We start from the raw sequence: 54056 nt of genomic DNA, 5'->3' as shown, positions 1-54056 counted from the left end.
TGGGCAAGATGCGTGGCCAAGGCCTGAGGACATTGAGAGCATAATTTCAGTAGGACCAACTATTTGCTTGTCAGCAAGCGCGGTGTTTAAGTTTAGTTACATCATTAGGTCCTCAGGTAGCATTGATGTTTAGTTATGTTTTCCCTATTGTGTGTAAATGTTCTGGCCAAATCACTATATATGTTAACCTTTTGTGTCTTTGTTTCAGGTCAGTTTTGAGTTATGGTGTGTACACTTTGTTTCCACAGTTAATATTTTGTAAGTTCCCTTTTTTGAGTAGAGTTATATTTAATTGACCTTGATAGTGGAAAAATTAAAACAGGCCATCCTGTTTAGTATCTGTTTTCCTATGTGAGTCCTAAATCAGCTTGTTGTCCATGAAATGTCCAGTTCAGATCAGTTCTACTCTTGCCAGCTCAGCATGCCACACTTAGAGATGCCTGGAATGCAAGGCTTTCCTGATATGGAGGTTTTGCTTGCCCAAGAGAACATCCCTCTCTTCTCTTTGGGGTTAGATATCTGATGCTCAAGGGATGTTTTATCTCCTTGTCTTTTGTGTATTGTTAATTACATTCTCAGCTTGTGAATGACCTCTAAAAAGCTAGTGAGTTCCTGTCTAGAGCAGAGTGGGCAGACTGAGACACTGGTTTGATTGCATCCTCTGTCCGTTCTCAATTCTTGCAAGAATTGCCATTTTGATTCTCAGCAATCTCCCTTATTTACTGAATTTATTGGGGTGCATTTTTACATTTTGCATTTACAGTTGGTGTCAGAAGTGGGATTTCCTTGGCTGATTTATTCCGGGGACACCGAGCGAAGATTTGGTACAACCTGGAATCCGTCTTTCCAGCCTCTAAACCCTGTTTAGAAGTTTTAGGTAGACAGAGGAGTCTGGCGTCGGAGTCCTTGGAGGTCAGAAGGAGATCCAAACAAAACCGGCATCTTTTTCCTGAGACAGTGAGATATTCTTCTTTTGGCACACTTTAAAGCAATTGTTTTTAAAAATTCTAAAATTGATTTTAAAAATTCTAAAAGTGCAGATCAGTGATTTTTGCAATGAAGAAATGCATTGTGCTTAATGCTGTGATAAATGTGATGACTGGACTAAACTGACTTATGCAATATGAACTTTAGAACAGAAGTTTGAAAGCAATGCTCCAACCTACGCTTAGTTTTCTTTAGCAGCCTATAAAACTCTTCCTATGTTTGAAATGACAGTTTCAAATCCAGAGGTATTTCATGGTAGATTCAGGTGCAACATCTTCAGTTCTTAGAACTAATAAATTTTCTGTTCCTCCAAAACTTAGTGGAAACTATGTTTTTTCATTGTCTACCTCTGGCCAAACTACAAAAGAGATGCTTACAAAGCCCATTTCATGCATAGCACCCGATGGGTTCTCTTTCAAACATAGTTTTCTGCTGTCTGAGATATGTCCAGTAAACCTGCTGGGAAGACACCTCATGTGCATGTTAGGAATGATTTTAGTTTCAAGCTCTGAAATTCTCTGGTGCACAGCCTCAGACAATAGTCACAGCAGTACAGTTCGACCCACAAGCGCTAACATACGCTTATCAGTGGAAGATCCAAAATCCTCTGTTCTCAGAGCAGCTGCTGGGAGATGTTGGTACAGCTATAAAACACTCTTCTTCTGATTTCATGCAGCCTGCTGAGTTATCCTGTACCGCACATGAATCACTTGGTTCAAATAAGGATTTTCTAAAGGCTAGGTTTCATGTCTCTTCTGAAAGGCTAACAACGTCTGTGCTGTATTGGAACTCAAATACGGCTGCGCTTGCGATAACCCTCTCACCCCAACAAATGCAGCTTTTCAATCAAGCTTTTCATCTTACATTCCATTAGCTAAGCCCTCAGAGGGAAAATGGAATGATGTCGGTTATTTTGTCTCTGAATGTCTGGCAATTTCTGATTGGGAAGTGGTTCCGCAAAATCCTCATATCATGTTCTCAAAAAGACTTTCTGCTTTCAAGAGATCTCTCCGCCGTACTGTTCACTGTCACAGGACACTCCATTTGGTTCCAGAGCATAACACATTCTGCTCCCATGGTTTGTTTCCAGAAATTGACGTCCTGTGCGATCTTAAGGTGCTTCTGAACTTTGGGCAAAAGTAAATATGATGCTGGTCTGATTAAGGGTTGTGACTCTTAAATCTGATAATAGGCCTTGCATGAAACAGTACTTCCTCAAACAGGAAGCACTGGAGGGTATTAAATCTTTTGTTTTTGGATTCCTTTTTTTTTTATTCTACACTCAACAAAACAATACTTAAGTTAAATTTGTTGAACTCATGGATCTACATTGCATGAATAATTTCCTTTGATTCAGATTGACTCATTTCTAAGCAAGATTATATGTGACTTATTTAAACGTAAAGCAGAAATGACTTGCATTACAAATAATGTTTTGTTTTACTGTCTAACACTTAGGTAGTTGCAATTGCATTTTCCTTTTAGTACTGACAATTCATTGAAAACTATAAATGTAAATTAGACTAATAGAAATTTTCTTAGGATATTGGTATTCTTTAAGCATTCTGAAATTATAGAAATTAGTTTAATAGTTTAATAGTTTAAGTTGGTGAAGTGAATTAAGAAGAAAAATATATAAAAACGTAAAAACATGTGGCATGTGCATTTGTATACCTTAGCTATGAGGCCCCTAAAAAGGTCTGGTGCAACCAGTTACCTTCAAAAGTCTCAATATTAGTGAAATAAACTCCTGTGTGCAATCTAAGTGTCACATGATCTATTAGTATAAGCACATGATTTTTGAAAGGCCCCAGAGACAGAAACGCCACAAAGCTAGGGGCATCACATCATGAAGACCAATGACCTCTCCAAACAAGTCAGGAACAAAATTGTTGAGAAGTACAATTCCAGGTCAGGTTATAAAAAACAAAGCAAATCCTTCATGTTCACCTGGTGCGCCATCCAATCCATTGACTTCAAATGGAAAGCATAAACCAACCTGCCAAGAGAGGGCTGACCAACATAACTCACAGAGCGGGCAAGGAGGGCATTAATAAGAGAGGCGGCACAGAGACCAAAGGTAACTCTGAAGGAGCTCCACAGTTCCACAGCAGAGACTGGACTATCTGTCCATAGGACCACAATAAGCAAGAGGCATCACACCATGAAAATCAATGAGCTCTCTAAACAAATCAGGGACAAAGTTGTTGAGGATTACAATTCATGGTGGGAATGTGGAGTATCTGTCCATAGGACCACAATAAGCCGTACACTCCATAGAGCTGGACCTTACGGAAGAGTGGCCAGAAAAAAAGGCATTATTTTTAGTTAAAAATTAGAAAGCGTGTTTTAAAGGCAACTCCCCACATGTATTGAGTAGGTGCTCTGGTCAGATGAGACTGCTAAAGCAACACTAGAATGGTTTATTGGAAACATTAAAATGTGTTGGAATGGCCTAGTCAAAGTCCAGACTTTAACCAAATTGAGAATCTGTGGTTAGGTTTGAAGATCAGTGTTCAGAAGTGAAAACCATTCAACATGAAGGAGCTGGAGCAGTTTTGCCTTGAGGAATGGGCAAAACTCAGAGTGGCAAGATGTGCCATATTTGAGTTTAAACCGGACCAAAGTGCGGGAGTCACCAGGAGGCCAACGATTACTAGTAAGCTGCTTTTTAAAGGTTTGTACTGACAGGATTCTGACCAGACCCCTGACTTCTCAACATCGGGACATACGACAACAACCCAGGGAACAACAGAAACATCAGGGTATAACAGAGTACAGGGAGAACCAATAAACGGGAGGGACAGAATAATCACGGGGAACATGGAACAGGTGTGGGTCAGGCTACTGGGAAACAGAGGGAGAGAAATCAATTGTCAAGACACGTAACTAAAAGGTAAACAGAGAACCAGACCAGGAATAAATGAACCAAAACACAAACTCAAACTAAAACAAAGACAGAACCTTACAAGATGTGGCAAGTTCATAGAGACTTATCCAAAGGGACGTGCAGCTGTAATTGCTGCTAAAGGTGCCTATACAAGGTACTGACATTGGGCTTCTGTCCCACATGCAGAAAAACTCTCAGGAGGATTGGAATCAGTTAACCGGGATCTCTGAAAGAGACACTGGTGGGAAGGGCAATCCAGAGAACGAAGAAGGGGAGAAGAAAGGAGCTTACCAGATGATGTATGATGGTCTGCCGGGGGGAAGGTGAGTGGTCGATGGGGTTGTTAATAGCGGGGAGTCCGGTAAATGGATGTTTGTTCCATAGCGTTGATGAAATCCAGAGGGTAATGAAGACTGTAGTGGTGCTGGGCGAACTGGTAGTGCAGAAGACGAGGTTGAAGATGGATTGGTTGGTCAGCAGAACGGAAGCCAGTTGTGGGAGCGTGATCTAGGTAACAATGGGAGGTCCTTGTAATGATGGAGGTAAGTTCACAGGAAAAACTGCACGTAGGAATTGGAACTGGGTAATACCTTCAGAAGAGGAGAGACACAAGGATTACTGTTGGTTCTTCAGGTGAGAAATCAGGTGGTTCTGGTAAGATGCTCAGGTTGGTTCACAAAAACCTCAGAATAATGCTAAGGGAAATGCTCTGAAAAAATGCTCAGAAGATGGCTTGACATTACCGGTGAGGGTTAACACTCAGGCGAAGAGTGACTGGCTTCCTGCTCCTTTATGCTGCCAGTGGAATGAGGCTGATTGCACCTGATGAGCTGCACCTGCAAGGAGGTGCAGCAGGAGGTGACACGCCCAGCCCGGTTAGAGGCATATTCTGTAAATTAAATAATGTAACCTTTCAAACAATCAATTTTAATTCCAGGTTGTGAGGCAAACATAAAATATGCCAAGGGGGTGAATACTTTTTGCAGACACTCTAAGTTTGTACTTACTAATTAGGTGACTTCTGAAAGCAAATTGATTTAATTAGGGGTATCACAGTAAAGGGGGTTGAATATAAAATGCACAGCAAATGTGAGACAAAATGTGAAAAAGTTTGACGAGGTATAAACTTTTGCAAGTCACTGTAAATGAACTTTGTTTTTATGATATACAATATCTGTTCAAAACACTGTCTAGTTTGTGCAAAAGCTTCTAAAATGAATCAAGCTTTTTCACACATTAATAGTTTTTTGCAGGAATAATCTCACAGTGCGCCTGTTTAATGATGGCTAGAGAGCTTAGAGAACCAGACTTTGACTATACAAACGTAATTTCATCTAGAAGTCAGAGTAGACAACAGTGATGACAACACATCAATAACTGCTGAACAGATGAGACAAAACAGACAACTTCAGGTTTCAGTATCTTAAGTTGAACCACAGAAACAGAGATGTGGTTCTTTATGTTTATCAGTGTTTATAATCAATTCCTAACGACATGGACAAAAAATGAAGGATTTTAAATTTAAATTACTTGTTTCTAGCTTTAGAAGGTGTAAATTATTTTAAAACTATTTCAAAGAGCCACACTCATTTTGCAGGAGTCTTGAGTCTGAAGACTGTTAAATAGACATTAGAGTCGTAGACCTAAATTCAGCTTTCAAGGGGGTTTTATTTTGACGCTGAGGAGGATTTCCTCTGTGTAACGGCGCTGAAGAGGGGAAAGAGCACTGGGATTTCACAATAACGGATCTGACGGACAGCACACTGGTGCGGCCACATGAACTCTGCTTTAATGATCCTGCCTCTGCTGGAAGACAGTCAGTTTCTTCTCAGGCTTCACAAACAAATGATACCCAGTGTTCTGGGGTTGGTGTCAGTGATGGTCTGAGGACTTGTTAATGGAGGAACCACTTTTAAAGATGCGTATTTCGCTCCTGCTGTTGTGCTTTCTCTGCGTCCTGCAGGTTGGCTGCATTTTCGACGGAGTCTGTCCCAGAAAAGGTGAATATTCAGTAAATAATCAATATGTTTTCCAAAATTTTAAATACAGTATGAAGTTGTTTTCTAAAGAATATGTTGAGGTGTTTTGATTTCAAAAAACTGCTTTGTAACAGCCTGGTATAAATGCACTTTTAGTAGCATTTACATTTTTTTTGTCTTTTGAATTTAGGTTTTGTCTTTTATAATTGTTATTTTTAAATTAATCTTAACTGCATAAAAATGAATCTTTAACCTGTTGTGTTCACCATCATGAAATCAGGCCAATGAGATTATTGAAATAAAATGTTTAGGCATTTTTGTCTTTAGAAATCCTTTGAACTTAAAGCTTATTTTGGAGAAGAAAAAGACAGCTACAGATCATTTGAATTTTACGGTTTAGTGAGCAAGTGTACGTAGTGGCTCCAGAAAGGAAAGTTAAATGTTTTTTTAATACAGGGGCAAACTTTTTCTGACAACTTGTGCTTTACATGCACAACATTGATTGCAATATACAACCAAACATGACAATTCTCTCATTGTTTACGTATATATATGTATATATATATATATATATATATATATATATATATATATATATATATATATATACATATATATATATATATATATATATATATATATATATATATATATATATATACATATAATTTGAGATTTGTCATTTCATCTAAATCAGTATCAGTAAGGTTAGAGGAACTATTCATGTAAATAAGTGTGATGATACATAGATGATAAAGATCAGGATGAAAGAGCAACTGTGTAGGCGAGAGGCAGATTAAAAGAGGAAATTTTAAAGGAGTTGGTAATTTTTTTTATGCAACGCTGCATCCTATCTGTGCTGCGCTTACTGATCTGGGACCAACACTCATGCCTCAAGAACATTTAAAGATACAGTTTTCATGCACAAAATCGCACTGATTGAACATGCACAGGCAAATTCCAGCACCTTCCAGCCTGGTTCGTACCTGTGCCACAAATGCTTGGTTTATTTGTGTGTTTGTGTGTGCAGAACCCCCCCGTGGTGTGTTGGTTGTATCTCCAGGATGCAGGCTGGAACTGACCTGCAGGGGTCATGTGAAGGTGAATGGAGTGAAAGTTACCTTAACTAGAAACATCCCAAGTACAAACAAGAGAAGATCTCCATCAGATAGAACTCCCACCACACAGCAAGTTAGAAGAGACAGGGCCTTTTCAAATAAAAGTGGTGGAACTTCTCCAGTAAGTGAGAGATATCACGCTCCCACCACGGTCGCTGGAGTCAGCACCGTCCCAGGAGGAAACCAAAGCGTTGGATATTCAGATACAGAACACACCACCTCTCCACAAGTGGTCCAACCAACCTCTCAGAGCATAACCACGACAGGGGGAGAGTCAGACTGGGAGGATAAAGAAAAAACACTCGAGGTTCAATACAAAGATGAGGTGTGGGAGGAAGGCAGCAGGGTAACAAAAGGGATTAAAATGAGGCCTCAGTGGAAGTGGAACAAACAGCCGGTGCAGAGTGCAGACAGAGACTGGGGAGACATTGCATTTCTAGGTGATGGGAGCAGTCTATCTCTGAGGTCAGTAAGACTGACGGATGCTGGCAAATACACATGTCATTACAGGGGAGAAGAAAAGCTTGCTGTTAAAGTGATTGTTGCAGGTGAGTTACAGCACATTGCTTATAGATTTGCAACTGGAATTGAACTAACTAAGACTCGTTTGATCAAAATCAGCAGTAACTGATAGGCTAAGTTTTAATGTGTCCAGAATTTTTATCATTTTAATAAAAAAAAGCTGATCGGTCCTATTTATCTATTGAAAAATCAATCAGAGGGATGAATTCTTCCTTATCCGGGAGCTATCTTACTCAATATTTTAATTAAGGAAAAACAAGATTTTATTTAAATCAAAGTAATTATACATAATTATTATGTATAGGATTTTGAAAGGATTATGTTTGTCACTAATCATTTTAATGTCTACTCTATAATTATTAATTAAGTAAATCAACCAAAGTAAACATAAAACTATTAATCATGAAACTAAACTATGTACTTAAAAATAAATGTCACTTTAGAACATTCAGAACACTAATAAACAAGGTAAATAAACATTTAACTTTTTCTTGTCATTCTCTGGAGGTTATAGAAAGTTGAGTTAAACCGTTATTTTGAAGTTGAAAGATTGCCAGAGGAAAAGCAGGAATAAACTCAAAGGGAGCCGTAGTTTCACCGTCCGCAACCTCCACAATAGAACTGATAAGAGTCCAAATTATTTGAGGTTAAAGGAACTTCAAACTAAAAATTGAGAAAAGTCCAAAATGCTTCACAAAATGCTTCAAAACCGTCACAACCAATTGAATCAGGTTGATCAAGCCTGGGTCCAATTAGCTGTGCAGAACATCCTGACGGATATGTGTTTTTCTTGTCTGAATGAGTCAGAGCTCCACTGCACTCCCAACAGCTTCTGGGAGAGAGTCACCAAACCTGTCAAATAATCATTGATGGAATTTGGGAAGCATGTGGCAGCATCACATCACACAGCCAATAAGAAACATGGAATATCTTTTATTGTAACTGCATGCCATAAAGTCAGTCTGTGGATTAGATGCTTCAGCTAAGTGTGTACCTAAGACAATCTCTTACATGTATGGGTCACAAGCACATGGATATTTAACCTGTTAACCCACCAGTCAGACATAGTTACAGTTACAATAGTGGTTCCACATGCAAAACATTCTTTTATGTGTTACGTTTACATAGCTACCAAAAGTTTGCATGTATACCTTATAACTGTGGAGCTGTACGTGATTTATTTAAGTTATGTATTTTCTGGTGGAAATTGTTCTGAAACCCCTCCGGGCTTAAAGTCTTATGACACTGTCAGCATGAGATAAGTTGACTAGCTGTAAAAATTCAACAAAGGGCATTTTCAAGATAAAGGAAGTAAGCAACAAAAAGTGTATAAAAGGTCAGATGTAAGGAGTTTTTTATGCACTGTTGAATATATTTTAAAGATTTTAACACCTTCCTAATAACAGTGGTTCCTCCATTAGAAATTCGTCAACTCCTAATTATTAAAAATACCACATACCTCAAAATACTGGGCGAGGAGGAGGAGTGGCAAGTAGCAAGTGATAGCCTAAGTATAGCATTTAATGCTATCTTAGACTCAATTGGCTTTGCTCAAAACATTAACAAACCTACCCACCTTTGTCTTCATTCTCTGGACCTTGTGCTGACATATGGCATTGAGTGTAAAAAGTAACAATATTTTCTCATAATTTTTTAATAGCCTTTGAGTTGAATTTAACTGAGTACTCCACACCTGAAAGAAAATTTCATTATAGTAGATCATTATCAGACAATGCTGTAACAACATTTAAAGAATCTGTTCCACTTTTAATTTCGTCATTATCACAGAAAAACACAGTGGAGGGCAATAATTTTGTTTCTTCTCCTTCACAAAATGATTCTCTTGTTGATAGTGTTACTTCATCATTGTGTGGTGCATTAGACAATGCAGCCCCCTTGAAAAAGAAGGTAATTATTTATAGGAGGCTGACTCCCTGGTTTAATTCAGAGCTGCATACTTTAAAGCACAATGTTACAAAATTGGAGAGAAAATGGCACTCTATACACCTAGAGGATTCCTACTTAATCTGGAAAAATAGCCTACTGTTGTATAAGAAGACACTTCACCAAGTTAGAACAGCTTATTTCTCATCATTAATAGAAGAGAACAAGAATAATCCTAGGTTTGTCTGTAGTACAGTTGCTAAACTTACACAGAGTCATAGCTCTGTTGAGCCATCCATTCTCTTAGCTCTCAGCAGTCATGACTTTATGGGATTCTTCCAAAATAAAATTGATGACATACTCCCGAAGACGATTACTTCATCCTCAGCAAGTGAGACAACTTTGGAAGTAACTGTGGAACCTGATCTGTGTTTGGACTGCTTTGATCCTGTGGAGCTTCCTGAGTTATCAGAAATATTAGCTTCATCTAAACCGTCAACTTGTATGTTAGACCCAATCCCAACCAAATTATTTAAGGAAGTGTTCCCTCTGATTACCAGCCCCATTTTAGATATGATTAATCTATCCTTAGTAAATGGATATGTACCACAAGCTTTTAAGGTCGCTGTAATTAAACCTTTAATTAAGAAACCTTCGCATGACCGAGATGACTTGAAAAATTACAGACCTATATCCAATCTTCTGGTCTTATCTAAACTTCTAGAGAAAATAGTTGCTAATCAAATGTGTGAGCAATTACACAGTAATGACCTGTTTGAAAAGTTTCAGTCAGGCTTCAGAGCTCATCATAGCACTGAAACAGCTCTGCTGAAAGTCACTAATGATATTCTTATGGCCTCAGATAATGGACTTGAGTCTGTACTTGTCCTGTTAGATCTCAGTGCTGCATTTGATACAGTCAATCACAATATTCTCTTAGAAAGGCTGGAATATCAGGGGAACCGCACTAGGCTGGTTTAAATCTTATTTGTCTGACAGATTCCAGTTTGTTCATGTAAATGATAAATCATCTTCAAACTCCAGGGTTAATTGTGGAGTACCACAGGGTTCAGTGCTTGGGCCAATTCTCTTCACTATATATATACAGGGGTTGGACAATGAAACTGAAACACCTGGTTTTAGACCACAATAATTTATTAGTATGGTGTAGGGCCTCCTTTTGCGGCCAATACACCATCAATTCGTCTTGGGAATGACATATACAAGTCCTGCACAGTGGTCAGAGGGATTTTAAGCCATTCTTTTTGCAGGATAGTGGCCAGGTCACTACGTGATACCGGTGGAGGAAAACGTTTCCTGACTCGCTCCTCCAAAACACCCCAAAGTGGCTCAATAATATTTAGATCTGGTGACTGTGCAGGCCATGGGAGATGTTCAACTTCACTTTCATGTTCATCAAACCAATCTTTCACCAGTCTTGCTGTGTGTATTGGTGCATTGTCATCCTGCACACCTTCACACTCTGCTCTTACTGGTGCAACGTGCAATCAATGAAGACTGGCTACCAGGCTGGTCCAATTTAGCCATGAAACCTCCCACACTAAAATGACAAGTGTTTCAGTTTCATTGTCCAACCCCTGTATGTTTCCCATAGGTAAAATTATCAGGCAGCATAGAATAAATTTTCACTGTTACGCTGATGATACTCAGCTTTACTTATCCATAAATCCTGATGAGCCCAACCAGTCAGAAAGACTACAAGCATGTCTTGAAGACATAAAAACTTGGATGACTTTAAAATTTCTGCTTCTAAATTCAGACAAGACAGAAGTTGTCGTCTTTGGACCGGAGTCTTTAAAAAAGAAACTGCTTAGTCAATCACTTAACCTGGATGGCATTAAATTGACCTCCGGTAATAAAGTAAAAAATCTTGGTGTTATTTTTGACCAGGTCATGTCATTTAAATCCCATATTAAACAAGTTTCTAGGATTTCCTTCTTTTATCTCCGGAACATTGCCAAAATTGGAAATATCCTATCCAGAAGTGACGCTGAAACACTAGTCCATGCATTTGTTACTTCAAGGCTGGACTATTGTAATTCTTTACTATCAGGATGTCCAATCAGCTGATTCAAAATGCTGCAGCAAGAGTTCGGATGAAAATTAAAAATATTTCTCCTATTTCTCCTGTATTTCTCCTATTTTAGCTTCCCTTCATTGGCTCCCAGTTAAATCCAGAATAGAATTTAAAATTCTCCTCCTCACATATAAAGCCCTTAATGATCTAGCTCCATCATACATCAGAGATCTGATTGTTCCATACGTTCCTAACAGGGCACTTCATTCTCAGACTGCAGGTGTACTGGTGGTTCCTAGAGTCTCCAGAAGTAGAATGGGAGGCATATCCTTTAGTTCTCAGGCTCCTCTCCTGTGGAACCAGCTCCCAGTTTCAGTCCGTGAGGCAGACACCCTGTCTACTTTTAAGGCTAGGCTTAAAACTTTCCCTTTTGATAAGGCTTATAGTTAGAGTGGCTTAGGTTATCCTGAGCTATCTCTGTTGTTATGCTGCTACAGGCTTAGGCTGCTGGAGGACACAATGACCACTTTCACTCTCTTCGCTACATTCTCATACTACTTTCCAATTTTGCATTATTTGCTGTTATTTCAGCTTTTAACTTTATGCTCTCTCTCTTTTCTTTCTTTCTTTCTTCTTTTTTTTCTTAGAAGCTACACCTTTCTTGACTCTGTGTCTACCTGTGACACCTTTTACTGTGACTAACTGTATGTGCTCTCTCTAATACTCTAAACTAGAACCAGATAAACCAGAGTGTATCTGTGCTTTCTTTGTAGATGAAACGACTAAAGGAGCTAAATCCATTAACATTTACTTTTCCTTCCCATAGAAAGTACTCCTGGATCAGTGCTTCTGTGTTCTTTTTGTGTCTCTGCTGTCTAAAACCCCCAGTCAGTCGTGGCAGATGGCCGCTCACACTGAGCCTGGTTCTGCTGGAGGTTTCTTCCTGTTAAAAGGGAGTTTTTCCTCTCCACTGTCGCTACATGCATGCTCAGTATGAGGGATTGCTGCAAAGTCAATGCCAGTGACTCTCCACTGTTGCTACATGCTCATCCAGGAAGAGTGACTGCTACAAGTCTCTGACTTAATGCAATCGGCTGGGTTTCCTTAGATAGAAAAACTTTTTATCCAATTTGAATAAATAACTGAATGTGACTGCACTGTTCAGAATCAGAAAAGCTTTATTGCCAAGTACGTTTTTGGACATACAAGGAATTTGTTTTGGCATAGTCGGTGCAATACAGTACTCAAATTAAACAGTATAAATATAACTACAATATTAATATTAATATATGTGCAAAGTTTTAAGTGAGTGAGAGTAAATGTAGAGCAGTATATAGAGCAGTATAAGATGTGTTCAATGGTTAGGATTAATTGGAATGTATGTACCTGACTTTGTGAAGTGCCTCGAGACGACATGTGTTGTGAATTGGCGCTATATAAATAAAACTGAATTGAAAACTGAATTGAATTGTATACTATGAGTGACCAGTCTATGACCTTGGAGAAGTGCTCCTGGGCTTGGCAGGGGTGCCTTTCTCCCCCTCTGTGGCTCCTGCAGACAAACTCTGACAACACTTCTGTGCCCACTTACATACAAACACATAGAGACAGACATGTGCACACAACATGTATACACTCATAGTCAAGGCTTGTTCGTCAGATTAAAAGTACCTTTTGACAATGAAAAACTTTAAGCAGGTATTAAACTTGTTATTAAGAACACATTTCTGTATTAGGATGTTGTTTCTTAGTCTGATGTAATATTCTCATGCTGTAAGCAGAAAATAATCATAACAAACAGAAAGAAAGGCTTGAAAACACCAGTCTATGTTTGATTAATCTAGATAATGTGTTTCACGTTTGCTTAAATAAATTAATTTGTCAATAATATTCTAATTTATTGAAAATGACTGTACATTGAAGCAGGTGCAATCATGCAATTACGTGCATATGGAGCATGCAGCATCTAGGATTAATATATTACATTTACTACTGGTTCTGAATAAGCCCATTGCCACGCCAAAAACCTCACTCCTCTGCATGCCTTATTGAATATTTTCTGGTATCTTAGATCCCCCCGAGACTCCAAGTATCTTTTGCTACACGAAGTCACCCTGGAGTAAAATCCGCTGTGAATGGAGGCCTCAGAACCCAGTAATCACGCATCCTGACTGCTACCTCTTTCTGAGCAAAACGTAAGAATTCATAATATACACTAAGTTCCAAAAACTTATTTTGAATAGAAAATGTTTAACATCTTCCAACAAAGGCTGCTGCAACAAATGAAACCCAGAAATTACAATTTGACCCACTGTCAAAGATTATTGATAGAGGATTTGAATATATTTTTTAAATAAGTTTAAATAAGGAGAGACCCATCAGCCTACATAGGCATACAAGTCTTCAGTTCAAGAGTAGCAGTTCTCATTGGCACATTGCAAATAAGCTTTAGATTTTTTTTTCACAATACATAATATCTTATTGAAGCTTTTAAAGATATAAATTTGGCAATACAGAGACTTAAGGCAGTTCAGAGTCAGACTGACTGATTGCTTTGTGCTCTCAGACATCTCTGCAGGAACAGTGTGATTTCCTAATTAATGAAGCTATAAGCTTGACACTCTCCATATTTCCTCTTTTATTCACGTCTTAACCAAAACAGAAAAAACAGACTGGATCCTCTTGATAAAGTCTAACTGTTTTACTCAAAAAATAAAGACGATATAAACGTAACTTATCCACAAACAATAAAGAGTAAAGAAAATAATATGAATTAGGTCAAAAAACTGTGTGGCTTCGCTCCAACTATCTGACTCACAACTGAATAGCCACACCCCAAAACTCCTTAACTGTCTAATAAGCAATTACATATGCAAATTTACTAGAGGGCCTTAGTATAATGTCTAATATTACAATTCCTTATGCCTGATGGTTCTTAACCAGTAAATAGTAATGTTATTCTAATAAACTTGAATTATTGTCAGCATTATAAACTTCCTCTATCCTAAATAAAGGTCTAAATAAACTAAAGCCAGATGTAGGCTTCTACAAACAGTCTAAAACTGAAAGTACATCTATAAAGAGAGATGGGTAGAGTAGCCAAAAATTGTACTGAAGTAAGAGTAGCACTACTTCAGTATATTTTAACCCAAGTAGAAGTAAAAATAATCATCCAAAACTTTACTCAATAGTTAATACATATTAGGTAAAAAGGCTACTTTAGTACTAGGTACTTCACTAGTACTATTTAATCTGATTTGTGAGAATTTGTGAAAATGATGTAATAATACAGACAAAATCTCAAATTATGTGCAGAATAATACAATTAAAACGTAGAAAAATAAATCACATTATTGCAAATAAAGGAAACAAAAATCTCCATATCTCAGTTTTCCACAACATAAGACCGTAAAAACCAATACATACACTAGGTAATGTACACATGTCAGAACGATGCAACGTGCTTCCAGGGACAATGTCTACTGTTTGACCTTGACCTCCAAATGGCTTAGCAGATAGAAAATAACATTAGAACTATCAAGCTTGTGTACGAACAAGAACAACAAGAGGTATAAGTTAGTTAACTCATGCATAATTAGCTGTGTTTTGGTCACTTACTCTGCACTTATGAACTTTCTTTGTGCAAAACCTATTTGTCTGTAAGTTTATCATTTATATTTTCCATCTATCTGAAAACCGTGGGTTTCTTTTTTTTTTCCAGTCACCGCTCTCTCAGAAAAATAGAGAATTTTAAACAAATCCAATGCTCGTACATGTCTCAGCGTTCTCTCTGTTGGTGTGCTCTTGAGCAACACGAGGATGAGCAGAGGTCTGTCCATGTAGCCTTCCTGTGTGTTACAAACTTCTTGGGCAATACCACCAGTCTCCCAATCCAGTTCACACCACTGGACATTTGTAAGTAGGCTTGTTATAACAACTGTTTCACTCAAAATAAGGCTTATGTAATCACTTTAACCCTTTCCTGCTATTCCAGTGAAGCCAGACCCCCCGTCCAACGTGTCAGCCCACCCAGTGGAGAATATAGAGGGGATGATAAAGGTGACCTGGAATTTACCAGTAACCTGGAAGAAACATGATATCTATTATGCCCTAAAGTATGAGATCGGATACAGACCTTTGACCTCTTCAAATGAACAGGTACGTCCGAGTACTGAATATTGCAGTCATGTATTCAATACTGAGGAATCAGGGCTGTTTCTGTTGATTGGTGTCTTGTTTTATGCTCTGTACGTGTCCTTACAGGTAAATGTGATCGGAAAACGGCGCTACACAATCACTGATGCTCTGCGTGGTTCTGAGTACCTGATTAAGCTCAGAACTAAAGAGGAATATGATGGTCATTGGAGTGAGTGGACTTCACCTATCTCTGCCAGGAGTTGGACAGGTAGATATAAACACACATATAACAGGTTTATGCATATCTTAAGCCTTATTATACTTGTGGATCATCAGATTCAGAGCGTTATTGGGAAAACTTGCTTTTGGAACAGTAGTTAAAACACGACCGAGACCATAAACAACAAAGAAAGTAAACACTAAGAAGTATCATGTTAAAAGAGAACATACAAATATGACCAATTAAACTTGAGTCAAATTAAATTCATATTAAGATATGTACAAACTGATTGCACCAATTTAATATTGAGTTCTGGTTACGGTGAACGTGTTTCTCTGTCTTTGATTTGTGGAAGACAGTGCTGCTACAAGGTAGCTACTTTACTGGGAACATCACCTAAGTAAATGCTTTTGCTCCATAACTAGTCCAAATAGCTTGTGCTGGAATGGATTCTGTTTCCTGCAAACACCACAATTTTTTTAAATAAGTTAGAACTGTGAATGTCCCCCTCCCTTTTACCTTATCCTGTTGTGCTTCCTGCATAAATAAGAGTACCTATCATGTACAGTATGAAATCAATATTCTTGATAGATATTTCGTGATTGTTCCCTGAACTGGTTGATCGAACAATGTAAACACAAGTTATTTAAGGAGCACATGGTTTCCAGGATTTTGAAAGAAGGTGAAATCTCTTCCATATATTGAAGTTGCAGCTTTCCTTTGAGCTGAGGTTCAATGCTGTCCAGTTGATCTCATGTTCCTGTTTCTTCACCATGAGTTGAAAATAAAATCGAAAAATAATATATGTAATGCCTTGCAAAAATATTGAAACCACTATATTTTGTAACTTTACAACCACAAACCTCAGTTTGTTTTGTTGGGTTTTTTTGTGAAAGACCAATGCAAAGCTGTGCATAAATCTGAGGCAGAAGGAAAATATCAGTTTTTTTCTGTTCAAAAATCTTAAAGTGTGGTATGAATTTGTATTTAGCACCTCTACTCTGACTTACAAAGTAATTATTTGCACTTACATAGTAAGTAAGTGCAAATAATTCTCTTCTGGAGTCACCTAACCAGTACCTATGGTCCATCTGTTTGTTATTTACCCTGAGTATAAATACAACTGTTTTTCTAATTTCCTAGAGGCTGGTTAGAGACCATTAGTGAACAAACAGCATAATGTAGCCCAAGGAACACAGTAGGAAGGTCAGGGACAAAGTTATGGAGAAGCTTAGAGCATGGTTGAAGTATGGCACAACTGCAAACCTGCAAATCAAGACGTGGCCGCCCATCTAAACTGAGAGCATTAATCAGAAAAGCAGCCAAAAGGTCTATGGTACCTCTGGAGTAGCTGCAGAAATTTACAGCTCAGGTGCAAAATCCTGTTGACTATCAGCTGTCCACTGCAGTAATCTAGCCTTTATGGAAGACTCACAAGAAGAAAACTGTTGCTAAAAGAAAACCATAAGAAATACAATTCTTAGTTTTTAGTGTGTAGAGGATACGGCAAACATTTGTCAAATGAAACCAAAACTGAACTTTTGGTCCATATCTGAAATGCTATGTATATAAAATACTATCCCCTTGGTGAAACATGGATGTGACACCATCATGCTGTGGGAATGGTTTTTCTCAGCAGGGACAGGGCAGCTGGTCAAAGTTTATTGAACTGGAGATAGAGAGCAGTTTTGGAAGAGGCATTAGAGGCTGTAAAATACTTGAGCGTAAGGTTTAGGTTCATCTCCAAAGGCAGGCTACACCTTTTTGGTTTTATTTGTAGAAAAAATGTAAAACTCCATACCATTTTTCTTGAAATTCACAACTATATCCCACTCTGTGTTGGTATATTGTATAAAAACCCAATAAAATACACAGAGGTTTGTGGTTGTAACAAAATAAAATGTGGAATACTACAAGCAGCAACAATAAACTGGAATTACTTTACTATCTGTATCTACCTAAATTAACTTTCAGAAGTTAAACTGATTCTTATTTTCCAATGTTTGTCTGTGACTCTTTAAATTAAAGTGGTTTCTGCATTTAACAACAGTTCAACTTCAACCATACTGCTTTAAATAGTCAGTCAGTCAGTCATTTTCTACCGCTTATTCCATAGTGGGTCACGGGGGAGCTGGTGCCTATCTCCAGCAGTCTATGGGCGAGAGGCAGGGTACACCCTGGACAGGTCGCCAGTCCATCGCAGGGCAACACATACAACCATGCACACACTCATTCATACACCTAAGGGAAATTTAGAGTGACCAATTAACCTAACAGGCATGTCTTTGGACTGTGGGAGGAAGCCGGAGTACCCGGTGAGAACCCACGCATGCACAGGGAGAACATGCAAACTCCATGCAGAAAGACCCCAGGCCAGGAATTGAACCCAGGACCTTCTTGCTGCAAGGCAACAGTGCTACCAACTGCACCACCGTGCAACCCAGCTTTAAATAGTTTTACATATTTTGATATAAATCTCTGAAGTCTACCATGCCATCTTTATTTATTAAGCACTTTAAAATAAACTAGGTTTCACAAAGTGCTATAAATATACAAAATAACATAAAACAAAAGAAAAACAAATAAGTTTAAAAAGACAAGAGTAAAACAGACGTTTTAATAAAAATGTTAAAATATGTCAAAATAGAGCCAACCTTTCATGATGTGCAAAATGCTTTGGCAAATAAATGCGTTTTAAGAAGGTTCTTAAATTTGAAGAGTGACGTGGCTTGTCTGACATGCAAAGCTAGATCTTTCCACATCTTTGGGGCATCTTTGACATTGAGATAGGCCTGTAAGTTTTTAATTGTATGAGAATCAACTGGAGGTTTCGTAAGTAAAGTTTGAATTACTGCCTGTTTAGGAATTTTTGGGAACAACACCAGAGGACAAGCTACTATTTATGATTGAGTGTACAACTTGTGCTATAGTGAGGAAGACATCTTTACAAAATTGAGGAGGGAGAGCATTTTATGGAGTTTCTAAGGGCTTTTAACAAGCAACCACATCTTGTAAGAAAGGAAAGAAACTACCTCAAACTTGTCAAAGGCCACAGAGCAGCTGATGGGGATAGAGGAGTCTTAAACAAAGTGGGAGATCTGAGCTTTCAAAGATTATATTTTATCGATAAAGTAAAGGAAGTAAAGTAAAGGAATTTTTCACAAGTTTCCTGAGAGGGCTCGACAAAGGCAGTCTGAGGAGCATGATGGACCAGCTCAATAGCAGAGAAGTGTTTTTTTCCTAGCATCCTTAACAGTCTTCTTATAGGAACCCCAGTTGTGTTTTAAAATTTCGTACACTGAAGTTTATCCTTCTTCCATTTACGTTCGACTCTCCTACACTTTCTTCTAGCAGCACGGGTAGTTTCGTTCAGCCAGGTTTCAGATTTGGCTTTTACTTGCCTGATCCTAAAGAGGGCCACAGAATCTAGAGCAGTTAGGCAGGTTGAATGAAATCATGAGCTGGGCCTGTTACAGTCATCATGTATAGACTCAGGAAGGCTGCAGTTCTGGTTAAAAACAGCAGAAAACTCACCACCAGTGGAAGAGTTAAAAACACGACAACATCTAGTAACAGCAGGACGATTACCTTAGGGACAAGGGAAGGAAACTTCAAATAAGACTGGCTTGTGATCTGCTCAAACTACATCAAAGAGCTCTAAGTTAAAAACCGGTAAACCGTAAGTTAAAACAATATCCAGCGTGTGCCCACATCTTTGTGTAGGCACAAACACAGACCAAACAAGATTAACAGTCAATAAGATTTAAAAAGTCCTTTGTCATTGGCTTATCAGGACAGCACAGATGAATGTTGAAATAACCTACAGTAAGAACATGATTATATTTTGGCATAATTTCAGCCAACAAATCAGAAAAATCGTTCCGGAGGTCCTTATTGTATTTGGAAGGCCTGTAAACAACTGCACAGAGCACTGTGTAAGAGTTACCCAGCTCAAACACAGTCAGTTCAAAGCTCCAGGCAATGCTAATAAAGTCAGTGGTTTACAATTACAATTAAATGATATTATAATTAAAAGTCTAGCTATAACATTTATGAAAAGATATATAGATTTCTTAAACTTATTTTTTTTAACTGCCTGTTTATGTCTCTTTTCAGCTAATGTAGCAGAGGACGGTGATCTGACAACCACAATAGTAGGAATTTTAAGTTTCAGTTGGAAAGCATAGATTTATTCACCTTTACTTGTTCTGTCTTAACATGTTCTTCATTTCTTTTTCTTTTTTTGTTCATTTATTTGTTACCGTCAGGTTGACTTGCCCTACATCGAAGACTTTGGCTCTGGTTTTCCCGATGATAACTACCTTGACGGTTAGATTGCTGGCAGTAAATTGTCTCTGTATGCATATTTGAAAGAAAAGCATAAGAAGTGGGAGGAAACACCCTGAAACTACTTTATACCCCACTGGGTTTTAACAGGAAACTATGGCATCATAATAACTGAGGCTCAACAGCTAAACAAGCCACAAGAGACATGGTTCTCATGAAATAACACCTTTTTTATACCACCCAGTCATACATGTAACCATAACAATTTCTTGTGTGTTTTCTTTTTTCTCTTTTGCTGCAGGTACAACAAATGAGATATGTACCAACTCAGAAGTTTCATGCCAACAGTATCATGTCCTATGGATCTCTGCTCTTTTTGTCGTCATGTCTGTCCTTTTGGCTGTCTACATCCTTAGGTTAAGCAATCTGAAATTGGTTTTTCATTAAAAATAGAAAAGATTTTGCATTAGAGCAAATAAATTAATATTTTTGATCAATTTTAGGACTCAGCTGATTGAGGACTCAGTTTTTGCCAACTTATTCATCTGAACCATTGTTTTTCTTTTTTATTTCAGACACAAAAGCAGGTTAATGTCCAAACTCAACAGCCTCAGTAGAATCACACAAAGTGATGACTTGTCTCCACCGCCCCCTTCCATCCCTTCAGCCCCAGAAGGAGAAGCTCTGGTGTCCGGCTCTGGCCCTCAGCTATATAAACAGCACCCACCGGGTGACACACAACAACAGGAGGAAAATAAGGAAGAACAAACTGAGATGGACCGATTAGAAGTCAGGAACTTCAACAACAAAAGTTACTTCTTCCTGCAGATGGAGCTATGAACAAACAAGAGGCCTGGTTGTTTTGCAGTTTCAGAAACTTAATGAAAAAGGTCTTAGTTGGAGGAGGAAGACTCAGGAAAAAACTTGTACATACTGTATATTAATTTCTGTATGTATGCTTAAACCTGTGGTAAAATGTTTTTATGTGTTTTTGTTTCTTTCTCTACTGTGCATCGGTGCCATTTTGAAATTGTGAAATAAACTGCAGAGGTGGGTTTATCTCGGCACATATTCTGTTTGTAAATGTCACTAAAGGTTTATCAATTTCTAGCTTTCTAAACATTTCTGCCATTGTTATGAAAGACAAATAATTTCTATTTCATAATCATGAGTAAACAAAGTTATTATAGGATGTATCCTAATTTTAATGACTTAGCTATTTTACATTTTTTATTAGCTTGCTCATAATTGAGGTACTCTGGTATATTATTGAGTTAGCTCTCTACCAATAAAGAGGTATTATCTTATATTGAGTTAGTTTTATTATATTAATATGTTAGCTACCTTATATTGAGTTAGTTACTGAATAAATAACTAGACATATACAATTTGTATTGTGATGGTGTACAGCCATTTTTACCTTTACTTAGTGGAGACTCACTTGTTGTGGCTTGGCTTTCATGCTGTGGTTTATCTAATTCTATATTACAAGTGTCCAACCTTTCTCTGCGTCATGCTTACATTCTCACACACAGCTTGCACTGTACCTCTGCATCCAGTCTTGGGTAAGGCTAAGAGAATAGACCGATAAATTATTTTTGATTTAGCTACCTCATAATTCTTGGCCTTGCTTCCTTATAATTATGACTTAGCTATCACATCAGGATTAAATAGTGTCTTATCAGTGTGACTTAGTATCACCTAATTTTAAAATACAATGTCATATCTATAAGTTAGAATCTGATAATTATGAGATAGCTAAGACATAAATATGAGAAGAATACCCCTTGATTATGATAAAGTATCTTAATTAGATAATATATAGATAGGATGTGTTTATAATACATTTAATTATAATTCAAATTATTTAGAATATACACCTATTGTTTTTCATCAGTGGAGAAATGATCGTCCATAGTTGTGCACTTTTAAATTCACATTAAACTGTATTTATATTCACCTGACCCAACTACGCCCCCTCGTGGACAAGCCGTTAAACGCGTCCGTTTCCATGGCAACGGTCGTTTTTACAAACAGGCGAGCAAACGTTGGTGACCGTTTGATTTTCTGTTTGGTGGAGCAACGGAGGATATGCCACATTTAGAGAAAGAATTGGACGCTTGTTGAGAAGTTATGGAAGAAGCTGGAAAAGATTTTCTGACGAAACCCACCGTTAGTATTTTAAGTTCCGAGCAGCAAGAGAAACTGCGACAGTTCAAGGTAACTCTCCGCGGAGGAAAAAGGCTAACTGTATGAGAGCTAGCCAAAAAAGCTGTAACTTAAACTGTTAAATATGTACCCAACCTACGTTTTGTTTTGGCTTAGATCCAGACGAGAAACAACAACGAGAAGTATTTGAGAGCACATCCAGAAGTGGAAGAAATTGTTGGTGAATTTCTAAGGTTGGTTTGTTCTCCCTTGTTTTAGTATTATTTAATATTTTTAAAAGGTTTCAGTTGGTCAGTGTTGACGGATGAAAGTTCCCTGATAAAGAGGTTGATTAGATTGAAAAACTCAAAGAAGTAAAGGAAGGCAGACGTTTATTGAACTGCTTTTAAATATTAGGGACAATAAATACCAAATGTGGCCAATGGAATCAAGTACAGGTCAATCAGAGTTACTAAGCAATCTTTAGAAGTATAGAAAACTTATCCTTAGCAAGTCTACATGTTTACACTGCTTGTTGAACATAGTATTGTAGTTGTATAAGATTGGAGTCCTGTCACTCAACATTTCAGGGAGATGGTAACCTTTTTTGTTTATACTTTTTTGTCCAATCAAAACTTTTCTTTGCTAGCAGCAGCAGCTTGACCATATTCCCCCTCCAGGAAGGTGCCACAGCCAAACACAGAGCAAGGTCAGATATACCTTCCAGAAAGAGAAAAAAACAGAGAGTTAAAAGCTTAAATAACAGCAAATAATGCAAAATTAGAGAGTAGTATGAGACTGTAGCGAAGAGAGTGAAAGTGGTCATTATGTCCTCCAGCAGCCTAAGCCTATAGCCGCATAACTACAGAGATAGCTCAGGATAACCTAAGCTACTCTAACTATAAGCTTTATCAAAAAGGAACGTTTTAAGCCTAGCGTTAAAAGTAGACAGGGTGTCTGCCTCACGGACATCTTCAAACATAGTCCCTTCCCTGGGCCTCCTCCCGGTGGGACGTGCCTGGAACACCTCCTGAGGAAGGCGTCCAGGAGGCATCCGGTATAGATGCCCGAGCCACCTCAACTGGCTCCTCTCGATGTGGAGGAGCAGCTGCTCTACTTCGAGCCCCTCCCGGATGGCCGAGCTCCTCACCCTATCTCTAAGGGAGTGCCCGGCCACCCTACGGCGGAAGCTCATTTCAGCCGCTTGTATCCGGGATCTCGTTCTTTCGGTCATGACCCAAAGTTCATGGACATAGGTGAGGATAGGAACGTAGACCGACCAGTAAATCGAGAGCTTCGCTTTTCAGCTCAGCTCTGTCTTCACCACAACGGACCGGCACAGCGACCCTTTACTGCGGCAGCCGTACCAATCCGTCTGTCGATCTCCCGCTCCTTTCTTCCCTGACCCGTGAACAAGACCCCGAGGACGCCTAGAAATCCTGTCCATAAAAGTTATGAACAGGACCGGTGACAAAGGGCAGCCCTGCCAGAGTCCAATGTGCACCGGGAACAGGTCCGACTTAGTGCCGGCAATGCGAACCAAACTCCTGCTCCGCTTGTACAGAGACCGGATGGCCCCTAGTAAAGGGCCCCCGATTCCATACTCCTGGAGCACCTCCCACAGGGCATCACGAGGGACACAGTCGAATGCTTTCTCCAGGTCCACAAAACACATGTGGACCGGTTGGGCAAACTCCCATGAACCCTCAAGTACCTTGTAGAGGGTATAGAGCTGGTCCAGTGTTCCACGGCTGGGCCGAAAACCACACTGCTCCTCCTGGAGCCGGGGTTCAACTATCGGCCGGACTCTCCTCTCCAATACCCTGGCGTAGGCCTTACCAGGTAGGCTGAGAAGTGTGATCCTCCTGTAGTTGGAACACCCCCCCCCCCCCGGTCACCCTTCTTATGTAGGGGGTCTTATGTAGGGGGACCACCACCCCAGTCTGCCAATCCAAAGGCACTGTCCCCGTCCACCACGCAATGTTGAAGAGGCGTGTCAACCATGACAGCCCCACAACATCCAAAGACTTGAGGTCCTCAGGGCGGATCTCATCCAACCCCGAAGCCCTGCCACCGCGGAGCTTTTTAACCACCTCGGTGACTTCAGCCCAGGTGATGAAAGAGTCCAACCCCGAGTCCCCTGCCTCTGTTTCCACCAGGGAATGCGTGATTGAGGAGATCCTCGAAGTACTCCTTCCACCGCCCGATAATGTCCTCAGTCGAGGTCAGCAGCTCCCCACCCCCACTGTAAACAGTGTTGGCGAAGCACTGCTTCCCCCTCCTGAGGTGCCGGACGGTTTGCCAGAATCGCTTCGGGGCCAACCGGTAGTCCTCCATGGCCTCACCGAACTCCTCCCAGGTCCGAGTTTTTGCCTCTGCCACAGCCCGGGCTGCGGCACGCTTGGCCCCACGGTACCCGTCAGCCGCCTCAGGAGTCCCACAAGCCAACCACAGCCGATAGGACTCCTTCTTCAGCTTGACAGCGTCCCTTACTGCTGGTGTCCACCACCGGGTTCGGGGATTGCCGCCGCAACAGGCACCGCAACCCTTACGGCCGCAGCTACGGGCGGCAGCATCAACAATAGATGCGGAGAACATGGTCCACTCGGACTCTATGTCTCCAACATCCCCCGAGATCTGGTCAAAGCTCTCCCGGAGGTGAGAGTTGAATACATCCCTGGCCGAGGGCTCTGCCAGACGTTCCCAGCAGACCCCCACTATGCGCTTGGGCCTGCCAAGTCTGCCCGGCTTTCGCCTCCCCCAGCGGATCCAACACACCACCAGGTGGTGATCAGTGGACAGCTCAGCCCTTCTCTTCACCCGAGTGTCCAAAACATGCGGCCGAAGGTCTGATGATACGACAACAAAGTCGATCATTGACCTCCTGCCTAGGGTATCCTGGTGCCAAGTGCACTGATGGACACCCTTATGTTTGAACATGGTGTTCATTATGGACAATCCGTGACTAGCACAGAAGTCCAATAACAAAACACCACTCGGATTCAGATCGGGGAGGCCATTCCTCCCGATCACGCCTTTCCAGGTGTCACTGTCGTTTCCCACGTGGGCGTTGAAGTCCCCCAGCAGAATAATGGGAGAATAATGGAGTCCCCAGGAGGAGCACTATCCAGCACCTCCGACAGGGACGCCAAGAAGGCCGGGTACTCTGCACCACCACTCGGCCTGTAGGCTGAAATGATAGTCAGAGACCTTTCCCCAACCCGAAGGCACAGGGATGCGACCCTCTCATCCACTGGGGTAAACCCCAACACGAGACGTCTGAGCTGGGGGGCAACAAGCAAACCCACCCCAGCACGCCGCCTCTCCCCGTGGGCCACTCCAGAGTAGAAGAGAGTCCAGCCCCTCTCGAGGAGATGGGTTCCTGAGCCCACGCTGTGCGTGGAGGCGAGCCCGACTATTTTTAGTTGATATCTCTCGACCTCCCGCACAAGCTCAGGCTCCTTCCCCCCCAGCGAGGTGACATCTAGCGAGGAGACTCTAGGAACCACCAGTAAACCTGCAGTCTGAGAAGGAAGTGCTCTGTTAGAAACGTATGGAACAATCAGATCTCTGATGTATGATGGAGCTAGATCATTAAGTGCTTTATATGTGAGGAGGAGAATTTATATTAAATTCTGGATTTAACAGGGAGCCAATGAAGGGAAGCTAAAATAGGAGAAATATGATCTCTCTTTTTAATTTTTATCAGAACTCTTGATGCAGCATTTTGAATCAGCTGACGGCTTTTAACTGCATTTTGTGGACATTCTGATAGTAACGAATTACAATAGTCCTTGAGGTAACAAATGCATGGACTAGTTTTTCAGCATCACTCCTGGATAGGATATTTCTAATTTTGGCAATGTTCCGGAGGTGAAAGAAGGAAATCGTAGAACCTTGTTTAATATGGGATTTAAATGACATGACCCGGTCAAAAACAGCACCAAGGTTTTTTACTTTATTACCGGAGGTCAATTTAATGCCATCCAGGTGAAGTGATTGACTAAGCAGTTTCTTTTTTAAAGATTCTGGTCCAAAAAAATCCCATAAAATCATTACTGCTGATAGCTCGGGGAATGGATGGCTCAACAGAGCTAACCAAGGATTATTCGTATTCTCTTCTATTAATGATGGGAAATAAGCTGTTCTAGCTTGGCGAAGTGTCTTTTTATACAACTTTAGGCTATTTTTCCAGATTAAGTAGGAATCCTCTAGGTGTGTAGAGCGCTATTTTCTCTACAATTTTCTAACATTGAGATTTAAAGTACGTAGCTCTGAATTAAACCAGGGAGTCAGCCTCCTATTAATAAATACCTTCTTTTTCAAGGGGGCTGCATTGTCTAATGCACCACGCAATGATGAAGTAACACTATGAACAAGAGAATCAATTTGTGAAGGGGAACAAACAAAATTATTACCTTCAACTCAGCTATGTTCTTCTGTGATATTGGGGACATTAAAAATGGAACAGATTCTTTAAAGGTTGTTACAGCATTGTCTGATAATGATCTACTATAATGAAATTTTCTTTCAGTTGTGGAGTACTCTGTTAAATCAAACTCAAAGGTTATTAAAAAATGGTCAGACAGGACAGGGTTATGAGAAAATATTGTTGTTTCTTTACACTCAATGCCATATGTCAGCACAAGGTCCAGAGAATGAAGACAAAGGTGGGTAGGTTTGTTAATGTTTTGAGCAAAGCCAATTGAGTTTAAGATAGCATTAAAGGCTATATTTAAGCTATCACTTTCAGTGTCAACATGAATGTTAAAATCACCCACTATAATAACCTTATCTGTATTTAACACTAAATCAGATAGAAAGTCTGAAAACTGATCTAAAAATTGAGAGTAAGGGCCTGGTGGATGGTACAAAACAACAAACAGAAGTGGTTTTAGTGCTTTGTAATTTGGATGAGGAAAACTAAGGATTAAATATTCAAAGAGTTGTAGTTATTGATTGGTCTGGGACTAATCAATAAATCGGACTGAAAGATGGTTGCTACTCCTCCTCGCCCAGTATTTCGAGGAATGCGAAAATTTAATTAGGAGTTGACTCATTTATAGTAACATAATCATCTTGCTGCAGCCAGGTTTCTGTGAGATAAAATAAATCAATCTGATTGTCACAAATCAAGTCATTAACAAGCAATGTCTTTGAAAAGAGAGGTCTTATGTTCAATAAGCCACATTTAATTGTTTTATTTTTGTTTTCTGTCGGTGTTTTATTTTCTTTTATGAGATTTTCATGGTTTCCTCCTTTTTATATTATTTTTTAATCTATTTCATTTTGGCCATGGGTGAGACACTGTCTTAATAGGGTAATGGGTGGGTAGCAGTACAGAAGCTCCACAGAGGAGTGTTAAACTACGACCTTGCTTCCTGGTCTGAACCCTGGGTTGTCAGAGTTTTGGAGAACTAATAAATTCCTCCAGATTCCTAGAAAGAAGAGCTTCTCCATCCAAAGTGGGATGGATGCCGTCTCTCCGGATCAGACCAGGTTTTCCCTAAAATGTTTCCCAATTATCAATGTAGCCCACATCGTTTTCTGGACACCACCTAGACAGCCAGCGGTTGAATGACAGCATGCGGCTAAACATGTCGCCTCTGCCTTTTTATGTTGTTTGGAGAACACACAAGATAAAGCTCAACTGAGTATCTTGAACATGATTATTAGTGAGTGAGTTAGGCAGAACACAACATATGGTTGTAGAACATGTAATATTGCTGAAATATAGTGGAGATTTTAAGTTAATACCTAAAGTTTTTTCATTTGACAAAAACAACTGTTTCTTTACCTTTATATAAAAACACATGCTATTTTTATTACAAAAATACTTATAGATAACTGAAAGGTATAAATTTAAGGATTTTACAAAATCTATGAAATAATCCTAATAAATGTTGTTTATTATGCAGTTGAACTTTTGAAATTTACCAGATACTTGAAGTTACAGAATCCACAGACTAGTTTGTGAAACACAAGTCAACTGAGGTATTTGGTCCATTTAAAATCGAGCTTTGGTTCAGGAGCCCCTCGGTGCAGTTCGTTGTTGAAGATGTGAAAACAGCAATCGCACTCTGTCACCTTACACAAATAACATCTAAAAACTGTACAGTGCAGGCCCTGCTTCTAACCATCAGACTGTACTTGTCTAAATACTCATCTCAGTTCTCTTTTTATTTAACAGAAACTTGCTGATCAAAAGGCCGTCTGACATCCGTGAGTTTGCTGCAGGTAAGTCATAAACATAAAGACACTCAGTGGGTTATTGCTCTATCCCGCTTCCGGCCCTGGATTTACCTATCATAGTTACATTTCTAATCCTAGTGGTAACATCCTCCTTAACCTGAGTTGGATCCTAGCTGACACAGATATTTAAATAACACACAGAGGAAGTAAGGTGTTCATATGTATTGTTTTTATTAGACAAACATTACTGATACGTATTATTTTGCTCAGTTCCTTTGGACATAAACTGCAACCTTTTCAAGTTATATAAAAATGTAGTTCAGTCAAAGACTTTTTAGAAACAAGCATATCTAGTTTTGTCACATAGGACAGGTAGATCAAGAGACAAAATATTGGACAGATAGTAGTAATCCAACATGTACAATATTGTATAATGAAGTAAAGACAGCTTTAAAGCAGGATCAAACTTGGTGAGGATTCAATCAAGACAATTTGTAATGTTGACAATTGTCAATAATCTTTTTCAGATCACTTCGCTTCCCTAAATGTTCCTTCTGGCTCCGTAATAAAAGGAAACCGAGACATGGATTGAAAGATCCAACAACATCCTCCTTGTACTTTTCTTGAGACACAGATCCATGTAGGCACTGGTTCTGAGGTTACAACAGTGGTGATCCTTTATGTTTGTGTCCATATTATTCATCATCAAATTCCTAGAAATGCCTCAAAGGATCAAACTAATGCGTGATTGTGAAAAGCAGAGGCAGTCCAATGGATGTTACACCATGCTCTTTGACACTTAAGCCAATTAATTTTGACAGGATTATGAAGGCGTGTCATGTGCATATTTTAATGTGACTTTGCAACAGTTGACATTTTGTAATATCCTTTGGCCTCATGTGGCTGTTGGCTTACAGGGACTATTGACTTCTCATGAAGTACAACTTGCTTCAAAAGTATTTATGTTTCTATTCCCACAACTTTCTGTGCTTCATGATAAAACAGCAAAAACACTGGTAGATGTCATTTCTGTTAGAGAAGGTTTACGGATATTTGTCGAGAGTGCAGAACACTTCTCTGTCTATAAAGAGCCTTTTAGCATGCTGCCATTCTGATGTCTCGACACCACGTTTACCTACTTCTTTCCATGAAGATCTGAATGGAGCTTTTAGTCTGTATTTATCTCCTCTTGTTTGTTTTAGTTGAGTAAAACAAATTAGGTAATGCTGTAGTGGGTGGAGCGCATCCATTTTCTGGTCCATGTTGTCTTTTCCTGACTCATCTTTCTGACTCATCCTCATTGGTTTTTGTGAATTGTGTTTTAAAATGCAGTAATTGAAGCAGTTTTACAGATAATAAAATAATTATGGCAGTTTTCTCACAAAGAATCAATCAATTAAAAACTCAATTTAAAACAATAGCTTTTTTTGCTTCTCTCTTGATTCCTCCGCCTCCCCCACCCCCCAACATAAATAACACAATGTCACACCTGCTTTGAATAAGCCAGGGACAGGTAGACACCCATCCGGCTCATATCAGACGAGGGATAAGGGCAGGAGAAGAGCGCGCACATTCTCACTTTGTCTATTTTCAAAAGATCTACACAGAAGAAGACCGATAATCAGTAAGTAATAACTAATTTAAACAGAAATCACTTCGTTCAGTAGGATCTTTGCTTTTTTTTCCTCTGCCTCCTGCTTTTTATTACATTTTGTAAAACATCTACAGGGAAGAAGTCAACTAATCTTTATGTAATAACTGATTTATTCAGAAATGATTCTGTTCAGCAAGATCTTTGCTTGTTTCTGTCAATACTGCTTTGAAATAATTTCATTTGAAATAATGTTGGGAAAGATGACACAAACTTTTAGTAATAACACATTTATACAGAAACGATTTTTGTTTTTCAAAAGATCCACAATAAAGACAACATATAATTTTTAGGTAGACACTAACCTTTAATTAAGAAACCAATAAGTTCTATACTAGTTTTATTCTTTGTAAAATCTGCAATATTTACTGTAGCTGGATGAAATCTGTACAGAGGCAACGTTTGCATGTTATTATTCAATGGATTTAAATATACATGGTAATGAGTAGATTTACATCAAATTCTTTTTTAGGAAGAAGTACATAATACTTGGAGTCTGCAGTAAACACGCAGTTGTTGTCCTTTTTGTCCTTCTGTACAGTTTCCTGAGATCATTAGAATTATTTAAATTGAAAGTCAAATGACAGGAAAACAAACAAATACCAAGTTGCAAATTTAATGGACTGAGCACGCTACCTCATAAAATAACTCAAACACGTTTAGACGATGGTGTTCAAGATAAGAGAAGCTGACATAATTACATTGCAAATCTGTTGTTCGCTCTATGTTGTTCACTCCAATGTCCTAAAGTATCCCTCAGGGTGAGTAACATGGTGGGTTACCAGGGAGGGAGGTATGATTACAAAAACCTCAGAGGAGGAAGTTTATCAGTGAATTGCAGGCGACCCGCTTGGAGACGGGTTCCATAGCAACTATGAACCCATAAAAAATCCTTAGGATCCTGCTTTACATCATGGAAGAAATGCAATGAAAGTGTAAATGTAACTGAAGGATTCTTTCTCTTACTTTACCATTTGACATATGTGGGAATGTTAATGTTCTTGCATCATCTCAAATAGACAGGCAGAGTTCTCCCAGATGTCTGGAAATGGAACAGCGCGCTTATTTGCGCTCATTATGGCCTGCACAGTCTTTGGTTAGTAACAAACCATCACAAACATTCAGACTGCTTTCAAACACACTAGTTTGTAACAGTTTGCATTGACAAGTGTGTTTATATTGTTGTATAGCTGCTGTGTGTCCAGCTGGGCCTCCAGGTGCGACGTTTGCAGATAACACTGCATTCAGCACTAAGAAACTGGTAAGAAATCTGAATAAAAAGGTTTCAGTGTGAAATATTCTTAAGAATTTTTGTTAAGTTGAACTGACTTTGTCTCATTGTTGCTGAGAAATGGACCTGAGCTATGCTGGATTATAATTTCTTGAAACCTGAACCTGAATCATGTTTTAAAATATTATTCCAATTTGGGATATTACTCATAAAGTATGTTTTTTAAGACATATTATTTGTGGGCTTTTGTTGTTTGTTTGTTTTTTTCTTTAGTTTTTGGTATTACCAAATTTAAAGAAAGTGGTTTATCTATTTTTTTAAATATACTTTTGACTTGACAGCCTTTTAAATATACAATAATTTCCTAATTACAAATGTATATAGTGTTTAAAGCACATTATGTCAAAGTTTTGATCCCAGTTATTTTAAATGTGGATATTCAAAATCAAATACTGGAAATACTCAATAAATTCATTTTGTTTTCTTTTGTTAGATGACGAAATGCTACGACATGGGTGAGGAAACTGTCATTGTAGTTTGTTATCAACTCATTTTCTTAAAATGTGGTCGGAAGACATTCAAATAAAAAATGATTTTGTTTAAGTAGTGAAAAGAACAAGAAACACCACAAATCCAAATGGGACGTATATGAATGTGAGAGAAGGTGCAGGGACTAGGTTCTGGTCCATAACGACAATTACAATATTTTTGCACAGCTGATGCACCACTGTTTTTTTTTCATTGTGCAACACATAAATGTGGAGATTTGCTGTTACAGGATGCCCTTTGCCTAAGATGACTCTGCTGAAGACTATCTTCAATAACAGGTAAATGTAACTGTATGAATCTCCCATCTGTTTTTTTTTTTCCTACATGAGATAACTGATAGCTGGGATTTAAAGAACACACAAAACAATTGATCTTCTGATGTTCTTAAAGATTAAAATCCTTGCAATCATATATTTTCAACCAATTAACTTGAAATCAATGAAAAAAAAAACTTTTTTCTGGAATATTTAGCATTGGAAATCTTTTCTGCTCACCTGATTTTCTCTTTATTTCCGTTCTTGTTTTCTGTTTTAGTAACCTGGTAGAAGGAGGCAGAACCGTTGACCAGTCCAGCAACATCCTGTCCACCTTTCTCCATATCCTGGATATGGCCACTGGGGCTACAAACAAAAACCCACAGAGTCCACTCCCCGTGGGTACTGCAGAGACCATGGTGTGAATACACCCAACAATAATAACCCAACATCTCTATTTTTTTTAATTTTTTTTTTATCTTTACCATAAAAGAAGTAAAAATAAATAAGTAAGAAGTAAAAATTGACATATTTTTTCAGTCTATACTTTTTGTGAGATGCACAAGTCCCTAATGCAGCCCCACAGCATGCTCCCACCTCCCCCGTACGTCACAGTATGGATGGTGTTCTTGTGATTGCAAGCTTCCTCTTTTTTTTCCTCCAAATTTAATGTTACACATTAAAAACAATTGTCTCTTTATACAGTGTATTCAAACTTCTGATTTTAACTGTATAATATATACATTTCATTCACATAATGAAATTATTTTCTCGTTTTTCTTTTGTTTAAAAACAAGATGTGGAACTGCAGTAACCTTCCAGCTGTTATAAAGATGATGAAGAACTCCTCAGTCAGTACAATAGAACAAAACACTATAATCTATTTAGGAATCACTGGCTGTTTGTAGCAGTCTAACCTCCTTGATGTTTGTTTGTTTCCACAGGACCCATCCTGCTGCTACATGAAAGCTTTTGTGGCTGCTATGTCCTGGTCCACTTTGACAGCACAGAGTGAAAAATACTTTAACACCAGTGACTACAACACACTGCTGTGGGCTGCCAAACCTGTGTTGCAAGAAATACCCTCAGCAAGAATGATGCTCCCTGCCAGAGTAGGCACGTTCAACATGAGACCTATGTGAGTATAATATGAGTTCATTTTGCCATCTTCTTCATGTAAGCCTTTCCTAAATCTACAACTGCCATTTTCCTCCAGGATGAACATGCTGCAAGAAGTGTACTCCTCCATGACTGAGGAGCAAAGGGTTGAGGTGGTTAACTGGGCCAAAGAACAAGTTCTACAGAACAACTTCAGCTGCACAACAAGGCCATCATCTGGCCCAAAGTCAAGTAGGAAATTCTAAGTTTGATTAAAAACTGAATTCTGCGATAAAATCTTACATAATCTCTTAACCTTTCTGTCGACATCTTTTTCCGTAATGTTCATTGATTTACATGGAGGAACTTGCTTTTCTAAAATAACTACCTATTTTAATGGTAGGAGAAGAGAACAGAAAGAGGAAATGTGTAAAACAAAATGAAGAACTAAATTCTTCTTAATTATTCTGGAATTATTAACACCCTACCCAAAATACCCCCCTAAGATACTCTAGAAAACATCCAGGGGTAGACAGATGAGGAGAAAAAACAGGAACACATTGTACAAAGCAAATAGAAAGATGTCAGTCAGTCAGTCGTTTTCTATACCGCTTCTTCCATAGTGGATCACAGGGAAGCTGGTGCCTATCTCCAGGTGAGCGGGAGGCGGGGTACACCCTGGACAGGTCGCCAGTCTATCGCATGGCAACACACAAACAACCGAGCACACACTCATTCACACACTTAGGGCAATTTAGAGAGACCATTTAACCTAACAGGCATGTCTTTGGGCTGTGGGGGGAAGCCGGAGTACCCGGAGAGAACCCACACATGCACAGGAAGAAATTTAGCAAATGTGTTTAGTCTTAAAAAAGAAACTCAGTCAACGAACGCATGCAAATCTTAGGGCATGTCTAATCCCGTACGCCTCATGTCTCCTTCACTGGAAAGCTGTAACCTAAAACCAACTGTGCTGACAGTTCAAACATAGCTGTGTGTAAGAAGTTCCAAAGCAAACATCAGGCTCCTGGTCACTGAAATCCCCATTACTGTTACTTTTAGACGGTTTTAAGCACGAACAGCGAACAGCGGTTGTGTAAACTCTAACTTTTTTCTCAGCGATGTTGAAACCCTGCACAGCAGCTCTTAAGTGGCTGGATTCTGACACGCTGACCATGGTGGGGCCATACATCTTCAGCCTGAAGCCAGTTGATGTAGATTCCTCTCCAAAAGAAGCTGTAAGTTGGCCTGTAGACAATGCCAAAGAAAAACTTTAAAACTTGGATTACCAGCTATCAGTTCTTACAATAGCTGCCTCTACTGGTTCCCTTTATGTTCTCTTCCAGCTGTGTGGATTTTTCCTCTCAGGCCAGTTCAAGTCCAACATGACGACCAAGATGAACCCCAGCCTGGGCAGGAAGTTCCTTCAGAGAATTCAAGAGTGCTCCAAAGTCTCTGAGAATGTTGACAAGTGTGTAATCTGTTCATTTTTGGGAAGTTTTTAACTCATTTAAACTACTGGTTTTGGTTTTTTTCTTTTCCACAATATTCCTACTTAGTATTTCTTAACAAAATAGAAATCGACGGGCTGGATAGTTTTATCACTTTCCTGTCTTACCTAAATACAATGCCTTTTAAAACGTTTCATACACCTCACCCCAATTATCAAGTCTTTGTCATAGAATCTCAACTGCATTTAGGTCTGGACTTTGACTATGCCATTCTAACACATGGTTATGGCATTCCATTCTAGCTCTGGCTGTATGTTTAGAGTCTTTGTCCTGTTGGAAGGAGGGCAGGTATCATCTCATCTGACGTAAATTGCAAAAGGGAATTCTTATGGCTTTCTTTCTGCAGTTCAACAATCTTGGCCAGATTTGTGGCATGACCAGCTCACAGTTGTCCCGTCTACAAATTCACCCAACTGTTTTAACTTGTGTCACCCAAACAGGATTAGCTTATGATTAGCCTTGTCTTTGCTCAGTCTTTCAGTTTGATTCCACTTTCAGGTGATGTGTTGTACAGTGCTCTGTGAGATGCCCAAAGCTTTTGCATATTTAAAACCATTACCTAACTCTGCTTAAAAATTTGCACAACTCCATCCCTGACCTGTTTGCTGTGGTCCTTGGTCACTAATGTTCTCTAACAAACCTTCGGGGCCTTCAAACAGCTGGAATAATACTGAAATACAATTACACACAGATATTTTCTACTTATTAATTAGTTGACTTTTGGATCTGGGTTTTATTTAGGGATAAAAGAATAAAAGGCTGAATAGAAATGCACGTCACATTTTTCTCATTTTTATTTGTTAAAAATACATTTGGAAACATCTCCCATCCTGCTCTTTCTGCTTGAAATTATCCACTACTTCGTTTTTGTCCGTCACTTCAAAAAGTACTTTGAAGTTTGTGGTTATAATATGATGTTAAAACAAACCTTAAGGAGTATGAACACATTTTCAATGCTTTGTGCTGTGGGTTTGCTGTGAGATGAAAAAGTAATAATTTGACATTAAGAAAACTGCTTTGATGACACTGGCTCTTATGACTCCTCCCAGGCTTGGCCCTCTGGCTTGTTATTACGATGTTACAAACTTGACTCCCAGCGTTAGCAAGAAACTCCTTTCTCAGCTACAGGACTGCGACGGCCTCACAGTCGCTAAGGTATCTTTCAGTTTCCCTCCTGTGCCTCTTTTCATTTTCCAAAGAAGAAGAGACAAATATGCAGCTCATCATTGCTTCGTATTGTCCTTGTCCTCTGACCAAAGCTGAAGAAGGACCTCGTGAACAACGTAATGACCGGTTCCAATAAAACCCAAGATCTGCGTGACCTTGGCAGGAGTGTCACTTTACTATCACCCAAACAACTGTCAGATCTCTCTGCAAAAAATATCAAAGATATTCTTCAGAACCTGGAACCCAGTGTGAAATGGTCCAGGAGCCAACTGCGCATTCTAGTCCACAAACAGCTGGGAGAGAAGAAGGTGATCCTTGAAAGATGACAACTGTCTTTTTTTATTTGTAACCTCCCCATCAATATGTTTCTCACTTTGATTTCTCTTAGTGTGATGAGTTGTCAGGTCAGCAGCTGATGGAGCTTCAGTCAGTTGCAGCTGGTTTGCCAAACTGTGTTGTAAGGAATGTGAAACCGCAGGATATCCTGAACAACACAGAAACCTTGAAGACCATCTCAAAGCAAATGAGGAAGGGGCAGCTGAAGGTCATGCTGCAGGGGGTGAGTAAGAAGGAAAATAATAACAGAGGCCATGTTTATACTCTTAAATCAGTTATTTGAAGTATTTTGTCAGGTTGACAATTTCTTGAAGGATTTTTTGTTGTTGTTGTAGCTGGCTGAGAAAATTCCTCCCTCAGAGCTGGTGCAGAAGTTGGCGGGCCCTTTGCTGCGCAGCGTTTCTCTTAAGAATCTGGAAAAGGCAAACATCACCTCTTTAGACCAAATAGAGAATAAAACCTGGAGTCTGCCACAGGTAATGTACATGTACCCAGGGTTCTAATGGAGACTAGAGAAGTGTGGAATTGGATTATTTTCCAAGTGGGGATGAATGTGAAAGAGAGAATAGAGAATGGAAAAGTATTTGGATTTATGCCCCATCCACTTGTCTAATTGTTCCATCCATCAGTTTATCCGTTTGTTGGTTCATCCATCCACCTGTCTATCCCCCCATCCATCCATTAAAGATTAGACAAGTTTGTCTGGAAAATGTATAGAAGTTGGTAATAAGAAATGTGTAGAAACTCCACATTTACCCAGCTGTGCCATACTATCTGTTTATGATTATTTACTCCTAATAAAAAATAAAATGACAATTCTGTGTTGACAACTTGTGCTATGTTTTTCCCTTGATGTGTTAGGCTGCCTATTTGGCAAAGAAGATGCATGGCCTAAAGAAGCTCCAGTACAGGTAAACCGTATAGTTAGGAATGATTTTCAGTTGTCTTTTAGTTGTCTTTGGCCAAGGATATTGTAGTCATGGTTACATTAAAATACATTGACATTGAACACCACTTGTGATTTTTGTGTTTAATTGGGTCCAGTGGTGGTTCTGTATTTCCATTTATTACGGTTTACACTTACTGTTTTATTTCTGTGATAGGAGGTTGAATTCAGTCCTCCAGGGTATAACATGCAAGATGATTGATGAAGTTAATGGCAGCTACATACTGGATATGGCTGAGTCCATAACGGAGAATCCACAGTGGATTTCCAAAGTCCAGGTAGATGTTTCCTGATACGGTAGGTTTTTATGAACTGAAACATGCATAAGTCATCAGGTATACCTAATGGCAGTGTACGTATTGTGTTTGTTCAGGCACAATGTGCTGCTCGAAAGTTTTTTAACACTTTGGAGAAAGAGAGGACAGATTATTTCAAGAATATCACTGTGCCAGAGCTGGAGAGGATTCCCACTATTCTACTGCTTCATCTGCCGTGAGCAGAGAAGAACACGGTTAATTTTTTTGGTCATTGTAAAAGTTTTTGTTTTATTTATATAAATAATCTGTTTGTGTTTCATTCATTCCAGGCCTTTAAAGGTGAAGGATTTACCTGACTCTGTGTGCCAAGTCTTCCTCGACAAGCTGGAAACAGCCAACCTGACCTCCCTGCCTCCTCAAGCCCCATCACGTCCCGCACTCACCGAAAGAGCTCTGCTTTGCCTGCCCAGTGTATATGCACACACACATATCTACTTATATAATTCAGTTTCAGAATTTCAGTAATATGTTTGCTGGGGGAATTAAGATGTGAGATTACTCAGTAACAGCTACCTGTGAATTTTCAGGGAAACAACATCTCTGGATTGACCAGTTTAGATCTATCAAGGCTTGGTCCACTCTTGTGTGAGCTGAAACCCCCCATGCTGCGCTTCATGGCCCCTGAAGTGTTGAAGTTCAGCCTCCAGGCCATGGCTTCCTGCGAGCACATTCCTCAGCCTCACAGGGCAGATCTGATCCAACTGGTCAGCCAGGTGTTTGGGTAGGTCCAGCTTTCAATGAATGCTGGAGCTGCTTCAGAGGGAGGAGAGTCTGATGTAGGATCATTTGTTGCTTGCAGGAGTCCTTCTGATTGGCCAGCTGAGACCATGGAATCACTGGGTCCCCTCATTCTGTTGGATGACAATGCCACCTCCACTTTGCCAAATAAAGTATGTATCTGCTGTAGTCATACATCCTTATGTTCTATATTTCTCTCTGCCTCGTTTTTAGCATTATGTCACTACCACAAACAATAATGTTTTACTTCTCTGTGCCGTTTTAGCCTTGGATGAAGGACGTTCTTGTTTTCCTGAAGCCGCGCCTTACTCAGATTTCAGATGTACTTAAAAAGAAGATCTTTAATTTTACCACCACTACCTCAAGCACAGCACGTAAAAGGAGAGCAGGTAAGAAACACATATCTTTAGGTTCTGGTAGAAGACAATCTCTGAAAAAGACGCCTAATTTTGGACCAGAATCTTTTAATGTAACATGTGACCGACCTCTACTGTTACTATTACTTATTTAAACATGCTTTTAAAAGCGTGTGGTCTTGTTTAGAGGCTTCATAGAAACAGCAGCACTGCTTACTGAACCCTGCTGCCATACACCTGACTTGAATGAATTAGGTATTAACAGGCTTCTGCAGCACTTATTGGATTCCTATTTCTGACATAATCCTTCCTCATCCCCCTCATGTGAAACACTCACTCACAAAATAATGGTGATAAAATAATAATTCTGTAAAATGACAATGATTATTGTTTACTACTGTATCTGTTTTTCTCAGCCAGTGGTAATACATCCAGCAACAGTACAGAACCTACAGAAGCAGTTGTTGAAGAACTGGGACAGGACAACGTGTTCTGGACACCAGCGGCTCTGAAACTGATGTCAAACAGCACATTCCTGGCTACTGTAGAGATACTCGGATCGGTCCCTAATTACAGCTCAGACCAGCTGGGAGCGCTCTATAGAAAGGGAGTTGAGGTACAGTCATCAAAACAACCGGTCTTGTTTGTGTAGGGCTCTGTGATTTTATTTCATTTAAAGTTTTTTAAGTTTTCTAGCATCTTGTTGTTGTCATTTTATTGCATTTTTTGTTTGAGAAAATACACAAAATACATCTAAGACTTTTTTACCAGTTGCAGTATTTAAACTTCTTTATGTCTGAACCAGAAACGATGCAGACAGTAAAAAATTTGAATCAAGATTAGGAAGAATTCTAAAAGTCATTACTTTTTTAAGGCTTAATCTGTTACAATGAAGAAATATATTTTTTACTTACTGTGTTTAAAGAAAATGTGTTTGTGTTTATTTACTGCAGGTCTTTGGCCCCGTGCCAAGTATGACTGAGAGTATTATCATTCAGCTGGGGTGTATTACTCAGAGCTTCTCCAACTCCGAGCTGGAAATGCTTCCCTTGTCTCTGGAAAATCTGGATGAAATCGCTGTCTGTGGCTGGAAGAATTCACAGGTGAATTGTAGATACCGCTCCACTCGACTGCGACTAGTACCCCTGTATTAATCACATTACAACTTGTGTCTCAATAGTTGCCTTCAGTCTGGAAGGGTGTTGCTAAATATAACAACCTGACAGCGGCGCTGCTGGGATCTGCAGAGATGGTTCAGCTGAGCCGGTTCATTTGTGGTCTCAACTCCAGCGAGATCGGTCAGCTCAGCGTGGGTGCCTTCAGGTCTGTGTAGCTAACGCAGCTACCATGTCATTTGATTTATGACTGAATAAAATGAAATCATTTTTCGCTCCTGTGGTGGGAGTTTATAATTGATGTTTACAGATATTTTCCAATCAGAGCTAAGGCTATTTAGCAAAAAAAAAAAAAAGGTAAAATTCCAGTGTCTAGATGTGTACTCTGAACTCTTAAAGACAAACCCCAAAAGACTTGAAGCTGTACTCGAAGTGAAAGGTAGCTCTACAAAATAGTGACCCATAAAAGCTGAATACAAATGCACACAACACTTTTCAGACTTTTACTTGTAAAATATTTTGAAAAACTATTCTTCGTTTTCCTCTCTTAACTATTATGTGCTACTTGTGTTGGTCTGTTGCATAAAATCCCAATAAAATACAATAGTTTAAAGTCGACTGACAAAAATTGCAAAGGTTTTAAGTGGTATGAATACTTTTGTAAAGAACTTTAGTAGCGGGATTCGTGTTGACAAATTTTTCTTGATATCTGCTTTTTGTGGTACAAAATGAAATATTGTATCACTACTTGTTGCGTGTGGATTGAGGGTGTTATCTCAGGTTCTTGGAGTAATGCCGGTGTTTTCATCACAGCGATGCCGTGGGCTCCATGGATGGTCTTCAGTGTCCTGTTGAGGTCTTACAGCAGCTGAAAAATGTTGCTGTTTCTGCGTTTGGAGGTCCCGGCAACTGGACTGAGGCTCAGGTTTCTGACCTGGACAACATTATTGGTATGATTAGTTCACCTACCTACTAACCAATCAAAAGCCAAAACAATTACATTCATACTTGTTGCTTTGTCCCCATCAGCCTGTTTGAATCAATCTGAAATGGCCTCCCTGAGCCCTTCTGTCTTCCCATTCATCAGCAAGAGCTGCATTTCCCAAATTCCTCCTCAGAACTTTGCTGTGAGTAGCTTCAACTAATCTAGCTTCCTTACATTGGCTGCCAGTACATTTTAGGATTCATTTTAAAATCCTTTTATTTGCTTTTAAAGCTCTTAATGGCCTTGCCCCTCCCTATCTGTCTGAGCTGTTACATTCTTACACACCATCACGTTCCCTCAGGTCAGCTGAACAGTTGTTCCTGAAGGTGCCAAAAACAAAATGCAAGCTCAGAGGGGACCGTGCTTTTTCTGTGGCAGCTCCCAAGCTTTGGAATGATCTTCCTTTGGGCATAAGACTCTTCACTCACTGTTTTTAAGTCACTCCTTAAGACCCATCTTTTTTCTTTGACGTTTGGCAAAATCTGAGATGTTTTTACTTGATTTATTGTGTCTGTACATTAAAATGTATTTTATATTCAATCTCTTTCCATTTTGCATTGTTTTTATGATTGTGTACAGCACTTTGGTCCTGTCGGTGTATAAAGTGTTTTATAACTAAAGTTGGTATGGTATCTGTTCTCTGTCAGAGTATCATCCAACACCAGCTGTGAGCCGTTTGTTTTATTATTTTATGGCACTGTTGACCTTTATTTTGAAAGTGAAGTGACAGGAAATAGGGTGGAGAGAGAAGGGGAAGACATGCAGCAAAAGTCAGAAGGTCGGGACTCAAACCCGTGACAGGCTGCGTCGAGGAGCTTCCGTACATGGGTCACACGCTCTACCCCTGCGTCATCATCGCACCCTTTACCTTTTTTTTTTTTAATTAAAGCTGAATATTGTTTCATTACTGGACAATTATTGGTACAACCTGAGTAAATGTTAAGTCTTACTGTTTTCCCTTCAGGTTCTCTCTGTTGTTCAGCTGGAGGCTCTGGGTCCTGACAACGCCGCCATGGTGACCAGTGAACAGCGAGCAGTGCTAACAGAGGAACAACTCAGCATTCTTAAAAAGGCGACCACCGGCGGCCAGGAGGACCAGAAGCAGACCCAGGCTTTAGCATCGGGTAAGAAAAAGGTGCCATCGGGTGACAGGGTTCAGGTGCTTCTTTGTTGTTACATGATACCTTCAGTTCATCATTCAATCACATCTAAAACATTGCAAAGTTACTTACTGTTAGAAAAACTTTGTTGAGAAAGTAAGTATGGCACAGAATCTTCCAATAGCTAGTTATCCTAAAAGGCCTAAAGTGTGGCATTGTAAATGTATCGTCTGCATCGTCACGACCTAAAGTATTTCAGATTTTATATCGATCATGGTCTGATTATCAACAAAGTTGGTTCACGATCTAAAAGATGGACATTTTAAATATTTAGATTATCTACACACAATTTCTAGTCTATTTGAACAAATACTGTGTTGCTAACCAGAAAACTCCAAAAGAAATAAATTCAGAGATAATAGATGTTTAATAAAAACATATCATGATACTAGATACTAGCATTGTTTGGTGTTGATCATCATTTTCAGTCTAACTTTAACGTTTGTAAAGCCATAAAATATAGAAAGTTTACCTTCTTAAAATTCTTGGTTTTACCTTCTTGTTTTTTTATTTAGTTGATTTGTTGGGGTTTTTTTTTTGTCTGTTTTTAAGGCTTTCTGTTTTTGTGGTTTTATTTTTTGTGTTTCCTGGGGTCTTTTTTAATCTAGCGTTTGACATATTTTACGTACCGACGTTCAACCTTGTTTGAAACAAAACTGGGATGCTGGAGTTTGTTTTGTGTGGTTATATTTAAATAACTTTAGAACCTGGTAGAGACAGGATCATACGTTTAAAATTATTTGTTGTAATAAGACCTTAATCATCAGAAAAAATCAAATTGATTTCATTTGTCTCTGTAAACATTGCACCCTATGTTTCTGCTGCATGTGGTCAAAAACAGTGAATTTATGCTGAAGTTAGGCTGCAACCTTACGTCCTGATTAATGGACAAAGGTTTGTAACACTTCTGCAGCTATACCAGTTTGAATAGAGCATCAACAGCTAAAACAGTTCAACTGTGACGGGACTGATGCGGATTCATATGAAGGAGTTATTAGGAATCTATTTGAGCTGTAAAGGTCGTCTCTGAGAAATGTTTGCATGTCGACCACATTTCATTCTTCTGTCCAGGAGCTCCTGTGTCAAGTCTGGAAGGAATGTCCACCTTCATCAAGCCTGTCCTGTTTCTCTTCATTGGATTCCTTCTGCTGTGAATGGATTCATCACTTCCTGCTGCAAAGCCAGCTGGAACCTCACCAGGAGCAATCCTCAGTCAGCACTTTTTCACTATATATATTTATATTTATCTTCATTGTACTTAAGCCTTAGATTATTTTACGCTGTGTTTAAAATACTTTATAAAAATGACTTTGTAAACTGTGTAAGGTTTATGGTTAAGCTTTAAACATTTTATCACATGTATATTTTAAGAGAGCATATTTTAATAGAATGAATGCTGTCTAGAATGGATCTAGAAGGACGGTCCACCTTCATGAGGCCTGTTCTGTTTCTTATTGGACGCATCCTGCTGCCAAACCAAAGGACTTCGGTACCATGTGATTCTTCCAGACTGGTCCTGTTTGTAGCCAAGATTTACATCTTTTGACTCTGTGTGATTGTAAGGGTGTGGTTACAGTGAATTTTATCGGATTAGCTTTGAATATTTCATTAAACATTTATTCAAGAGGGAGCATATTTTATTAGAATGGAAAGGAATATATTGATAAAATACTGGAAGGCAAAGGATAAAATTCAATAAAGATCTGAGAATTATCTGAGCAAAAACATTTGAGAATAAAAGTTAATTGAAGCCAGTTTTTATTTTCATGTAAAAATGTTTAAATTAGAAAGTATTTTGTTGATGTAATATGGAGTTTGGTGGAAGCACAGAAATATTCCCATGAAGTTGATCAGAAATCAATCCGAGCTACTAAATTAAATAAGCTAAAGGAAAACAAACTGCAACCAGTTCATTTACAGCAGCCAAGCTGATGGAGGTCATGATGGCTAAGAAAACAGGTAAATCATTTCAGGCAACCAAAACACAGCTGAGGTTTCTATTCAGAAATAACCTTTGCCTTGATGTGGTGTCATACACTGATGATGTTTTACACACGCCCCAAACTCAAGAAAAACAATTTACTAAAAGCATAAAAAGTAGAGAAACATTTAATGTTTTGTTTACAGTATTCTGTAAGATTTACAGAAACATTTACTTATGTGACAAATACATTTCCTTCCCTTTTCAGCTCACAGAGAAGATATACTGTATCTGTATACTATACTACATCAGTTCATCTTACAGAAAGTACATTCAATTTAAAAAGGTGTTAAACATTTTTCAAGGTTTTCACATAGTAAATCTACAAGTCACACTATTGCTTAAGCATTGACACGTTTAAAAAAAAATATTTGTAGACAAAGGGTCACAAAGTATCCATCTAGTGTAGAATAATCCAGGCCAGAATTATATTACACTTTGAAGTAGAAGTGAATTAAATAGAAGTGAAGCAGCCCTTTGCCACAGTAGCTAACTTTAGAACCGTGTTGTTTCATGATTTATGGAACATGCAGCCCAACAAGTTAAATATTTTCTATGTAAATGTCCAAAGCGTTGCATAAACTGTCAGAAAATCCAGAAGTCTGCAAAATAAAAGCTCAGAATTGAAATTTTGGAGAAACCCTGCTTTAATGCATCATGAAACGTAGAAACAAAAAACTTAGGACATGCTTTGGAAAATGGTTTAAATTCAAACAGCTGCAGTGATTTTTAAATCCGACTTTAGAGGACGGCTGTAGATGAATCTCAGTGGCCGAGAAGTTGCTCAGAACGAACACGTTTCATCAGTACTTTCAAACATGAAGTGAAGCTGATTTCATGATCACAGCAGGATTGCGTTAATACAACAGTCACAGTTTTCTACAGGCACATGATTAATGTGAATTTTGTCACAGCAGTGAACAGGAGGTTAAATCAGATCAGTATCCTGATGAAACACAGAAAGTAAGCAGCAGATCCTGAGAATCAGGCTTTTCTCAGTCAGGCACATTTAACTGTTTTATAAACTTCGAATTAATCTTTGGTTGATTTAGTGCGTAGATGCAGGGCCTGCACACGAATGACAGGATTAAAAGGCACTGCTATTTTTAATTATTACCTGTCTGTTACCCATTCTAGGTAGTCTTCCCGGCATTCCTTGCGATAATAAAAGCCATCCCATGAGTTCTGAAGTGTGTGTTGAGATCTGTTGCTTTTTCAAAGTGTTTACCACACACCTTACAGGCCAGCGGTCCATCCTCTTCCTTCCCCTGACTTGCTAAACATTGACTGGAGGGTGAAGTTGGTTCAGAACCGTTCAGAGAGCTCCTGTCATCGTGGTTCTTGATGTTTCCAGCAGAGGGCGATAGAGGCACGCTGAGGATCTGCTGGCTGTCGCTGAAAGCATCTTTGACTTTGTGAATGATGAAGCGATGGCGGGAAAGGGAGGACGTGGACGTAAAGCAGGCGCCACACTGCAGACACTGCAGACTGCCGCCCTCTGTCCCCCCTCGCCTGTGCTGGCTGATGTGCTCCAGGAACGCTGGGCTGTCCTCCGTGGTGAAGCCGCAGGGAGCACAGCTGAACCCAGACTCGGGTGGAGTATAAGGAGCAGGAGCAGAGGAAGATGATCGTAGTTTCTTTACCGGACTCGTTCTGTCTGTTGCTTCTCCGTCCTCCGTCTTCATGGCCGCTCGACGTCTCTTACGGGCCACCAAACTGTTGTCCTGTTCTGAAGAACTGTCAGCTTCATCAGCTCCCTGTGTGCAAGCAAGATAACAAATATTTAGTTTTTTTAGTCTAAATCTCTCCAGCTTTGCCTTACTATTAGAGGTCCAGCAGTGAATGTAGCTCACCATCAGAGAGTCCTGACCCGGGCTGTTTATGTTGTGTCTCATCTGGATGTGTCTCTCCAACATCGATCTGCTGCTGAAGGTTTTCTTACCATCAGAACAAAATCTGAAAAATCACACAAACCCATTTATATGTACTTATATGATTTAGTGTTTATGACGGCAACTGTAATAGAATTGCTTAAGGCACAATAAATACAAAATCAGATTAAAATTAGTCATCTTTTTACATTACAATCAGTGTTCTAAATACAGGTCCTTCTCAAAATATTAGCATATTGTGATAAAGTTCATTATTTTCCATAATGTCATGATGAAAATTTAACATTCATATATTTTAGATTCATTGCACACTAACTGAAATATTTCAGGTCTTTTATTGTCTTAATACGGATGATTTTGGCATACAGCTCATGAAAACCCAAAATTCCTATCTCACAAAATTAGCATATCATTAAAAGGGTCTCTAAACGAGCTATGAACCTAATCATCTGAATCAACGAGTTAACTCTAAACACCTGCAAAAGATTCCTGAGGCCTTTAAAACTCCCAGCCTGGTTCATCACTCAAAACCCCAATCATGGGTAAGACTGCCGACCTGACTGCTGTCCAGAAGGCCACTATTGACACCCTCAAGCAAGAGGGTAAGACACAGAAAGAAATTTCTGAACGAATAGGCTGTTCCCAGAGTGCTGTATCAAGGCACCTCAGTGGGAAGTCTGTGGGAAGGAAAAAGTGTGGCAGAAAACGCTGCACAACGAGAAGAGGTGACCGGACCCTGAGGAAGATTGTGGAAAAGGGCCGATTCCAGACCTTGGGGGACCTGCAGAAGCAGTGGACTGAGTCTGGAGTAGAAACATCCAGAGCCACCGTGCACAGGCGTGTGCAGGAAATGGGCTACAGGTGCCGCATTCCCCAGGTCAAGCCACTTTTGAACCAGAAACAGCGGCAGAAGCGCCTGACCTGGGCTACAGAGAAGCAGCACTGGACTGTTGCTCAGTGGTCCAAAGTACTTTTTTCGGATGAAAGCAAATTCTGCATGTCATTCGGAAGTCAAGGTGCCAGAGTCTGGAGGAAGACTGGGGAGAAGGAAATGCCAAAATGCCAGAAGTCCAGTGTCAAGTACCCACAGTCAGTGATGGTCTGGGGTGCCGTGTCAGCTGCTGGTGTTGGTCCACTGTGTTTTATCAAGGGCAGGGTCAATGCAGCTAGCTATCAGGAGATTGTGGAGCACTTCATGCTTCCATCTGCTGAAAAGCTTTATGGAGATGAAGATTTCATTTTTCAGCACGACCTGGCACCTGCTCACAGTGCCAAAACCACTGGTAAATGGTTTACTGACCATGGTATCACTGTGCTCAATTGGCCTGCCAACTCTCCTGACCTGAACCCCATAGAGAATCTGTGGGATATTGTGAAGAGAACGTTGAGAGACTCAAGATCCAACACTCTGGATGAGCTAAAGGCCGCTATCGAAGCATCCTGGGCCTCCATAAGACCTCAGCAGTGCCACAGGCTGATTGCCTCCATGCCACGCCGCATTGAAGCAGTCATTTCTGCAAAAGGATTCCTGACCAAGTATTGAGTGCATAAATGTACATGATTATTTGAAGGTTGATGTTTTTTGTATTAAAAACACTTTTCTTTTATTGGTCGGTTGAAATATGCTAATTGTGTGAGATAGGAATTTTGGGTTTTCATGAGCTGTATGCCAAAATCATCCATATTAAGACAATAAAAGACCTGAAATATTTCAGTTAGTGTGCAATGAATCTAAAATATATGAATGTTAAATTTTCATCATGACATTAGGGAAAATAATGAACTTTATCACAATATGCTAATATTTTGAGAAGGACCTGTATGTATTATTTTATAGTTTAATGTAATTTTTATCTTGTTGGTAATATAAATATCATGCAAATAAATATCAGTTGCACTCTGCATATTGGAACTAGGACAAGATGTTAGAAAGTCATATGATGATAATCTTCTCGGTAAATATTGCGATGACAGAATGAGTTGCCAAAAAATGAACGCTTTACTCGGCCTCCTCTTCATCCTCATCTTGGCTTCCATCTCTCTGACCTTCAGCCTCTTGGACACGGTCACCTGTGTCAGGTGAGGGCATCGACTGCAGTGAGACGTCATCTAAAAGCTACGTCTAACTGGAGCTCTGTCAAAATGTATCGTCTCTATTACAGTAAAATTCATTTATTCAGTAACTTTTTTATTTTTATTTGAATTACTGAAATAAAATATGTTTTTGATTACTTTCTAATTTGTAAAGATGCCCCTGTACAAAGCTTTTCTGAAAGGCCTTATCCAGAGGGCAGCATATGTCGCTCTAAAATCTGCACGCTGTAGTTTGTTTGGCGTTCTGGTCGTCAACATCTTCATCACAGTTGGAAATCATATTTGATCCACAAATGGGAGGAACATTGACATAGTAAATAAAACCGAACATTGGAAACGGGGTTGCGTCCCACCAAGGATGAAGCAGAAGCAGGGCACAGTTGTGAACTCACTGGCAGCGGAAGCCCCGGTTCAAGGCTTTATGCTTATCTCTGATGTGGCGCCTCATGCTGGACGTGGTGGTGAAGGAGCTCTCACATTTGTTGCAGGGAAACTTCTTCAGAAACTAAACATTATAGAAAAAAAAATCATATGTGTATATCAGTTCATTTCTAGCTTTGTCTAACACCCAAAAAAAGTTTAGTAAGACTGCAAGTCTTTGGCAGCAGATGCTTCCCTGACCTTGGCGTGCTGTTCGCCCATATGAGCGATGTATTCCTCCCGCTCTGTAAACTGCGAGTTGCAGGAGCGACATTTCCACACTGTAGGTGCTTTCATCCTTTCAGTCTTGACTTTCTCTTTATCCATCCATTCCTCCTCTGAGCTCTCCAATTTCCCAGGTAAATGTGAGGCAGGGGTTGGAACTGACGGCACCTCTTCTTTTAACGTGGAAGTCTTGTGGGTCTAAGGTGGAGAACGTGTGAAATATCAAACAACTGAGTCAGACAATGCCTAAGGGAGATTTTTTTTGTGATGCTACCTTAAAACATATGGAAGTGTACCTTGAAATGATCCAGGAGGGAATTCCTCTGAGAAAACAGTTTGGTGCACTCAGGGCATTTGAACACGTGCACCTTCTGATTGGTTAAATGAGTGTCAAAGTGGGCGTACAGTAGCGGCTTGTGAGTATAAACTGTGTCACACATGACACATTTATAAATCAGCCTGTAAAGAGTTATAAAACACTACAATGAATAAAGACAGCGTACTGCTTAGTGTGCTTATGAACATAAATGAACTGTATTTACATGGCCTTTGCATCAGTGAGGTCTGAATGTTGAGCTGAGATGTGGTTCTGGATGCTGGGGGCAGATTTGAAGGCCATGGGGCAGCTGGGGCACTTGTGGAACATGTCACAATGAGCCTGCTGGATGTGGGACTTCACTGAGTTCAGCCCCCCAAACACCACCAGGCAACTGGAACATCTGCACAGAGCAACGTTAAAGTGACTGAGAAACGTGTCAGAAGTTGTATTTTATCAGCAACAACACCCCTTGAAAAAGCGAATCCTCACAATTCCTTAAATGCGTCTGAAATGAAAACAAAACTTTATGCGATAGTTTAGAAACCCAGAAAGGCTTTGTTTAACTACACAGAGATATCGTACCTGTAGCCGATGCGGCGAGAAAAGTGCAAGCAGGTCTCCTGCAGGTGTTTTTGAAGCAGCTGCTGCTTGGCGGTGCCCCCGCACTCTGGGCAGACGTGCGGCGGGGAGCCTTGGTGGACGCGCTGGTGGGCTGCAGCACTGCAGCTGTTGGGCAGGAGCATGGGAGGAGAGCACTCTGTGCAAGACTACAGGTAAGAGGAAGGAAATACATAAGAATCAGGTGTAAAACTGAAATAATATCATTGAAGTCAACTTTACCTCCTCTAACAATGTTGAATCTTTTTAAAAGGTCAGAGATAGATGATGGATTTACACTGCCAAAAGCATCCAAACCCCTTAATCTTTAACATTCTGTCACATTATAAACGCAAACATCAACGTACTTCACTGCGATTTCATGTAACAGACCAACACAAAGTGCTGCATATTTGAAAAAAGAAAATAAAACAGTACATTGTTTCCATGTTTCTATGTACTTTGACCAGCTCTGCTGTTCCTGCTGAAGAAACGCATCCCCACCATTGTTTTACTATCGCTTTTGTTCACGGAGTGCTTTTTCAACCATTCACAAAGACTAACCGTGCTTTTCATTATATATTTACACTTTTCTGACCAAAAACATAAGCAAACTTACATTGCTTTTAGCTGGCTTGATCTCCTGGAAATGGCCGGACAGCTCCTCTTTGCTGCCAAACTGAGTCTGACACTCAGAGCATTTATTAGTTGTGTATTGCAGCATCTCTGTTTCTTTCTTGGAAGCTACAGCATTATGTGATGGCTTTAAGGTGACCTGGCCTAAAAAAGAAAAAATAAAGAAACCAGACTTGATCATAAAGGAAAAATATGACAATAGTGGCATCAAAGAGTAATTAAAAAAAAAAAGGATAATAAAATAAACCTCCTCTCACCCCCTGCAGCAGCTGCTGGTTCAGGCTGGCTGATCATCTGCTCCACAGGTACGGGCTTCATGACCAGGTGTGAACACTGCATGATCAGGCCTTTCTCCTTGTGCTCTCTGGCGTGCAGCAGCAGGCTGCACTTGTTGAAGAAGGCCAGCCGTTTGGCGCAGTGATTGCATGTCACCTCAATCCTGAGCGAGCGCCTGCCGTAGTGTTGGGCCAAGCTCTGCTCCAGAGCGAAGGCGTCGCCACACTCCAGACAGCGGTAACCCTGCGGGAAACCAAATGGCCTCTCTATCAGATATGGATGATTTTTACATCTCGCCAAGAAAAATATAAACATAAAAATATGTTGTCACAGAACGACATCCACCTATTTCCATACAGAAACGCCAAATTATAAACTTCAATACACTACGTTAGCCAACACGATCTGTGTTGGCTAACGTAGCTCATAGCTCAAAATATTTCGAAAATTAGAAAGACCAAAAACAACATCATATATTTATAAATGAATTCGCTGATGATGAAGCAGTGAAAGCTCACCTGTGCAGGAAGGGAAATGCCCCACTCCACTGGGACTGGGGAGCTAAGGTCTGGTTTATAACTGGGAAGAAGGTTTTTGTTATTGAGGATTTTGTTGAAGGCTTCCACCAGGCTGGTCTGACTCTTCGAAATGATCGCCCCAGTGTTGTTGACTATAGAAGCCGGCCTGCTGCTGGTTTGAGGAGCTAGAGGTGCCGGCAGGGTGATCCCACTGTTGAGAGTTTTTTGACCGAGGCTGCGGAGGTTGATTGCAACAGGGTTGGCCCTGGAGGGGGGGGGGGAGACGGATGGCAGCGTTGCAGTTTTTGTGATGCTCACAGCTGTAGGGGACACTCTCTGCTTCTTCTCCTTCACTGTACTGACACCTACTCGTGTTGCTGTGGGTAAATCCGTCTGCTGCTGTAGCTTCTTTTTGGATTTTACGGTTTGGTTTTCTGGAGACGGTTTCGAGCTCTCTGCGTCCTTCATGGAGGCTTTTGTTATTCTTTTAGGAGCCAGATTAGTGACGGTCCTTGTGATGCTGCCAGTTGGCATTTTAATTTTAACTTTGAGTGGTCTCGGTGGAGATGGCGTCTCTGTGTGCTCGCTGCCAGCATGGAAATTCTCTTTTGATTTTTCTCTATCTGCCATCATCTTTTCACCGACATCTTCGGTTTCCTCAGATTTGTTCTCCTCTCTGCGCTCAGCTTCAGCATGCGGCTCTTTCTGGAGGACTTTCTCCTGATTCAGATCTGGGTCTGAAGCCGAACCCAAATCAGGGCTACTGCGTCTATTCAACAGAAGACCCGTCTCACTGGGAGGTGGACTCTCAGGTGACTCTCTCTCATCAATCACATGCTCTGGGTATTTCTCCTCTTTGGGCACCGCCGGGTTTGTGCCAATGGAAGATAGGGTCTGGTGTTGTGGAGCTGTGGAGGAAGAGCTGGGTTGGAAAGGATGTTCGCGTTCCTCTTTTGGAGATTTAGGTTTTGCAGAGAGATTAGGAGGCTGAGGAAAAAGAGAAAATGCATTTTCATACATATGAGGAAGATCAGAATGTAATTTCTCCAGCCGTTTGCGTTTTGGAGGGGAGGCCATCATAGATTCTGGGCTCTCCTGTATCACCAGTGGACTCTCAAAGTCTGGATCGGACTCATCTTCATCCATGTCCGCAACACATTTGGTTTCATCTGTCATGCTGCCGTTTCGTTGCAAAGGAGGAGAAGAAGGATTAACAGATTTCCCCCCCAGAGAAGGCTGAGGGGTTAAAGAAGGTGGGGACCGAGGTGATGATGGGATAGCACCAGCCGCTGTTGAAGACTGCGAGTACAGAAGGGGCGACAAACTGTTAATAACATCCGTGGTAGGTTCGGCTCCTTCATCTCCCTCATTATCACTCAGCGTGGAGCTGAAAGAAGGAGGCTCAGGCCATGGTTGTGTGCTGGCCTGCCCCTGATTGATGGGTTGAGCTTCCTCAAAGCCATTGGTAATCTGAGGCTCCATGGCAGCGTTGGCAGGCAGTTTGGGCTCCAGCTGTGAAGTAAAATCCTCTAACTTGACTGGAACCTGAGAGGCTAAGGCACTGCTTGAAGGATTATCAGTTTTATCCCTGGCAGACCTCTCTTCCTCCTCCAAAGACTCGGACCGAACCGTGTTCTTCACAATGACGCTGACCACAGGCGGCTCAGAGTTGGGGAAGCAGGAGGAAGTCCCACTCTTGCTTCCTCCAGGTGCATTAGTACCCCCTGCATCCCGTTGCTCGGAGGGATTAGACTGAATCGCCTCTTGTGCGTCAATGTCAGGGATGTCGAAAGCCGCTAGCAAGTCATCAAAATCAGGGGTCTTCATGTCCCCCATCGCCAAGTCCCAGAACCTGCAGAGGTAGCCGTTGAGTCAGTGATGGCAGCGTGAACTCGGCTAACAGTTGCTAATTTAATAATGAGTTAAAACCGAGCAGCTGATTGATTAAAATGGTTGAACTGCCAAAGCATGCTGCAAATTATTTGCATGCAAATATTTAACGGATCCAGAATAAAAACAATGACTAACAGCTAAAAGTCAGAGGCAGACAAACTTTAGCTGCAACAAGTTGGAGCTAGCAGCGTTAGCCGCTAACAGTTAGCATCCCATGCTAACGCCCCGGAACCGTTAAAACGCTTTAATTTGACCAATTAAACGCTCGGATGATTACAATCTCATTTAATCCATTTAAATGCGCGCTGTGCTTTCACCATAACCAAGCTTGGAGATATTATTGCTACCTGACGGTTGGCGAAGTTGGTTCCTGACTTTTCCTGTTGGTCCCGTCAGTTTTCCGTCAAAAACTCTGCGACAGTCGGTTCTCAGCAGCGACAGCTACAGGTTTACAGTCATGAACGTTGTACCAAACGGTATCATACTGGTATTTAGCTTCATTTTCTTTCAATGTATGCAAATACAGATGCAGATATTGATTATAAAGTAGAGGAAGAACTTATTAGTGTTGTAAAGTTGAATGGAGAGCCGTTTCATTTCAAATGAAATAAATAATACTATTATCCATATATTATTCGTAAATATTCCATCAAATAAATAAATGTAACCATGTAATGAAACAAAATAAATATTAATATTAATATATAAATGTTTAGTTTATTTTGTCGTTTATTTTAAGATTTATAAGTCAATAGACTGATAAAACATGCACTGGTCACTTCAGATGGTCACTCTGTTACAATTACCATTTCTTCCTGTTGTTCTGTTCTTTTATATATTTTTTTATTCTTTTTTATATAGCCTATATTTATACTGTCTTGCTTTCACTTGTTCTGTTATTCTAAGCCTTGCAACAAAATCTTGCTCAAATGTACATTGTGAATGTCCAGTTAAATGACAGTAAAGTTTAAGTCTACTCTTATGTATTTACTTTGAATTTTATTTATGTATTTCAAGATATATTTATTTATGTATTTCATAATGATGTTTTAATTTGTGGCACTTTTATTTTGTAACGATACTTTACGCATGGCTGGTCATGATTGGTTGGTACTTAATCACACTATGCACCTGATTGGTCTTATTGTACCTGGTTGCAAAACAGTGGCCATGAGGTAATAACTCAATACCAACATATTTCATCAAATAGGTTACAGAACTAACAAACAGTGTGAACAACATGATATGGAGTGGACGTGATGATTTTAATGTCACTCTACAACTTCTAACAGTGACTTTGTGGATAATAATACCTATAAAAACCCTTAATGTTACATGGAGAATATTTGTAATATCTGTGGCACATTTTCCCAATGTTAGAGTTGTAGT

General features: G+C 39.9%; 4 protein-coding genes across 5 annotated transcripts; 3 read left to right on the top strand and 1 right to left on the bottom strand.

The window, feature by feature from the left end:
- The first annotated feature begins 5621 nt into the window (after nucleotides 1-5621).
- LOC124865294 (interleukin-6 receptor subunit alpha-like) lies at nucleotides 5622-21121 on the top strand. Its single transcript, XM_047360274.1, has 10 exons — nucleotides 5622-5877; nucleotides 6887-7522; nucleotides 13490-13613; nucleotides 15140-15333; nucleotides 15413-15576; nucleotides 15682-15823; nucleotides 19892-19929; nucleotides 20044-20104; nucleotides 20364-20478; nucleotides 20638-21121. The coding sequence occupies exons 1-10, from the start codon at nucleotides 5775-5777 to the stop codon at nucleotides 20900-20902; spliced, it is 1842 nt and encodes a 613-aa protein (XP_047216230.1). The 5' UTR covers nucleotides 5622-5774; the 3' UTR covers nucleotides 20903-21121.
- Nucleotides 21122-22065: 944 nt separating this feature from the next.
- On the top strand, nucleotides 22066-29822 carry LOC124865457 (RIIa domain-containing protein 1). Of its 2 annotated transcripts, XM_047360549.1 has the most exons (5): nucleotides 22066-22282; nucleotides 22388-22464; nucleotides 22860-22919; nucleotides 28401-28447; nucleotides 28930-29822. In XM_047360549.1, exons 1-5 carry the CDS (start codon nucleotides 22196-22198, stop codon nucleotides 28992-28994), a joined length of 336 nt encoding a protein of 111 aa, XP_047216505.1. In that variant the 5' UTR covers nucleotides 22066-22195; the 3' UTR covers nucleotides 28995-29822. The 2 variants fall into 2 exon arrangements, with proteins under 2 accessions (XP_047216505.1, XP_047216507.1); XM_047360551.1 differs by lacking the exon at nucleotides 22860-22919 and having other exon boundaries at nucleotides 22079-22282.
- Nucleotides 29823-29966: 144 nt separating this feature from the next.
- otoa (otoancorin) lies at nucleotides 29967-43570 on the top strand. The gene is made up of 29 exons (XM_047360548.1): nucleotides 29967-30026; nucleotides 31073-31149; nucleotides 31244-31314; nucleotides 31778-31799; nucleotides 32063-32111; nucleotides 32368-32506; nucleotides 32885-32938; nucleotides 33032-33225; nucleotides 33304-33437; nucleotides 34305-34423; nucleotides 34532-34656; nucleotides 35746-35851; nucleotides 35956-36171; nucleotides 36252-36422; nucleotides 36535-36675; nucleotides 37061-37110; nucleotides 37303-37423; nucleotides 37519-37637; nucleotides 37732-37873; nucleotides 37990-38183; nucleotides 38262-38352; nucleotides 38466-38589; nucleotides 38973-39172; nucleotides 39510-39659; nucleotides 39737-39879; nucleotides 40485-40621; nucleotides 40701-40798; nucleotides 41621-41780; nucleotides 42888-43570. Exons 2-29 carry the CDS (start codon nucleotides 31092-31094, stop codon nucleotides 42968-42970), a joined length of 3411 nt encoding a protein of 1136 aa, XP_047216504.1. The 5' UTR covers nucleotides 29967-30026; nucleotides 31073-31091; the 3' UTR covers nucleotides 42971-43570.
- A 337-nt stretch (nucleotides 43571-43907) lies between these two features.
- On the bottom strand, nucleotides 43908-53238 carry znf687a (zinc finger protein 687a). Its single transcript, XM_047360547.1, has 11 exons — nucleotides 53015-53238; nucleotides 50775-52626; nucleotides 50238-50499; nucleotides 49964-50124; nucleotides 49330-49514; nucleotides 48971-49147; nucleotides 48725-48887; nucleotides 48405-48626; nucleotides 48176-48288; nucleotides 45651-45753; nucleotides 43908-45554 (listed from the first exon to the last, which is right to left on the bottom strand). The coding sequence occupies exons 2-11, from the start codon at nucleotides 52608-52610 to the stop codon at nucleotides 44931-44933; spliced, it is 3846 nt and encodes a 1281-aa protein (XP_047216503.1). The 5' UTR covers nucleotides 52611-52626; nucleotides 53015-53238; the 3' UTR covers nucleotides 43908-44930.
- Between the last annotated feature and the right edge of the window lie 818 nt (nucleotides 53239-54056).

Source organism: Girardinichthys multiradiatus, chromosome 3 (genome assembly GCF_021462225.1).
Source record: "Girardinichthys multiradiatus isolate DD_20200921_A chromosome 3, DD_fGirMul_XY1, whole genome shotgun sequence".
NCBI lineage: Eukaryota > Metazoa > Chordata > Actinopteri > Cyprinodontiformes > Goodeidae > Girardinichthys > Girardinichthys multiradiatus.
The sequence above is the reverse complement of the archived record's forward strand: the minus strand, read 5'-3'. Positions and strand labels throughout refer to the sequence as shown.

What these genes read in the sequence shown, in the direction of transcription:
- LOC124865294 (XM_047360274.1), top strand. Translation starts at nt 5,775, where the DNA reads ATGGAGGAACCACTTTTAAAGATGCGTATTTCGCTCCTGCTGTTGTGC. An exon ending in GTTCACACCACTGGACATTT is followed by an intron (nt 15,334 to 15,412) that starts GTAAGTAGGCTT and finishes CTGCTATTCCAG; the next exon opens with TGAAGCCAGACCCCCCGTCC. An exon ending in CGATGATAACTACCTTGACG is followed by an intron (nt 20,105 to 20,363) that starts GTTAGATTGCTG and finishes CTTTTGCTGCAG; the next exon opens with GTACAACAAATGAGATATGT.
- LOC124865457 (XM_047360549.1), top strand. Translation starts at nt 22,196, where the DNA reads ATGGAAGAAGCTGGAAAAGATTTTCTGACGAAACCCACCGTTAGTATT. An exon ending in AGAAACTGCGACAGTTCAAG is followed by an intron (nt 22,283 to 22,387) that starts GTAACTCTCCGC and finishes GTTTTGGCTTAG; the next exon opens with ATCCAGACGAGAAACAACAA. An exon ending in CATCCGTGAGTTTGCTGCAG is followed by an intron (nt 28,448 to 28,929) that starts GTAAGTCATAAA and finishes AATCTTTTTCAG; the next exon opens with ATCACTTCGCTTCCCTAAAT.
- otoa (XM_047360548.1), top strand. Translation starts at nt 31,092, where the DNA reads ATGTCTGGAAATGGAACAGCGCGCTTATTTGCGCTCATTATGGCCTGC. An exon ending in AACAGCTGGGAGAGAAGAAG is followed by an intron (nt 36,172 to 36,251) that starts GTGATCCTTGAA and finishes GATTTCTCTTAG; the next exon opens with TGTGATGAGTTGTCAGGTCA. An exon ending in GTGGCTGGAAGAATTCACAG is followed by an intron (nt 39,660 to 39,736) that starts GTGAATTGTAGA and finishes GTGTCTCAATAG; the next exon opens with TTGCCTTCAGTCTGGAAGGG.
- znf687a (XM_047360547.1), bottom strand. Translation starts at nt 52,610, where the DNA reads ATGGGGGACATGAAGACCCCTGATTTTGATGACTTGCTAGCGGCTTTC. An exon ending in CCCTCCTGGATCATTTCAAG is followed by an intron (nt 48,627 to 48,724) that starts GTACACTTCCAT and finishes TCTCCACCTTAG; the next exon opens with ACCCACAAGACTTCCACGTT. An exon ending in AACCGGGGCTTCCGCTGCCA is followed by an intron (nt 45,754 to 48,175) that starts GTGAGTTCACAA and finishes GTGATTTTTCAG; the next exon opens with ATTTTGTTCTGATGGTAAGA.